The following is a 71841-nucleotide window of genomic DNA, read 5'->3' on the forward strand; positions in this document are numbered from 1 at the left end:
CCCACATTCACATGCAGTACTAGATACAGAATGAATCCCACATTCACACACAGTCCCACATACAGAATGAATCCCACATTCACATACAGTACCAGATACAGAATGAATCCCATATTAACACACAGTACCAGATACAGAAAGAATCCCACATTCACATACAGTACCACATACAGAATGAATCCCACATTCACATACAGTACTAGATACAGAATGAATCCCACATTCACATACAGTACTAGATACAGAATGAATCCCACATTCACACACAGTACCAGATACAGAATGAATCCCATATTAACACACAGTACCAGATACAGAATGAATCCCACATTCACATACAGTACCACATACAGAATGAATCCCACATTCACATACAGTACGAGATACAGAATGAATCCCATATTAACACACAGTACCAGATACAGAATGAATCCCACATTCACATACAGTACCAGATAAAGAATGAATCCCACATTCACATACAGTACCAGATACAGAATGAAACCCACATTCACATACAGTACCAGATACAGAATGAATCACACATTCACATACAGTACCAGATACAGAATGAAACCCACATTCACATACAGTACCAGATACAGAATGAATCCCACATTCACATACAGTACCAGATACAGAATGAAACCCACATTCACATACAGTAACAGATACAGAATGAATCCCACAATCACATACAGTACCACATACAGAATGAATCCCACATTCACATACAGTACCAGATACAGAATGAATCCCACATTCACATACAGTACCAGATACAGAATGAAACCCACATTCACATACAGTACCAGATACAGAATGAATCACACATTCACATACAGTACCAGATACAGAATGAAACCCACATTCACATACAGTACCAGATACAGAATGAATCCCACATTCACATACAGTACCAGATACAGAATGAAACCCACATTCACATACAGTAACAGATACAGAATGAATCCCACAATCACACACAGCACCAGATACAGAATGAATCCCACATTCACATACAGTACCAGATACAGAATGAATCCCACATTCACATACAGTACCAGATACAGAATGAAACCCACATTCACATACAGTAACAGATACAGAATGAATCCCACAATCACATACAGTACCAGAAACAGAATGAATCCCACATTCACATACAGTACCAGATACAGAATTAATCCCACATTCACACACAGTACCAAATACAGAATGAATCCAACATTCACACACAGTACCAGATCCAGAATGAATCCCACATGAACACACAGTCCCAGATACAGAATGAATCACACATTCACATACAGTACCAGATACAGAATGAAACCCACATTCACATACAGTAAAAGATCCAGAATGAAACCCACATTAACACACAGTACCAGATCCAGAATGAATCCCACATTCACATACAGTACCAGATACAGAATGAATCACACATTCACACACAGTACCAGATCCAGAATGAATCCCACATTCACATGCAGTACCAGATCCAGAATGAATTCCACATTAACGCACAGTCCCAGATACAGAATGAATCACACATTCACACACAGTCCCAGATACAGAATGAATCACACATTCACACACAGTACCAGATAAAGAATGAATCCCACACTCACACACAGTACCAGATACAGAATGAATCCCACATTCACACACAGTACCAGATAAAGAATGAATCCAACATTCACACACAGTCCCAGATACAGAATGAATCCCAAATTCACACACAGCACCAGATACAGAATGAATCCCACACTCACACACAGTACCAGATAAAGAATGAATCCAACATTCACACACAGTCCCAGATACAGAATGAATCCCAAATTCACACACAGCACCAGATACAGAATGAATCCCACATTCACATACAGCAGCAGATACAGAATGAATCCCACATTCACATACAGCAGCAGATACAGAATGAATCCCACATTCACACACAGTACCAGATACAGAATGAATCCCATATTCACATACAGTACCAGATACAGAATGAATCCCACATTCACATACAGTACCAGATACAGAATGAATCACACATTCACACACAGTACCAGATACAGAATGAATCCCACATTCACACACAGTACCAGATACAGAATGAATCCCACATTCACATGCTGTAATTGATACAGAATGACTCCACATTCACACACAGTACTAGATACAGAATGAATACCACACTCACACACAGTACCAGATACACAATGAATACCACACTCACACACAGTACCAGATACAGAATGAAACCCACATTCACATACAGTAACAGATACAGAATGAATCCCACAATCACATACAGTACCAGAAACAGAATGAATCCCACATTCACATACAGTACCAGATACAGAATTAATCCCACATTCACACACAGTATCAAATACAGAATGAATCCCACATTCACACACAGTACCAGATCCAGAATGAATCCCACATGAACACACAGTCCCAGATACAGAATGAATCACACATTCACATACAGTACCAGATACAGAATGAAACCCACATTCACATACAGTAAAAGATCCAGAATTAAACCCACATTAACACACAGTACCAGATCCAGAATGAATCCCACATTCACATACAGTACCAGATACAGAATGAATCACACATTCACACACAGTACCAGATCCAGAATGAATCTCACATTAACGCACAGTCCCAGATACAGAATGAATCACACATTCACACACAGTCCCAGATACAGAATGAATCACACAATCACATACAGTACCAGATACAGAATGAATCCCACATTCACATACAGTACCAGATACAGTATGAATCCCACACTCACACACAGTATCAGAGACTGACAGATACAGAATGAATCCCACACTCACACACAGTTTACACAGACTGAGAGATACAGAATGAATCCCACACACACAGAGAGTCCCAGAGACTGACAGATGCGGAATGAATTCTACACTCAAATGGAGTATCAGAGGCTGATAGATACAGAATGAATCTCACAATCACGCATAACAAGAGACTGAATATATAGAAAGAATCCCACACACACAAAGTGCACAAAAGACGACAGATAAATGATTAATCTCACTCACACACTGTGCCAGAGACTTATAGTTACAGATTCAATTCCGCAAACACTGACAGTACCAGAGACTGAGAAATACAGCATGTCTCCCACACTCACACACAGTACCAGATAAAGAATGAATCCCACACTCACACACAGTACCAGATACAGAATGAATCCCACATTCACACACAGTACCAGATAAAGAATGAATCCAACATTCACACACAGTCCCAGATACAGAATGAATCCCAAATTCACACACAGCACCAGATACAGAATGAATCCCACACTCACACACAGTACCAGATAAAGAATGAATCCAACATTCACACACAGTCCCAGATACAGAATGAATCCCAAATTCACACACAGCACCAGATACAGAATGAATCCCACATTCACATACAGCAGCAGATACAGAATGAATCCCGCATTCACATACAGCAGCAGATACAGAATGAATCCCACATTCACACACAGTACCAGATACAGAATGAATCCCACAGTCACACACAGTACCTGAAACAGAATGAATCCCACACTCACACACAGTACCAGATACAGAATGAATCCCACATTCACACACAGTACCAGATACAGAATGAATCCCACATTCACACACAGTACGAGATACAGAATGAATCCAACATTCGCATACAGTACTAGATACGGAATGACTCCCACATTCACATGCTGTAATTGATACAGAATGACTCCACATTCACACACAGTACTAGATACAGAATGAATACCACACTCACACACAGTACCAGATACACAATGAATACCACACTCACACACAGTACCAGATACAGAATGAATCCCACATTCACATACAGAACATGATACAGAATGAATCCCACTTTCACATACAGTACCAAATACAGAATGAATCCCACATTCACATACAGTACTAGATACAGAATTAATCCCACAAGCACATACAGTACTAGATACAGAATGAAACCCACATTCACATATAGTACCAGATACAGAATGAAACCCACACTCACACACAGTACAAGACACAGAATGAATCCCATACTCACACAAAGAATCAGATACAGAATGACTCCCACATTCACATACAGTAACAGATACAGAATGACACCCACAATCACATACAGTACCAGATATAGAATGAATCCAACATTCACACACATTACCAGATACAGAATGAATCCCACATTCACACAAAGTACCAGATACAGAATGAATCCCACATTCACACACAGTACCAGATACAGAATGAATCCCACATTCACACACGGTACTCGATACAGAATGAATCCCACACTCACATACAGTACCAGATACAGAAGGAATCCCTCACTCACACATAGTACCAGATACAGAATGAATCCCACACTCACACACAGTACCAGATACAGAATGATTCCCAATCACACTCAGTACCAGATACAGAATGAATCCCACATTCACATACAGTACCAGATACAGAATGAATCCCATGCTCACACACCGTACTTGATACAGAATGAATCCCACACTCACATACAGTACCAGATACAGAATGAATCACACACTCACACTCAGCACCAGATACAGAATGAATCCCACACTCACACTCAGTACCAGATACAGAATGAATCCCACATTCACACACAGTACCAGATACAGAATGAATCCCATATTCACATACAGTACCAGATACAGAATGAATCCCATATTCACATACAGTACCAGATACAGAATGAATCCCACATTCTCACACAGTACCAGATACAGAATGAATCCCACATTCACATACAGTACCAGGTACAGAATGAATCCCATATTCACATACAGTACCAGATACAGAATGAATCCCATATTCACATACAGTACCAGATACAGAACGAATCCCACATTCACATACAGTACCAGATACAGAATGAATCCCACATTCACACACAGTACTAGATACAGAATGAATCCCACATTCACATACAGTACCAGATACGGAATGAATCCCACATTCACATACAGTACCAGATACAGAATGAGTCCCATATTCACATACAGTACCAGATACAGAATGAATCCCATATTCACATACAGTACCAGATACAGAACGAATCCCACACTCACACACAGTACCAGATACAGAATGTCTCCCACATTCACATGCTGTAATTGATACAGAATGACTCCCACAGTCACACACAGTACGAGATACGGAATGAATCCCACATTCACATACAGTACTAGATACAGAATGAATCCCACACTCACACACAGTACCTGATACAGAATGAATCCCACAGTCACACACAGTACGAGATACAGAATGAATCCCACACTCACACAGTACCAGATACAGAATGACTCCCACAGACACACAGTACTAGATACAGAATGACTCCCACACTCACATACAATACCAGATACAGAATGAATCCCACAGTCACACACAGTACTCGATACAGAATGAATCTCACACTCACACACAGTACTAGATACAGAATGACTCCCACACTCACATACAGTAACAGATACAGAATTAATCCCACATTCACACACAGTACCAGATACAGAATGAATCCCTCACTCACACACATTACTAGATACAGAATTAATCCCACACTCACACACAGTACCAGATGCAGAATTAATCCCTCATTCATACACAGTTCCAGATACTGAATGAATCCCACACTCACACACAGTACCAAATACAGAATGAATCCCACACTCACATGCAGTACTAGATACAGAATGACTCGCACATTCACATACAGTACTAGATACGGAATGAATCCCACTCTCACATACAATACCAGATACAGAATGTCTCCCACACTCACACACAGTACCTGATACAGAATGAATCCCACACTCACACACAGTACTAGATACAGAATGACTCCCACACTCACATACAGTACCAGATACAGAATGAATCCCACACTCACACACAGTACTCGAAACGAACAGATGCAGAATGAATTGGCAGAATGAAAGGGCTGCCCGTATAATCTGAACTCGGAGCGGATTTTGGTTAATGCTGTGTCTGAAATTGAATTTGAAAATGTCGGTGGAGAAAACACTTCCTAAAAGGGCAACAAAAAACGGTGAATAAATCGCCATCAAAGGGCAGCAAGAAGCGAAGAATGTCCAGGAAGGAGAGTTACTCCATCTGCATCTACAAAGTGATGAAGCAGGTTCACCCCGACACCGGCATCTCCTCCAAGGCCATGAGCATCATGAACTCCTTTGTGAACGATATTTTCGAGCGCATCGCGGGTGAGGCTTCCCGCCTGGCCCATTACAACAAGCGGGCGACCATCAGCTCCCGGGAGATCCAGACCGCCGTGCGCCTGCTGCTGCCCGGGGAATTAGCCAAACACGCCGTGTCGGAAGGGACAAAGGCGGTGACCAAGTACACCAGCTCCAAGTAAAACTCCACAATGTACTGAAAAAAAACAACGGCTATTTTAAGAGCCGCCCACAGCACTTATGTCGTCAATTTATTCATTCCGACCATCATCCTTTGAATCTGGTGGGGAAATTGAAAGAAAGTCAGTGAAACTGCCCAATTTTAATGTTTGTCTCTGTAGAATTTACTGCCCAATAAAGTGAACACGGGTCCGGGATTCGTTCAATTCCCTTTTGCTTTGCTCTCGCTCTCATTCAGATTTACACCGCCCCCGGTTTTCCCGTTAACCACCACTTTCAGGGCTGAGAATCAGAATTTAGTTACTTCCTCTTTCTCACTGTGGAGCGAGTCTCTGAAATAATAAATTACTGATCTTAATATCCCGCATATAAGCAACACGTTCCCTGCAGTGTAACAATCCGGAATGAACGCCTTGGGGAAAAGAATCGGCTCATTTTAAGGCTTCGTCAATTATTCCGTTTTCAGGACACACGGTTCCTGTTCAGTCCCTGCAACGGAATCAATCGATAATCTGTGATTTGTTACTTTTACAGGTAGAAGTGACATTTGGGTTTTATTCCGCAAGTTAGAAGACAATATATTTTTGAAACAGGGCCAGGAATTTGGGACGTGTAATACGGAATAATATTATTTCAAAGAGATTTTAAGTCTTTGTGTAAAAACGACATGGCCGAGTAAATTCACTTCTTTCATACACTGAAATTGGCGGACTTTTTTCAAATTTTAAAAAATCGGTCAATTGTGGCCAATAATTTGCTCCGTTTTCTTATTGTCGTCTCTCCGATTGGTTAAGGAAATTAGTTTTCAAGCAAAGTAACCAATGAGAAGTAGCCTCTATTTACAGCGGGGTTTGCCAGTTGGGCCTGTGGTAATTCCAGGTCCCCAATGACTGAGCTCAAACGGTTCAATTTCACAAACCCTCTCAGTATCAGTGTCAGAAACAACCGTCAGAGGGAAAATCCATATCACAAGCTGGGCCCTTATCACAGCGGCTCAGCTTAACCTGTTCTCCCATGGAAACCCCCGGTCCCACATCACAACATCTGACTGATAAATAGAACCAAAACAGAGCGAATGGAGTGAAGGAACATTTTACTGAGTGGGGAATTCAGCTCCGGGTAAACTCACTTGTAACGTTCCCTGGACAATTCAGTGCACTCAATGAGGGAAATGTTCCTCTCAGTAACCGGTGCAGCACGCCACCGATCCCACGTTACGTTACTGTGTGTTCCAGAAAACTCCTCATAATAATAAAACTATTCCCAAGCCCCATATATCCCGCACCAGTTCCCAGGTCAGTGCTCTCTCTGTGAGGCGGTGGGTGGCTCTTAGAAGAGCCTTTGGTTTGTGTCCGGTTGGAAATGGTCGAGTCGTTCAGCCGCCGAATCCATAGAGAGTGCGGCCCTGCCGTTTCAGAGCGTACACCACATCCATGGCAGTGACCGTCTTGCGCTTGGCGTGTTCAGTGTAGGTGACCGCGTCCCTGATCACATTCTCCAGGAAAACCTTCAGCACCCCGCGGGTTTCCTCGTAGATCAGACCCGAGATCCGCTTGACACCGCCACGGCGAGCCAGGCGGCGGATGGCTGGTTTGGTGATCCCCTGGATGTTATCACGAAGCACTTTCCGGTGCCGCTTGGCTCCGCCTTTGCCCAGTCCTTTGCCTCCTTTACCTCTCCCAGACATGATGATTCTTCACTCAAACCGCCCCTGAATGAAAAACTCTCGCCTTTCTTCTCTATTTATGCAGCCCGCCCCGACCTGGTTGAGAAAGGCACATTATCGGAGAGGGCGGGGAGGAGTGTTTGAATGACAGACAGAGCATGAAGTGCGGGAGGGGAGGAGACTGGCTCAGAATGACGGACAAGCGGACGTGCAACTTCAAGCTCCGCCTCCAGGAATTAGTTACCGTTCTGTCTAAAATTTTCACCAGCAACAAATGCGGAACATAAATTCAGACACAATCCTTACAGACTCCGGCTTAATATTCAAGGATATCTCGGAAAAAAAGTCGGAAAGTAAAATTTAAATTCAATAAATGAGTCCCACTACAGATCCAATACAATCTCCATCGTAACAGAATCAATCAGTGCCGCGACGGAACCGTTGGAAGAGGGAGTTTTAGTTTTCAGATTTGTAGCTGACAGGAGGCGCCCAATAGTTCAATAAACATAAATCGGTGTGGAAGGCACTCTATACCTTTCCGTGCTTGGGTCAGTATGGGACTGGATAGAATCAGGCACTGGGATGAATGGAGAATGATCCTGTGTGGGGACTGGATAGATTCAGGTCCTGGGATGGATGGAGAATGATCCTGTGTGGGGACTGGATAGATTCAGGTCCTGGGATGGACAGAGACAGTTCCTGTGTGGGTACAATGTGTTTATTAGAGCTGAAAACATTGGGAACTGGACAGATTCAGGGAACCGAATGGACAGACCCAGGTCTTGTGTGGGGACTGGATAGATTCTGGTATTGGATGGACAGACCCAGGTCCTGTGTGGGGACTGGATAGATTCAGGGACCGGGATGGTGACAGATCTTCCGTGGGACTGGTTAGATTCATGCACATGGATGGATGGAGATTGGTCATGTGTGGCTATTATGAATTGAATTAGAGCTGGAGTCAGTGTGAAACTGGATAGATTCAGGGACCGGGATGGACAGACCCAGGTCCTGTCGAGGGATTGGATAGATTCAGGGAATGGGATAGACAGACCCAGATCCTGTATGGGGACTGGATAGATTCAGGGGCCTGGATGGACAGACCCAGGTCCTGTATCGAGACTGGATAGATTCAGGGACCGGGATGGACAGACCCAGGTCCTGTGTGAGGACTGGATAGATTCAGGGACCGGGATGGACAGACCCAGGTCCTGTGTGCGGACTGGATAGATTTCGGGACCGGGATGGACAGAGACTAGTCCCTGGTCACTGTGTGGTCCGAAATATGACCGTTCGTAACCTTTGTGTCCAATCTGACCCTGAGATGAGCGTCCGACCACATATCCGCTCCATCACCAAGACCTAATTCCACCTTTGAAACATCGCGCGTCTCCGCCCCTGCCTCAGCTCCTCTGGTGCTGAAACCCTCATCCATTCCCTTGATACCTCCAGACTTTGCTATTCCAATGCTCTCCTGGTCAGCCTCCGATCTTCCGCCCTCTGTGAACATGAATTTCTCCAAATCTCCGTTGCCCTATTCGAACTCCCACCAACTCCCGTTCACCTGTCACCCATGTGCTCGGTGACTTACATTGGCTCCCATTACTTTAACCGCTGTAGTAATGTAATATATTAACGTAGACCGGGGTCAACTGTGATCAATAGGTCAGTCTCTTCAGACAGTAACCAGCCCTTTCACAGATACAGTGGGTGGCTCTGAAAAGAGCCTTTGGTTTTATCAGATTAAATCTTGGCCGATTTACTTGCTCTTGGAGCTCACATTGCTGGTTTTCTTCGGCAGCAGCACGGCCTGGATATTCGGCAGCACCCCGCCCTGAGCGATGGTCACCCGTCCCAGCAGCTTGTTGAGCTCCTCGTCGTTGCGGATGGCCAGCTGCAGGTGTCTGGGGATGATACGGGTCTTCTTATTGTCGCGGGCGGCGTTGCCGGCCAACTCGAGGATTTCAGCCGTCAGATACTCGAGCACAGCAGCCAGATAGACCGGGGCTCCGGCACCCACACGTTCAGCGTAGTTCCCCTTTCGCAGGAGCCTGTGAACACGGCCCACAGGGAACTGCAGTCCGGCCCGGGATGAGCGAGACTTGGCCTTGGCCCGAGTTTTACCGCCGGTTTTTCCTCTTCCAGACATTTCCACAATCTCACAAACACTTTCGCAAAGAATAAAGAAATCCTCCCGCACTCGCCCTTCTTATACCTTCTGGAGGAGTACAGTGGGGACAATTGTGATTGGTCCATCTGTCCTCACTCTCATTGGTTCAACGAACAGTCCAATCAGAGAGACGTTTTATTCACCAATCAATAGCCGGCAATGCGAAAAAGGCGGAAAATACCGAACTGAACCGTTTTTTTGAAATTTGAAAAGCCCGCCAATATATTTGTAACACCAGAAGCGGATTTAGTAAATAATGTCGCGTAAAGACAAAGGTTTAAAAATCTCTCTCCTTTTACTCTGTTATTCCACATTTTCCGTCACAACTTCCAGAATCTTTTACATTCCAGTTAGAAGTCGCTTCATTCTCCGTTCGCTTTCAATCCGGCGGGAATAAAGCCCCATTTTGTAACGGGACAGATTCCAGCTCAATCTTTGTAATAGTAACAAACCACGGATTGTGGATTGATCCCTGTTCACAGGAGCTGCAGCGCGATCGAAACCGGAGCCGAGACTCCTGGTGTAAGAAGTCGAACAGTTACAGAGTCTTTAGACTATTCTGTACTCGGTGTGAAGTCCCTTTCAGCGTTGCTGCATTTCAAAGGATTGCGGTTCTGAAAGTGATATTCCGGAATAATGAACAAATAAACGTGAAAAGGAGAAAGAAATGACTGAACTCTAATCCACCGCCTTAAGACGGCTCTGAAGGGGCAGATGCGGAGGAAGGGGCGGAATATGAACGGGAATGAGAGGATCAGGGACACGATTTTTGTTCTTGGGAATAAATAAAAAGCGACGCACAGATTATACCTGGCAGTGATTATGAGAATCTTCCAGATTTCAAGAGAAATTACAAAAGCAGAAGTTATATAGAGACAGTTGGTATCAAACTATCGACAGTAAAATGAGTCCATGCAGAAGTGTCGGTACAGCGTCTTCAGAGAGACTGTGGGTGGCTCTTAAAAGAGCCTTTTTGTTTAAGTTTCTTTTTCAGTTGATTGTGGAGTTTTACTTGGAGCTGGTGTATTTGGTCACCGCCTTTGTCCCTTCCGACACGGCGTGTTTGGCCAGTTCCCCGGGCAGCAGCAGGCGCACGGCGGTCTGGATCTCCCGGGAGCTGATGGTGTGGCGTTTATTATAATGGGCCAGGCGGGAAGCCTCACTCGCGATGCGCTCGAAAATATCGTTCACAAAGGAGTTCATGATGCTCATGGCCTTGGAGGAGATGCCGGTGTCGGGGTGAACCTGCTTCATCACTTTGTAGATGTAGATGGAGTAACTCTCCTTCCTCGACTTTCTCCGCTTCTTGCCGCCCTTGGCTGGTGCTTTACTCAAGGTTTTCTTGGCGCCCTTCTTGGGAGCTGCTTTCTTGTCCTCAGGCATTTTCAAACTCAATTTCAGACCCAGAAATGATTCAAATCTGCTCCGAGCTCGGGTTCAATCGGCAGCCCCACAGCCCTATGGTAATGAGGGATGGGGGAAGGCATGTTGTGATTGGCTCATTGGGAGTGATGCTCTGTCACCGTTTCCTTTCACTCTCTGATAGGTTTCTTCAAATAACCAATCAGATTTAGAACCTGCCACCAACCACAAACACGCTCACACTGCACATTGTCCGGTTTCAGCAATTTGTTCCGAAGTGTTGCAGTTCTGCTTCCGGCCAGTAGATGTCCCCAAACCCCGGGTCATTGAAGTTTACAGATGAGAGAGGGACAGAATATAAACTCATTCTTCACATTATATTGCAAGAGTTGGATTTCGAAAAACTCCGAATGGAGAACATTTTGTTAGACCAAACATTCGTTGTAATGCTGTATTGAATGCTTGTAATTAATTTAGGGTGTAGAGCCTATAGTGAGGAAGAATCTAACAAAATTCAAGAAGACTTCAATAAGCTTGCTGAAAGGCGATGTAAATGGCCATTGAATTACCATAAAGAAAGTTGTGAGGTGGTGCATTTTACTAGGGGGATTAAGGAGGCCACGTACTGCTTGGAAAATAAGAGTCTAAATGGGGTAGAAGAGCAAAGGGGTTTAGGGTTACAGATTGACAAATCATTAAAAGTAGCAACACAGGTTGATAAGGCCACAGAAAGCAAACACAGAGGTTTATTTCTCGAGGAATAGAATTGAAAAGCAGATAAGTTATGTTGAACTGTAATTTAAACTTTCAAACCTTCTGTCAAACTGTTAAACCTTCCCTTTCTGAAATCCGTGCCATCTATTCTTTATTATATTTTCGGTTTCTAGATGTTTTTCTGTTGCTTCGTTGAGTAAAAGATTCCATGATTATTCCTACCACCGACCTTTAGTTAACTGGTCTATAGTTCCCTGGACTTGTTCTATCTCCTGTTTTAAATCATAAGAATGCTATTAACTTTCATCTAGTCGTCTGGTACTATTCCTTTTTGTGATTATTTTTTCCTATATATGTAACAGTGCCTCTGCTATCTCTTCCCTTGTTTCATTTAATATGTGCGGATGCAATCCATCTGGACCAGGAGTTCAACCACCATTTTCAACATAAATGTCTTGATATCTTTATTGACCTCTTCCTCTAATATGAAATTCACCCTGTTAATCTCCCGGGTAAATACTGAGCAAAGTAATAATTCAATATTTCTGCCATTTCGCTGACATTACCTGTGAGTTTATCTTATGAATCCCTGAGTGGCACTCAAGATATTCTGATATTCTTTCTGTTATTTTTGTGTCTGTAGAATAATTTACTATTTCTTTTTACATTCCTTGATAATTTGATTTCGTGGTTCCTGTTTGCTTCCCTAATTATTTTTGTGACTTCTTCCTAACCTCTTCCTAACGCTTTTGTCATCCTGTTTTTTAATATCTATGAATGAGAAATTCCACCAGCTTGTTGTGTCTTTTCAGGGGCTGATGTTTGGGAACTATTTATTGTCTGTGATTAAAATGCCAGAAACCCAAAGGGCGCAATTCAGTCCGAAATTCCACAGAAACACACTATATCCACCTCCGAGTGAAATAAGGCGCTATAATAGTGAGTATAGCTGCCTTCCAAACAGTTAATTCCAACAGGTTTGAATCCCAGCCCGCTCAATTCAGAATCACCAAGACTGGAACCGAATTTGATGATGTTCAGAGCGATAATTTTTCCAAACGGGTCTAATTTATATAAAAAATACTTTTAGAATTCATTTCTGCCCCCATAACGTTGAATTTAACTTTGTCCCTTGGTATTATTATTTGTCCTGACCTGTATCGTGGATACGAGATACAATTGCCCACATTCAGTGAAATTAATTGATTTTCTGAAGTTTTTCCCTCTGCTGATTCCCGTTCCTTATTTAAATTATATCGGATTAAACTTTCTGATCTATAGAAGGGTCATAGTCCTGAACCGTTAACCCGAGATTCAATTCTCCACAGATGCTGTCGGACCTGCTGAGTCTCTCCAGCAGTTTCATTTTTATTTTTTTCTATATTTTATCCCTTTCACTTTTGACGGTCGCAATTAAAACTTCCAGCTTTGTGCTCAGTTTTTATATGTGTTTTATTTCGATTGATTTGAATTAATCTAAATCGTGTCCTGAGAAATCAGAAAGAAATATTGCGCAATGTAGAGTGAAACATAATGTGGAAATTGATAACTTTTCAATGAGCGAAACAAAAACTTTATTATGAATCAATTGTCTTCATTTTTCAATGTCAAAATATGAAAAAATACGAGAGTAGAAGTTACAGAGAGAAACTATTTCCTCACATTGCACTTTGTCCTGTTTCTGTCACAACGATGTGAATTTGTTCCAATCTGTTACAGTTCTCCCTTACGGCCAGTAGATGTCAGACTCTATATTCATTCTGTATCTGTCAGTCTCCAGTACTGCATGTGAGTGTGAGATTAATTCTCTATCCGTCAGTGTCTGGTACTGTGTGTGAGTGTGGAATTCATTGTGAATCTCTCAGTCTCCAGTACAGTCTGTGAGTGTGGGATTCATTCTGTATCTGTCAGCCTCTGGTACTGTGTGTGAGTGTGGGATTCATTCTGTCTCTGGTACAGTGTGAGAGTATGACATTCATTTTGTATCTGTCAGTCTCTGGTAACTGCATGTGAGTGTGGGATTCATTCTGTATATATCAGTCTCTGGTACAGTGTGTGAGTGTGGGATTCATTCTCTATATGTGTGTCTCTGGTACTGTGTGTGAGTGTGGGATTCATTCTGTATCTGTCAGTCTCTGGTACTGTGTGTGTGAATGTGGGACTCATTCTGAATCTGTCAGTCTCTGGTACTGTGTGTGAGTGTGGGATTCATTCTTTGTCTGTCAGTCTCTGGTTCTATCTGTGAGTGTGGGATTCATTCTGTGACCGTCAGTCTCTGATATTTTAGCTCAGTGTGGGATTCATTCTGTTACTCAGTCTCTGGGACAAAATGCAAGTCTAGATTCTTTCTGTATTCTTATATCAGGTTAAAGTGTGTTGCTTGAAACTGTATCTTTAATACATTAATGTATGCACAGTCCTTTGTCTTGCGTTAATTTGTAAATATGGATACACTTATGGATTTTGTTTTAATCAAACAATGTGTGAGTTTTGGTGTGGGATTACATCTTAATCTCTGTGAAGACCATTGTAAATGATAATGTACATTTCAATCTATTACTATGAAATTATTGGACTGGTATTTATTAAGTAGCTCAGTCTGGGCTGGTGGAATTGATACTTTATCTTTCAAGCTGACACTGTGTGATTTTCGGATGTGTATGTAAGGTGTAGCTCAGTCTGCATTAATGGTATTGATAATGTATCTTTCAGGCTGACACTGTGTGCTATACTTGGACTGGTGTGTAAGGAATAAATCAGTCTGCACTCATGGAATTGATGCCGTACTTTCAGCATCAGCTTGAAGAGAATATTGGACTGGTATATAATGTGTTGCTTAGTCTACACTAATAGGATTCATACTGTATGTTTCAGAATGATAATAAATATACGAATTTTGGACTGTATACAATATGTAGCTCAGTCTGCACTAATGGAAGTGAAACTATGCCTTTCAGTTTGATACTGAATGTGATTTTTGGACTGTATATAATGTGTAGCTCAGTCTGCACTACTGGGATTCATATTGTATCTTTCAGCATGACCCTGAATGTTTTTTTTGGACTGTATAAAATGTGTAGCTCAGCCTGCACAAATGAAATTGAGTCTGTATCTTTCAAGCTGACACTGATTTTTTTTTTGAACTGGTATGCAATGTGTAGCTCAGTCTGCACTAATAGAATTGATTCTATCTCATTCATTCTGATACTGTATGAGATTTTTGGACAGGTATCTAATGTGTACCTCTGTCTACAGTAAAGAAATTGAGATTGTATCTTCCAGTACGTTACTGTATTCAAATTTTGGAAGATATCTAATGTGTAGCTCAATCTGCACTAATGGAATTGATAGTGTATGTTTCAACCTGACACTGTATACCAGTCCTGAAATCATATTCAATGTGTAGCTCAGAATGCAGTAAAGATATTGATACTCTGCCTTTCAGTTTGACACTGAATGTGATTTTTGGACAGGTATTTAATGTGTCGCTCAGTCTACACTAATGAGATTGATACTGTATCTTTCAGTCTGCTACTGTGTGAGATTTGTATACTGGTATGTATCGTTTAGCTCAGCCAGTACCAATCAAATCGAAACTGTATCTTTCAGTTTGAAAGTGAATGTCAGTGACAGGTATCTAATGTGTATTTCACTCTGTCCTGATGGAATTGATACTGTATCTTTCAATCTGACACTGAGATTTTTGGACTGGCATGTGATGTGTAGCTCAGTCTGCATTAATGGAATGGATACTGTGTCTTTCATTCTGATACGCTATGAGAATTTTGGATTGGTATCTGATGTGTACCTCAGTCTGCAGTAAAGGAATTGAAACTGTACATTTCATTCTGATACTATGAGGTTTTTTGGACAAATATGTGAGTCAAACATGGGTAACATCTGAACTGCTATCTAATTTGTATCTCAGTGTACAATATTGGCATGAATACTGCATCTTTAAACTCATAATGTGTGTGAGTTGTGGGCTGATATTTAATTTGAATCTTGGGGTACACTATTGGGATTCATTCTGTACATAACAATCGGTACCATGTGTCAGTTCTATCGGGTATTTAATTTGTAGCTAAGGCTGAACTAATGTGAGATTGACACAGTGCCTTTCAATCTGATACTGGGTGTGATTTTGGACTGGGAATTAATTAACTGCGGTCAGCGTTACTGAGTTGTTGTGAAATGGAAATTCCGTCAGTCTCTCCTGCTCTGTTTGACTGTTGGATTGGGATCAGTGTAGGACTGACTATTTCTGCTGTCTGAGACTGTGGGTCTCATGACTTGTCTGTGTCTCTGTGCTTTGTTTTTGATAATGTACATACTGTGTGTGAGGAGGAGCTGGCTGCACTGTTCCTTGTGCCTCGGGTGGAGGTAACATCACACTGATTCTGGGTCTTTCAAGGATTTGACTGTAGAAAGAGAAAGTATCTCTTGTAACTCAAGAACAGGTGAGGTAGAAAATACAAAAGTGATCAATTGAATCTCTGTTAGTAATCATTGTAATATCCACAAATGAAAACCAGCGATACAAACAGTGTCAGTGTCTGACTGCACTGCAGCACTCAGCTTCTGCACACCAGGGGTATTGGGTTATTTTACAACAATTTATTGAAATCTAGACACAACCCAACCCCTGCACTGATCCATGAATGGGACTACCCGATGGGGCAGGGACCTTTGTACAGGTCAGCTTTCTAATCCCCTCTCCCATGGGACTATCCGTTCAACCGAAACATAACAGCCGCTGTTTAAAATGTGTCCGTCACACTTTTCACCTGATGCCTCCAATGGATGCTCTCTGTCTAATTCCCCATATCCTTACTTTCCGGCACTATTTGCTTTTCAATAACAAACAATAAAGGTTAATGGGCAGGTTAAAAAAAATCAGATTTGAATCCTGCCACCAATCAAAAACACGCTCACACTGCACATTGTCCGGTTTCAGCAATTTGTTCCGAACTGTTGCAGTTCTGCATCCGGCCAGTAGATGTCCCCAAACCCCGGGTCATTGAAGTTTACAGATGAGAGAGGGACAGAAGATAAACTCATTCTTCACATTATATTGCACGGGTGGCATTTAGAAAAACTGGGAATGGAGACGAGCTACAAGTACATTTTGTTGGATCAAACACTACTTGTAATGCTGTGTTAAATTTCGGGAGTATTGTCTATACTGAGGATGACTGTGACAAAATCAGCTTGCTGAACGGCCGTGTGAATGTCCATTCAATTTCAATATAGAAAAGTGTGAGGTGCTACATTTTGCCAGGGGGAATAAGGAGGCCACGTACTGCTTGGAAAATAAGAATCTAAATGGGGTAGAGGAGCAATGTGAATCGTGTCCTGAGAAATCAGAGAGAAATACTGCGCAATGTACAGTGAAATATAATGGGGCAAATTCACAACTATCGAATGAGTAAAACAAAAACTTTATTATGAATGAATTGTCTTCATTTTTCACTGTCAAAATGCGCAAAAATACGAGATAGAAGTTACAGACAGAAACTTTCCTCACATTGCAGATTGTCCTGTTTCTGTAACGACAGATCATGTGAATTTGTTCCTCTCTTTTACAGTTCTCGCTTACGTCCAGTAGAGGTCAGTCTCTGGCATTGTATATGAGAGTGGTGTTTATTCTGTATCTGTCTGTCTCTGGTACTGTGCGTGAGTTTGGGATTCATTTTGTATCTATCAGTCTCAAGTACTGAGTGTGAGCATGGGGTATATTCTGCATCTGTCAGTCTCAGGTACTGTATATAAGTGATGGATTCATTCTCTATCTGTCAGTCTCTGGTGCTGTATGTGAGTGTGGGATACATTCTGTACCTGTCAGTCTCTGGTGCTTTCTGTGAGTGTGGGATACATTCTGTATCTGCCATTCTCTGCAACTTTATCTCAGTGTGGGATTCATTCTGTAATTCAGTCTCTGAAACAATGTACAAGTCTGGATTCATTCTGTATTCTTATTTCAGTTTACAGTATCGTATTTGAAACTGTAACTTTAATACTTTAAATCATATACAGTTCTTTGTCGAGTATTTAATTTGTAAATATGGATACACTTTTCGATTTTCTTTAATCAAACAACGTTTATGAGTTTTGGAGTGGGATTACATCTTAATCTCTGAACTCTATTGTGAATGATAATGTACCTTTCATTCTGTTCATGGTGAAATTACTGGACTTGTATGTAATGTGTAGCTCATTCTGCAATACTGGGATTAAGCCTGTATTTGAGTCTAACACTGTATGATATATTTGGACTGGTGAGTAATATGTAGCTCATCCTGCAATAAAGGAATTGATACTGTATCCATCAGTCTGATATTGTATGAGATTTTTGGACTGGAATGTGAGGTGTAGCTCAGTCTGCACTAATGGAAGTGATACTGAATCTTTCAATGTGATACTGCATCAGATTTTTGGACTCGTATGTAACATGTAGCTCAGTCTGTGCTAATGGAATTGATATTATATCTTTGAGTCTGACATGGTAAGAGATTCTTGGACTGCTCTATATTGTGTGGCTCAGTCTGCACTAATGAAATTGCTACTGTATCTTTCAGTCTAACATTGTATGAGATTTTTGAACTGGTATGTAATGTGTAGCTCAGTCTGTACCAATGGTATTGATACTGTATTTTTCATTATAATACTGTATGAATATTTAGCAATGTATATAATACGTAACTCAGTCTGCACCAGATCTTTCAATCTGACACTGAGATTTTTGGATTGGTATGTGATGTGCAACTCAGTCTGCAGTAACATGACTGTGAGATTCATTCTGTGTCTGTCAATCGGTGGTACTGTGTGTGTGTGTGTGTGTGTGTGTGTGTGTGTATGTGATTCATTCTGTATCTGTCATTCCCTGGTACTGTGTGTGAATGTAGAATTCATTCTGTACCTTGGGTCACTCTCTGGTACTGTGTGTGTGTGTGTGTGTGTGTGTGTGTGTGATTCATTCTGTATCTGTCAGTCTCTGGCACTGTGTGATTGTGGGATTCCTTCCGTATTTCTCAAATCCTGGTAATGTGTGTGAGTGTGGGATACATTCTGTATATGTATGTCCAAGGTACTGTGTGTGAGTGTGGAATTCATTATGTTCCTGCCAGTCTCTGGTACTGTCTGTGAGTGTATGTTTCATTCTGTATCTGTTAGTCTCTGGTTTGTATGTGAGTGTGGGATTCATTCTGTATATGTCAGTCTCTGTTACTGTGTGTGAGTGAGATTCAGTCTGTTCCTGCCAGTCTCTGGTACTGTGTGTGAGTGTGGGATTCATTCTGTATATGTCAGTCTCTGTTACTGTGTGTGAGTGAGATTCAGTCTGTTCTTGTTAGTTCCTGGTACTGTCTGCGAGTGTGGGTTTCATTCGATATACACCTTCGCTGGTACTGTGCGTGTGTGTTAATTTATTTCCATATATGCAGTTTCTCATACTGTATGTTAGTTTGGGATTCATTCTGAATCTCAGTATCAGGTAGCTTGTATGAGTGTGGGATTCATTCTTTACCTGTAAGTCTCTTGCGCTTTATGAGTGTGTGGGATGTACTCGTTATCTGTCAGTCCTTGTCACTGTATGTCAGTGTGGGATTCATTCTGTATCTGTCAGTCTTTGGTACTGTGTGAGAGATTGGGATTCCTTCTGCATCTGTCAGTCTCTGGTACGTTATGTGAGTGTGAGATTCATTCTGTATCTGCCGATAATTTTCTCTCAGATTATATTATTGCATTCAATGCTGTAGCTTTAATATCTTAATGTTTAAATAGTTTTTCTCATTATTTAAATGGTAAATATGGATACACTTTAGGATTTGATGCTGGAAGATTTCAATCAGATAATTTGTGCGCTTTTTGGACTATGATTAAATCGGTATCTCTGTGAACACAAATTTGAATGATAATATATCTTTCAAACTGATGTGGTGATATGTTTGGACTGGTATGTAATGTGTAATTCAGTCGGTGCTAATAGAATTGAAACGGTATCATTAAATCTCAAAATGAGTGTATTATAAACTGGTATCTAATTTGTTTCTCATGTTATGCTGTCACAGCATTTCTCAATCCAATTGTTTGTATGAGAGTTTTGGACTGGTATGCAATTTATATCTCATGATGCACTATTCGAATCGAAACTACATGTATTAAACTCATACGTGTGTGAGAATTCTGGGCCAGTATTCAATTTGAATCTCGGGGTACATTATTGGGATTCATTCTGTACCTTTCCATTGGATTTCATGTGTGATTTCTGTCTGATATTTAATTCGTAGCTAATGTTCCTCTACTGTGAGATTGACAATCTGAAAGCGTGACTTTGGACTGGGTTTTTTGTATCTACCTTTTCGGGTAGATACTAGTAGATACTGAGTTAGGGCGAAATGGAAAAAGCGTCTGCCTCAACTGCTCTGTTTCCCTGTTGGATTGAAAATGTGTCTCCGAATCTTGGGATCAGTCTGAGACTGAATAATTGTGATGCCTGTGACTGTGGAACTGATGACCTGTCTGTGTCTCTGTGCTCTGTGAGTGATAATGTACCTACCGTGTGTGAGAAGGAGCTGGCTGCACTGTTCCTTGTGCCTCGGGTGGAGGAAACATCACATTTATTCTTGGCCCTTCAATTATTTGCCTGTTGGAAGAAAAAGTAACTGTTGTAACTCCAGAACCAGAGAGGAAGATAATACAAAGGTGATCAGTTTAATCTCTCTGTTAATGATCATTATGAAAACCAGCCATACAAACAGTGTCAGTGTCTGAATCCACTGCAGTAATGAAGCACTCAGCTTCTGCATATCAGGTGTGTTGGGCTGTTTTAGAACAATTTAGTGACATCCAGACACAACCCAACCCCTGCACTGATCCATGAATGGGACGACCCGATGGGGCGGGGACCTATGCACAGGTCAGGTTTCTAATGCTCTCTCCCAGAGGACTAAACATTCAACCGAAACCAAACAGCCGCTGTTTAAAATGTGTCCTTCACACTTCTCACCTGAGGCCTGCAATAGACGCTCTTTGTATAACTCCCCACATCCTTACTGTCCGGCTCTGGTTCCACTCTTCACTGTCCAATAACAATAAACAGGGTGAGACTGGAACTAAACCAGGACCATTCACGACTGGTTTGGGGAGAGAAAGCAGCAATGATTTTAAATAGCAGTTTCTTCCCATTCTGACTCACTTACCCTGGACACACCCTGTGCACACACAGCCCGAGAATGACCTCTCCCTTCCCCCGCTCACTCCATGTTCCGGGACAGGTTCCTGATCCACTCCGCCTCTTACAAACAGCCCCCGGACTCCCCCTGACCTTCCCCCGGACTCAATGCCGATCTCTGAGCCCATCTGCGGACACGGTCCCGAAGCGATGAGCTGCTGTAACGAGGCTGCTCTTTGCTCCCTTCCCCCGGGGGCCGTGATCTCTCCATTCCCGGCTGTTTCAAACCATCTTCTTCCGCTCACTGAGGGAATGGTGCCCACAGGCCGAGCTGGGGGAGGGGAGCGCGCATGCGCTCTTCTGCTCACCAATTATCAGCTATGGGGGCGGGGCTGAGTCACGCATGCGCAGATATCTGTTTTAATTCCCAATACAAAAATCGATGGAAACTTTCCCCAATTGGAATTTTTCAGAGTCTGAGCAAAGGAAGTGGGTCTGGGGGAAAGGTCAGAGGGAATGGGGTCCACAGGCAGTGCAGGAACAGGCACCAGAATGGGAAACAGATGGGATTCCACCAGTGCCTAACGCTGGAATCCAGACTGACTTTACAATCTCTGACTATTAAACTAGATGTTTCCATCCCTGCTGTTTTTCTCGGTATCTTTTGATGGTAAAGAGTCTTTCAGAGATAAAGTGGACGGCTGTGGAATGAGCCAATGGGTTCTGTTCATTCTTGGACTCTGCACTGATAATAGATCGTGTAACTCCGAAACAGGAGGGAGGATTCCTCAAACCATTCCTGGAAAAATATAATTGTAAACAATTTTACAACACCAAGTTATAGTCCAGCAATTTTATTTTAAATTCACAAGCTTTCGGAGATTTTCTCCTTCCTCAGGCAAATGTAACATATTTAAAATAAAATTGCTGGACTATAACTTGGTGTTGTAAAATTATTTACAATTGTCAACCCCAGTCCATCACCGGCATCTCCACATCATGGAAAAATATAGGAGGAAAGTGGGAGTCGGTGTATTTGCTGGGACCGTGTAGGAATAATATCTAACGGCAACAGTCCCAGTTTATTTTAATCGGAGTGAAACTCTCGGCTGCTGAGAGTAATACTGAGCTGCAAGATTGCTGAGGGTACAAAATGGAAGAGAGGGTTAAATGTGTGACTCTGTCCCCGAGAGAGGGATGAATAATGTGTCTGTCTCTGAAATAATATCAGTGAGAAATGAGACTGCAACTTCTGTCACTCCACTTTGGTTAGCAATTGGAATGGAATATCTCCTTATTTGTTATTGGATGAAAACAGGCAATTACAGGTCAGTTTCTCTTTCTCTCTTTTGTACTGTAAATGGAGGTGGGATACTGATCTTGAGCGTGGTACAGACACACTGAAAGGAACCGTAAGGCTGATACTGTGCCTGTCTGCATCTCTCTCTCTAGCGCTGTACGTGAAGGTGTGATGCTGTTTATTGTTTGTGAAACGGACACAATGATGGGAAGTGTGAGACTGATACTGTGTCTGTCTGTGTCTCTCTCTGTATCACTCTCTCTCGAGCGCTGTCCGTGAAGGTGGGATACTGTTTCTGATGTGTGAAACTGACACACCGATGAGAAGTTTGAGACGGATACTATGCCTGTCTGCCTGTGTGTCTCTGTCTGTCTTTCTCTCTCTCTAGTTCTGTACATGAAGGCGGGATACTGTTACTGAGCGTAATATGGACACACTGAAAAAAAATGAAAGACTGATTCTGTGTTTGTGTGGTGTTGTTCAAACCGTCTCTGTCCTTTATGAGCCGGTCTGACGGTGCACTTAACTGTCTCCAATCCTGTAAAGAAAGATGGAGAGAAACAGCCTGTAACTGGACTGCCTTTGAGTGTTGAATTTATTCTGTAACGAGCCGTCTCTGGGTGTTGAGAATGGGATGGATAGGACACCAGTTACTATTGTCTGTCAGTCAGTTTAGGAGGAGAGAGAAACACAGAGAGACTGGAGGAGCCAAGAGCGGAAAATTATTATTATCGTCAAAACCACACATATCCCTGTGTGCGAACAATCTAATAATGTAAAACCAGATGTGAATTATCACATCCACAGCTGTGATTGGCTCCTGCCCCTGAATCTGGGGACCAGACATTGTGAGGAGCGCCGGCCACAGAGTGTTTAACAGATACTGAGCTGGGAAACTGCAACTAACCCCCGAGAATCGGCAGCACAGGCCGAGCGGGGAGGAAAGCCTGTCTCGGGAATTGTCAATCTGGCGACCAGTTTGTCCTGTGAATGTGAAGATGTGAACGTTGTGTCAGAGAGAGTGTGTTCAAGGGGCGGACGGGTTAGATGAATGTCACTGTGTTTGTGTGGCCGGTCTCATCGCCGGATTTCCGAGACCCTTTTGAGTTAACTTCAAAAAAAATCATCGTTAAGCGATCGCCCTCCTCGCCTGCCGAGTTCCGAAGTGGAAATTTAAGGATAAGTTTTAGTTCAATTCAAGATTTAGCCGAAAAACCGAGATCATGTCAGCGATCGGGTGAGAGAGCGCGATCAGTGCATCAATGAAACGGGTTTATATCGAAATTGGTGCTTTTAATTCGGGTGAAAGTTTTACGACAGCAAACATTCCGGTGTTCGAGATAGGAAGGGGCTAGTCTGGGACTCTGGAATGCCTGATTTTAATTGGAATCGGGAAGTTTAAGAGGGGAGAGAAACACAGAGAGGCTGGAGGGGCCTGGAGCTGACAGCAGGATGTCTCCGCCCCGTCCGCTCTGTGCCTTTAAGTTGCTCTGTGCCGCCGCCTCACGTTTCATTTCTGACCCAGCTCAGACTGTCAGAGAGATTTTCTACTGAGTCCCGGACATGACAGACACTGCAGCCGCCGAAAAGGCACCTTCTGCCGCCGCCGCCGCTCAAACCAATGCTCCGAATAAGAAGGCGATTCCCCGACACAAGACAGCCGGTCCCCCGTTGGGCGAACAGATCCTCAAGATTGCGGCGGATTGCAAGGATCGCAAGGGGATATCCCTGGCCGCGATAAAGAAGGTTCTGGCTACCAAAGGCCTGGATGTGGAGAAGCACCGGTCCCAGATCAAATTAAGTATCAGGAGAAATGTGGAAAAGGGCTCCCTGGTGCAGATCAAGGGCACGGGCGCCTCGGGCTCCTTCAGAGTCGCTAAGAAGGAAACTCAGGCAAAAGTGGTAAAGAAGGTGAAGAAACAAGTAACCAAGAAATCTCCCGGAAAGAAACCAGCGGCCAAAAAAACAGCCGTCAAGAAATTAACGGCCAAGAAATTAACGGCCAAGAAAACAGCCGCCAAGAAATCGACCACGAAAAAGGCGGCGAAATCACCAATTAAGAAAAAAGCGGCGGCGAAGAAGCCCAAGACCCCCAAACCATTGAAGGCGAAGGCGAAGAAGGTGGAAAAACCGAGGGCCAAGCCCAAACCGAAGTCAGCAATGCCGAAGAAAACAGCGGGCAAAAAGAAGTAAAAAAAAAAGTGCAACTTTTGACCATCTGAACCCAACGGCTCTTCTCAGAGCCACCCACGTCTCTCAGAAAAGAGCTGATCCCGGAATCAGATGATTCCTGTCCCGCGGCCGGGCTCAGATTTCAGATAGAAATCATTCCAAATGGACCCAGGGTCCTGGTGACTCGCTTATATTCGCTCCCCCCGCCCCTCCCCCACTGTCTAAAATAAAATAGAGAGAATGGGATGTCCGGGCCGGTCCTCACTGTAACCGGCGTGTGTTCGGTTCCAGTCTCAGTTCATTTTTTCTCACAGATTCAGGGCGAGAGTCCGTGACAGGGTAAAACTGGCGGAGATCCGCCGCTATCACAATTCAAACCTGAACACATGAGATTCTTCAAATCAGCTGGAATAAAGTGTTTGTAAACTGCTGAACCCGTCTGGGAGGGGATGTGTAGGGAGATAGAATCGGGTCTGGGACTGAAATGGGAGGAGGCGGGTTGACTTGTAAGAGAAGGGACTGTATTTAGGCAGGAATATTACTGACTGTTAATTGTAACGTGGCTTATTTAAAAGCTCCGGGTTTCTGGGAATCCTTGAATATGAAGCCGGAGTCTGTAAGGGTTTGTGCGGAGCGTTGTGTTTCGGTTCTATTATCGAGAAACTGTTTGAAATTGGCGGTTGGAGAAAGCTGGAGGTGGAGCTGGAAGATCAGAGGCCGCTCTCCGCTCTGTCCATCATTCTGAATCTCTCCTCCCCTCTCTGTTTAATATCTCACTCTGTCTCCTCCCCTCTCTGTTTAATATTTCACTCTGTCTCCTCCCCTCCCTCTCTCACCCTGTGCATGTTTCAGTCAGGTCGGGGCAGGATGCATAAAAATAGAAGCATTATAAGTTAGCTGTTCATTCAGCAGCGATCTGAGTGAAGAATCATCATGTCTGGCAGAGGTAAAGGAGGCAAAGGACTGGGGAAAGGCGGAGCCAAGCGGCACCGGAAAGTGCTTCGTGATAACATCCAGGGGATCACCAAACCAGCCATCCGCCGCCTGGCTCGCCGTGGCGGCGTCAAGCGGATCTCGGGTCTGATTTACGAGGAAACCCGCGGGGTGCTGAAGGTTTTCCTGGAGAATGTGATCAGGGACGCGGTCACCTACACTGAACACGCCAAGCGCAAGACGGTCACTGCCATGGATGTGGTGTACGCTCTGAAACGGCAGGGCCGCACTCTCTATGGATTCGGCGGCTGAACAACTCGACCCTTTCTAACCGGACACAAAACAAAGGCTCTTCTAAGAGCCACCCACCGCCTCACAGAGAGAGCACTGACCTGGGAACGGGGAGAGGAAAGATCTCGGGGTGGGGAATCAGTTTCCGATATTTAATTAGTATGGGGAGATTCCCCAACACTCGGTACAGGGAGGTCAGAAACAACGGCCCGGGTTCTCCGCCATCCCGAGAGAAGGAGCGGAATTCCCGATTTCACGGTATAAATGTACAGGCGGTGATAGAGTCTTTCCCCAGATATGACATTCTCCGCTCAGAGTAAAATCCCTCCTCACTCCCTCTCCCGCTGTGTCCTCTCTGCTCGGTGTTTATTTCCTGCCCTCATTCAATTATCAGTTCGATGCGAAGTTTGTATGTGAGGACCGGTTCACCGGGCCGGAACTGGCGGGATTTTTGAAATTGAAGCTGACTTTGTCCCGAATGTGAAACAGCCTGAGATTTGAGCTGAGGAGTGGGAAATAATGGAGATTATAAACAGTGGGATTTTTAAATTGCTGGAGGGAAATTAGATTTTCTTGAAACTGTTATTTGATGCTCTGAAATTGGCGGGCTTTTTGAAATTTATGATTGATTTCAGCTCAGCCAATTGGGGCCCAATACCTCCCACCGTTTCGGTCTGATTGTGAAAGCTCGGTTCAAACCAGCCAATCACAGGCCCGGGGCTGTCCATCCCTGACAGGGTGTGGGACTTCAGCCAATCGCAGGCCAGGGGCGGATTCCCTTAGACCATTTAAAAGGCGGCCCCAGAGAGCACTCCGTATTAACAGTCTGTGTGTCTCGGGTTGTGTTGTGATCTGTTCAGAAAATGGCCAGGACCAAGCAGACAGCGCGCAAATCGACCGGCGGGAAAGCTCCTCGCAAACAGTTGGCTACCAAAGCGGCCAGGAAGAGCGCTCCAGCCACGGGCGGAGTGAAGAAGCCTCATCGTTACAGACCCGGCACTGTGGCTCTGAGGGAGATCCGCCGCTACCAGAAATCCACCGAGTTGCTCATCCGCAAACTGCCCTTCCAGCGCCTGGTGCGAGAGATCGCTCAGGATTTCAAGACAGACCTGCGCTTCCAGAGCTCGGCCGTCATGGCCCTGCAGGAGGCCAGCGAGGCTTACCTGGTGGGGCTGTTTGAGGACACCAACCTGTGCGCCATCCACGCCAAGCGAGTCACCATCATGCCCAAAGACATCCAGCTGGCCCGCCGCATCCGCGGGGAGCGCGCCTAAACCCGACCCGGCTTCAGCACCAAGTGCAACAAAGGCTCTTTTCAGAGCCACCAAATCGGCGATGGAAAGAGCTGTGATCTCCTGGGTTGAAATGGTGGTACAGTGCAGATTAAAAAAATAATTACACGGGAAATTCATGAAGGGAAGTAGCGGATGTCAAGCGGGGCACGACTAGCATTTATAAACTGTCCATATCATAGCCCGTTATAACATGGGAGATAGTTCGGAGCAGAGCTGATCTGTGAAGTTCTGGGCAGGTACAGTAGCAGTGTTGAACATACACAACACAAACAGACAAGGGTGACAATTCCAGACTAACCAACAGCAGGTATTTGAAAACGACACAGTTTAATTTCCACACATCACACCCAGGATTGGAGGGAGGTGAATTCCACTCACTGCGCAGACTGAGTCCCATCATCACATCCAGTGCCACATTTGGACAGTGAAATTACTGGTAAACAGGTACAGAAACGGCTGAATTCGATCCTACTCTTTCACATCAGGTATCTGCACCCCCAGTGTCAATCTAACTCGGACATATATACAGGGAGAGGATCGTGCAGCGTCCAAAGTACAAGAGATGCAAGTTCTCATTTCCGATATAGTGTCAGCTTGGCTCTGTTGGAAATACTTTAATCTCAAAAGAACCAGTCTCGGATCAAATGGAGTTTGACTATTGTCCCTCTCCAGCTGTAGTGACAGAGGCTGTTTCACTGCAACTCGCAATAATAGAACCAAAGTGTTTTCTTTCAGCGCTAGAATCAGAAGCAGTGTGAAACTTAGTGTCACATTCACTGCGGTACTCGTCAGACTGACAGGGACAGAATAAATCTCTCACTCTCATCTAGTAACAGACAGATTTCAATCACTGATTCAGCAATCGCTGACACAATAATCAACACATCCGTCACCTTCTGGGTAATGGAAGTCAGACCGAGTAAGTGTTGTGGGAGAATGAGACTGCAAATAACACTTAAAATAATTGCTCGAACACAATAGAGTGCGTCTTGTTGCCGATGATCAAACTCACCAGTTATTTCTGTATCCCACCCGCCCAGTTTAATGAACTGATTATTTGTCTCATTTTCCATACAATCTGTAAATTTCAACCTATTGGAGGTTGGCGAGTACTGAAACAGATCATTTGTATTTAACAAGCGATCGTTAGTTTGGAACTAACGGGAGGCAGTTAGATCCAGAATCGGAATCAAGGAACGTGAAATCACCAGATCTGAAACAGATTGTTTATTATTAAATTAATTTCTGACTCCGTTCAAACAGTATCCAGCCCTTTCATAGATACAGTGGGTGGCTCTGAAAAGAGCCTTTGTGTTATCAGATTAATTCTTGGCCGCTTTACTTGCTCTTGGAGCTCACAGTGCTGGTTTTCTTCGGCAGCAGCACGGCCTGGATATTAGGCAGCACCCCGCCCTGGGCGATGGTCACCCGCCCCAGCAGCTTGTTGAGCTCCTCGTCGTTGCGGATGGCCAGCTGCAGGTGTCTGGGGATGATGCGGGTCTTCTTGTTGTCGCGGGCCGCGTTGCCGGCCAGCTCGAGGATTTCAGCCGTCAGATACTCGAGCACAGCAGCCAGATAGACCGGGGCTCCGGCACCCACACGTTCAGCATAGTTCCCCTTTCGCAGGAGCCTGTGAACACGGCCCACAGGGAACTGCAGTCCGGCCCGGGATGAGCGAGACTTGGCCTTGGCCCGAGCTTTCCCGCCGGTTTTTCCTCTTCCAGACAATTACAAAATCTCACAAACACTTTCACAAAGAAGGAAGAATGACTGCTGTATTTGCCCTTCTTATGGACTGAAAGATCATCTGATTTGTTGTTCTCTAATACACCTCATTTGCATATTTCATTAACCAATCAGATAGCTGAGAAACAGAAGAGGGCGAGATTTATCGGCCTCAACGGTCAGACCAGGAATTTTATGAATTTCAAGAAGCCCGCCAATTTCAGTCCAGTAAACCACCGGATTTAGATCAATGTCGCCCTGAGCATAAGATTTTAAACCCGTTCTTTTTACCTTGTCTTATTCAGCGCTACACGTCACCAATCGCTGGCGCTATTTTAAAACCTGCTTTAAATTATAGCTCATTCTGTCATCGCTTTCAAACAGTATCGGACTGGACTAAATCCCCATTCACAGCATTCCGTGAAGGGACACATTTCAATTTAATCTTTATAAAAGTGACACGTTATAGATTGGTCCCTTCTCACAGAGCCGGGTGTGCTTCTGTGAAAAGAGGGACCCGGACGGAGTTCTCATTCTGCCCCTATTCCGCTGTGTTACTGCAAGGGGTGTGGTTGCTGTTAATATGGGGATTTTCACATCAGTTGGTAAACATTTCGGAGACTGAATTCAAAGAGATAATAGCACTGCTAAGGTGGTCATTCAGGGTGTGTTCGTGGCCGGAATAGTAACGCTTTTAGAACAAAGCGAATGGGAAGGAGCGGATCATAAACTCGCGTTCAGTTCATGTGTCAGAAATTTCAACGGCGTAGTTACAGTATCAGTATTGGATTGGAACAATATCGCGGTATTAAAAAGATACTAAGAAAATATATAAGAAATGCAGCACTTTCAGAGAGGTTGTGGGTGGCTCTTAAAAGAGCCGTTGTTTTTTTTTTCAGTACATTGTGGAGTTTTACTTGGAGCTGGTGTACTTGGTCACCGCCTTTGTCCCTTCCGACACAGCGTGCTTGGCCAGTTCCCCGGGCAGCAGCAGGCGCACGGCGGTCTGGATCTCCCGGGAGCTGATGGTCGCCCGCTTGTTGTAATGGGCCAGGCGGGAAGCCTCACCCGCGATGCGCTCGAAAATATCGTTCACAAAGGAGTTCATGATGCTCATGGCCTTGGAGGAGATGCCGGTGTCGGGGTGAACCTGCTTCATCACTTTGTAGACGTAGATGGAGTAACTCTCCTTCCTCGACTTTCTCCGCTTCTTGCCGCCCTTGGCTGGTGCTTTACTCAAGGTTTTCTTGGCGCCCTTCTTGGGAGCTGCTTTCTTGTCCTCAGGCATTTTCAAACTCAATTTCAGAAACAGAAATGACCCAAATCCGCTCCAAGTTCGGCTTAAATAGGCAGCCCCACAGCCCTATGCTAATGAGGGATGGGGAAGGCAATGATCATGATTGGGTCACTGGGAATGATGTAACAATAATTATTCACTGTAACTCTCTGATTGGATACCTGAAGAAACCAATCGGATTTCATACCTGCCACCAATCACACTGCACATTGTCCGGTTTCAGCAATTTGTTCCGAACTGTTGCAATTCTGCTTTCGGCCAGTAGATGTCCCCAAACCCCGGGACATTGAAGTTTGCAGATGAGAGAGGGACAGAATATGAACTCATTCTTCACATTATATTGCACGAGTGAGATTTGGAAAAACTTGGAATGGAGATGAGATGCAAGCACATTTTTTTTAGACCATACGTTAGTTGTAATGCTGTGTTAAATTATTGTAATTGATTTCGGGACTATAGTCAATACTGAGGAAGACTGCGACAAAATCAGCTTGCAGAACGGTCGTGTCAATGTGCATTGAATTTAAATATAGAAAGTTGTGATCTGATTAATTTTGTTAGGGGGAATAAGGAGGCCACATACTGCTTGGGAAATACGAGTCTAAATGGGGTAGAGGAGCAATGTAAATCGTGTCCTGAGAAATCAGAGAGAAATACTGTGCAACGTAAGTGCAAAAATAAGGGGGTAAATTCACAACTATCGAATGAGTAAAACAAAAACTTTATTATGAATTAATTGTCTTCATTTTCCAATAAGAAAACGTGCAAAAATATGAGAGTAGAAATTGCAGACTGAAACTTTTTTTCATCTTGCACATTGTCCTGTCACTGTCACCACGACAGATAATGTGAATTTGTTCCGCTCTTTTACAGTTCTCGCCTACGTCCAGTAGAGGCCAGTCTCTAGTACTCTGTATGAGAGCGGGATTTAATCTGTATCTGTCAATCTCTGATACTCTGTGAGTGTGGGATTCATTCTGCATCTGTCATTCTCTGGTACTGTGTGTGAGTGTGAGATTCATTTTGTATCTGTCAGTCTCTGTTTGTGAGTGTGAGATTCTTTCTGTATCTGTCAGTCTCTGGTCCTGAGTGTGGGTGTGGGATTCATTCTGTATCTCTCAGTCTCTGTCACTACATATGAGCTTGGGATCATTCTGTATCTGCCAGTCTCTGGCACTGTATTTGAGAGTGGGATTAATTCTGTATCTGCCAGTCTCAGGTACTGTGTGTAAGTGTGGAATTAACTCTGTAACTGTCAGTCTCTGGTCCTGTCTGTGAGTGTGGGATTCATTCTGTATCTGCCATTATATGCTAATTTATCTCAGTGTGGCATTCATTCTGTAATTCAATCCCTGAGACAAAGTGCAAATCTGGATTCATTCTGTATTCTTATTTCAGTTCCCACTATTTTACTTCAAACTGCAGCCTTAATACTTTAAAGTATAAGCAGTTTTTCGTCAAGTATTTAATTTGTAACCATGGATATATTTTTCGATTTTCTTCAATCAAACAACGTGTGTGAGTTTTGGACTTTTGTTACATCTTAATCTCTGAACGATATTGTGAATGATAATGTACCTTTTAATATGTTCATTGTGAAATTATTGGACTGGTGTGTAATATGTAGCTCAGATCTGCAATAATGTCTGTGTGTGAGTGTGGGATTCATTGTGTTCCTGTCAGTTTCTGGTTCTGTGTATGAGTGTGGGATTTATTCTGTATCTCTCAGTTTCTGGTACTGTGTGTGAGTGTTGGATTCATTCTGCATCTGTCAGTCTCTGGTACTGTGTATGAGTGTGGAATTCATTCTGCATCTGTCAGTCTCTGGTACTGTGTGTGAGTGTGGGATTAATTCTGTATCTGTCAGTCTCTGTTACTGTACGTGGGTGTGGGATTCATTCTGTATCTGTATGTGGGTGTGGGATTCATTCTGTATCTATCAGTCTCTGGTACTGTGTGTGAGTGTGGGAATCACCCTGTATCTGTCAGTCTCTGGTACTGTGTGTGAGTGTGGGAATCACCCTGTATCTGTCAGTCTCTGGTACTGTGTGTGAGTGTGGGAATCATCCTGTATCTGTCAGTCTCTGGTACTGTGTATGAGTGTGGGAATCATCCTGTATCTGTCAGTCTCTGGTAATGTGTATGAGTGTGGGATTCATTCTGTATCTGTCAGTCTCTGGTAATGTACGTGGGATTGGGATTCATTCTGTATCTATCAGTCTCTGTTACTGTACGTGGGTGTGGGATTCATTCTGTATCTGTATGTGGGTGTGGGATTCATTCTGTATCTATCAGTCTCTGGTATTGTGTGCGAATGAGGGTTTCATTCTGTTCCCGTCAGTCTCAGCTGCTATATGTGAGGGAGTCATTCATTCTGCATCCATCAATTTCTGGTACTGTATGTGAGTGATATAAATTTTGTCTCTTTCAGTCTGTGCTACAGTGTGTGAGTGCAGGAATCATTCGGTATCTGTCATTCACTGTTAGGTTGTGTGAGTGCTGATTTCACTCTGTGTGTCAGTCTCTGGCCCTTCATCTGAGTGTGAGATTCATTCTTTATCTATATGTAATTTGTATCTTCGTTTACAGTATGTTGTTCAAAACTCTATTTGTAATACCTCAATGTATCAATATTTTTCCCAGTGTTTCAATGGTTGATAATGATACATTTTAAAATGTAATGTTGTTGGTTATAATCAGAGAATGTGGACCTTTTTGGACTTCTATTAAATCTGTATTGTGAATTAGTTTATCTTCCAAAATGATATGGTGACTTTTTTGACCTTGTATATAATGTGTAGGTCAGTCTGCATGAAAGGAATACTGTGTATTTCAGTCTGAATTGGTATCAGTTTTTTGTAGTGGTTTATAATGTGTAGATCAGTCTGCACTAATGGAATTGATACTGTATCTTTCAATCTGACACTATGAGATTTTTGGACTGATATGTAATGTGTAACTCAGACTGCATAAATGTGTGTGACTGTGAGATTCATTCCGTATCTGTCAGTCCCCAGTACTGTGTGTGAGTGTGGGATTCATTCTGTATCTGTCAGTCCCTAGTACTGTCTGTGAGTATGAGATTCATTCTGTATCTGTCAGGCTCTGGTATTGTGGGAGTGTGTGATTCATTCTATATTTGTTAGTCCCTTGTACTGTGTGTGAATGTAGGATTCATTCGGTATTTGTCAGTCACTGTTATATTGTGTGAGTGCTGGTTTCATTCTGTGTGTCAGTCTCTGGCCCTCTATCTGAATATGTGATTCATTCTTTATCTGTATGTAATTAGTCTCTCCGTTTTCAGTATGGTGTTCAAAACTGTATCTTTAATACCTCAATTTGTGCATATTTTCCCCAGTGTTTAATTGGTTGATAATGAAATGCTGTAGAATATAATCAGAGAATGTGGGCACTTTTCGGACTACTATTAAATCTGTATCGATGTGAACACAATTGTGCATTAGTTTATCTTCCAAACTGATATGTTGACATTTTTGAACTTATATATGACGTGCAGCTCAGTCTGCATCAATGGAATACTGTATATTTCAGAGTGAATTTGCATCAGTTTTTTGTAGTGGTTTATAACGTGCAGATCAGTCTGCAATAATGTAATTGATACTGTATCTTTCAATCTGATACTTCTTTAACTGGTAAGTAATGTTACTCAGCCTGCACTAATGTGTGATTCATTTTGTATCTCTCAGTCTCTGGAACAGTGTGTCAGTGTGGGATTCATTCTGTATCTGTCATCTCTGGTACCATATGTGAGTGTAGGATTCACTCTGTGTCTGTCAGTCTCTAGTATTGTATGTGAGTTTGGGATTCCTTCTGCATCTGTCAGTCTCTGGTACTGTACCTGAGTGTGAGATTCATTCTGTATCTGTATGTAATTATTCTCTAAGATTGCATTATGGCGTTCAAAATTGTACCTTTAATATCTTCATGTTTAGATCTTATTTCTCATTAACTGGTATATATGGGTCCTCTGTAGGATTTGACGCTGTAGCTTTTAATCACATAATTTGTCTGCTTTTTGAGCTACTATTAAATCTGTATCTCTGTGAGTACTGTTGTGAATGATAATGTATCTTTCAAATTGATTTCGTGACACTTTTCAAATGGTGTATAATGTGTAGCTCAGTCTGTACTAATAGAATTGATACTGTATCTATAAATCTCAAACTATGAGTGTATTATAAACTGATATCTAATTTGTTTCTCAGGTTACACTCTCACAGCATTTCTCAATCTGATACTGTACATGAGTTTTGGACACGTATGCAATTTGTATCACATGATACATGCAATATCCATTCGAACAGTGTATTAAACTCACGTGAGTGTGTGAATTCTGGGCAATTATTCAATTGGAATCTCAGGGTAAATTATTGGGTTTCATTCTGTCCCTTTCAATCGAGTACCATGTGTGATTTCGATCTGGTATTTAATTCGTAGCTTATGTTGCCCTATTGTGAGATTGACACAGTGCCTTTCAATCTGATAGTGTGATATTGGACTGGGATTTCTGTATCTACCTGTCAGCGGGACTCAGCTCGGGGGAAATGGAACAGTGTCTGCCTCACCTGCTTTGTTTGAATGTTGGATTGAAAATGTGTCTGTGGAACTTGGGTCAGTGCTTCTACTGTCTGAGACTGTGGAACTGATGACCTGTCTGTGTCTCTGTGCGCTGTGTGTGATAATGTACTTACTGTGTGGGAGAAGGAGTTGGCTGCACTGTTCCTTGTGCCTCGAGTGGAGGAAACATAACACTGATTCTGGGTCCTTCAAGGATTTGCCTGTAGGAAGAAATTTTTCTCTTGTAACTCAAGAACCAGTGAGGTAGGAAATACAAAAGTGTTCGAATTAATATCTTTGTTAATGATTATTTTGATTATCCACAAAACCAGCAACACAAACAGTGTCAGTATCTGACTCCACTGCAGTACTGCAGCATTCAGCTTCTGCACACCACGAGTGGTGGGCTGTTTTACAACAATTTAGTGACATCCAGACACAACACAACCATAAATGGCACTACCCGATGTGGCACGGTCCTTTGTGCAGGTCAGGTTTCCACTCCCCTCTCACATGGGACTAACCGTTCAACCGAAACAAAACAGCCGCTGCTTAAAATGTGACCTTCACACTTCTCACCTAGTGCCTGCAATAGATGCTCTTTGGATAACTCCCCACATCCTTACTGTCCGGCTCCGTTCCACTCTTCACTGTCGAATCACAATAAACAGGGTGAGACTGGACCTAAACCAGGAACATTCCCTACTGGTCTGGCGAGAGCAAGCAGCAATGATTTTAAATAGCAGGTTCTTCTCATTCTGACTCCCTGACCCTGGACACACGCTGTGCACACACAGCCCGAGAATGACCTCTCCCTTCCCCCGCTCACTCCATGTTCCGGGACCAGTTCCTGATCCACTCCGCCTCTTACAAACAGCCCCCGGACCTTCCCCCGGACTCAATGCCGATCTCTGAGCCCATCTGCGGACACGGTCCCGAAGCGATGAGCTGCTGTAACGAGGCTGCTCTTTGCTCCCTTCCCCCGGGGGCCGTGATCTCTCCATTCCCGGCTGTTTTAAACCATCTTCTTCCGCTCACTGAGGGAATGGCGCCCACAGGCCGAGCTGGGGGAGGGGAGCGCGCATGCGCTCTTCTACTCACCAACAATCAGCGCTGGGGGCGGGGCTGAGTCACGCATGCGCAGAGATCTGGTTTAATTCCCAATGCACAAATCGATGGAAACTTTCCCCAATTGGAATTTTTCAGAGTCTGAGAAAAGCAAGTGGGGCTGAGGGAAAGGTCAGAGGGAATGGGGTCCACAGGCGGTGCAGTAACAGGCACCAGAATGGGAAACAGATGGGATTCCACCAGTGACTAACGCTGGAATCCAGACTGACTTTACAATCTCTAACTATTAAACTAGATGTTTTCATCCCTGCTGTTTCTCTCGGTATCTTTTGATGGTAAATAGTCTTTCATAGATAAAGTGGGACATTTTGAAATGAACCAATGGATTCTGTTCATACTTGGCCCCTTTACCCATTAAGTAACGTGTGACTCCGAAACTGGATGCAGGAATTCTCAAACCAATCCTGGAGAAAAATGGGAGGAAAGTCGGAGTCCGTGTATTTGCTGGGAGCGTGTAGGATTAATATCTGACAGCAACAGTCCATTATTAATATATGATGTATTAATATAATCAGAGTGAAACTCTCGGTCACTGAGAGTAATAGCGAACGGCCCTGATCTGCAAAACCGAATGTAGTACAACAGGCAAGAGAGGGTTAAATTCGGCCCACATTGTTTTTGTCACTCTCTGCACTGTCCCTGAGTGTGGGATTAATGGTGTGTCCGTCTCTGGTATATCAGTGAGAGACAAGACTGCATCTTCTGTCTCTACAACGGGAATTTCTGGATAAAACGCAACTTTACAAGTCAGTCTGGAACTGATACTGTTGCACTGTGCCTCTCCGCTCGCTCTGTCACAGTATCTGTCTCCCTTTCTCTCTCACTCTCTGGTGCTGTATATGAAGGTTGGATACTGCTATTGAGCGTGATATGAACATACTGATAGGAAGTGTAAGACTGACAGTGTGTGTCTTGCTTTCTCTCTCGAGTGCTGTTTTTGAAGGTGGAATACTGTCTGATATAAAACAGAGAGAATGGGGTGTCCAGGCCACACCGTAACTGGGGGTGTGTTCGGCTCCAGTCCCAGTTCATGGTCATAACCTTTTCACAGATTCAGGGTGAGAGTCTCTGTGAGACGGTAAAACTGGCGGAGAAAATCCGCTTCACAATTCAAACCCCAACACATGCGATTCTACAAATCAGCTGGAATAAGAATTTTGTAAACTGCTAATTAAGAGAGTGGATTTTCCGCTTTGGCGGTGGAGTAAGTCGGCGATAGCGGATCGGGCCCCCATTGTTCACTACGCCTGATTTTACTATCCATTGACACCAATGAGTTCACTGAAGTAACTGATATCAATCCAATACTTCAAATAAATTTGGAAATATATTTTATCCAACAAATGCTTTTTGAGAAATAATACAAGATTTGATTCTAACATGAAAAGGTTTGCTGTTATTAGTCGGGAAATAATATGATTTCAATATTAAATGTTTAATCCTGTAATGAATAAAATCAAATGCTCCATTTCGGTTGATGATTATTCCCCATCACACACACTGCCCGCTGGGATGGACTGAGGGTGAGCTGTCAGGGACAGACAGCGTCCTGTTCATTGGGACATTTGTTTTGACCAGAACAGAATAACTCATAAAATATTCTTGTAATTTCTAACTCCAGTGGGGAGTTCCGGAGATCGTTTCCTCTCTGAGCTGCTGTGCAGCAATGTTTACTCACTGCAGGGAGTTTAATGAGACATGAGGCTGGGCCTCGTTGCACAGATCGAGAAGGAAACCTCCTGATACATTTCTGAGACGATCAGAGGGCGGGAGATTTCACACGGCCGCAGCAGGCCAAGGGAAAGCTCTCCTGCTGCTCCTTGCCTCACAAAATATGAGTTAAAAAGAAACTTCTCAGTTTTCTCGACCACTCAATGCCCATCTAAAGGGCGGCTCCTCCACCGATTTTTCACCAACATTAAATGGTTTCCCCTGTACGTCATAATAATCTGATTTACGTATTACAAGTGGCCTGACCGGAAACAGGTGGGTGTTGCTCGGGCCGCTCTTCTCAGGACACGACCCACGATGGTGGAGGCAGGAACGCCACCGTTAAAGGGGCGGTAAGTGACCTGACACCATTTACTCGCCTCGACCACCCCATTTCTGCCAGGCGAGTATACTTAAAATCGGCCACACCATTCCTGACCTCCGCGCTAGAATCAATCTTCGAAGCCCACAAGCTGGTCCATTTTCTCAAATTGCATCGGTTCATAACACGTGGAGGGAAATTTTCACCATCGCTGGGAACTGAACTGGTAGAGCCGATCACCCGCCCCTTACAGAACCGACCCGATTTTAATTTTTGCTCAGTCAGTTTACCGCCCAAGATGTGAAGGTGAAAATACCCCCTACGTCTCTGACCCCAAGGTTCGAAAGGTGTGTGAAAGACATCAGACAGTGTTTGCCGAACACTAACATGAATGTGTGCGAATGGATCCGCGTATTCAGGTAAAAGGTGATAACCTCATCCACGGAGAATGAACCCCTACACCGTGGTGTCGAAGAGGAGTTCATCCCAACAGCTCGGTAACACAGGTCGCTGTCCTCTATGGGCAGTTGTCCAAGATGCACAACGAGACAGATATCAACAGCTGCTGGAAGACCATCAATTCGGTCAGGGAGGCCCTTTGTTCCCCCGAAACCAGCAGGTCTTCCAGCCGAGGGAACTGTCCGCGGCCAAGTGTTGGCCACTAGCAGAATCCAAGGTCCAGTATTTCATGCTGAGGTGCACACTGAAGCGAGGTGCGGCCTACACAAAGGCTTTATGGGGAAAGGCAACCGTGTAACGCTATCCCACCTTGTAATGTACAGCATGTGTTAGAAGATATTTACTGTGTTTTGACTTGTAATAATGGAATCGTATGATGTGTATTGTATTTGTTTTGAATTGTAATTGTAATATTTACATTGAGCTGTGTCTATTCATGAATTTTATGAAATAAAGTATATTTTGAAATATTAAATAAAGTTCCAGTCTCACTATGTCTCTTCTTATTGGACACTGAAGAGTGGAAACAGACCCGAATCGTAAAGATGTTTGTAAACAATTTTACAACACCAAGTTATAGTCCAGCAATTTTATTTTAAATTCACAAGCTTTCGGAGGCTTCCTCCTTCCTCAGGTAAATGTTCAGGAGCTCCTCGAAGCCTACGCATTTATACATATAGAACAATACAAGGTGTTTACAGAATGCCCCTGGAACTGCCCGTTGCCAAGGCAATCACCGTGTTCAGACAGAGAGGTGTCACCTGCAGAACCCCCGAATACACATTCAACCGTGTATTCAACCGTGCATTCAACTGTGTATTCGGGGGTTCTGCAGGTGACACCTCTCTGTCTGAACACGGTGATTGCCTTGGCAACGGGCAGTTCCAGGGGCATTCTGTAAACACCATGTATTGTTCTATATGTATAAATGCGTAGGCTTCGAGGAGCTCCTGAACATTTACCTGAGGAAGGAGGAAGCCTCCGAAAGCTTGTGAATTTAAAATAAAATTGCTGGACTATAACTTGGTGTTGTAAAATTGTTTACAATTGTCAACCCCAGTCCATCACCGGCATCTCCACGTAAAGATGTTGGAAGTTATACAAATATCATTTATTGCAGGCATCAGGTGAGAAATAGGGAGTATTTTCTTAAGGGTGAGAAACTAGGGACTGTGGAGGAGCAGAGGGGTTTGGGTGTCCAGGTACACCAATCAATAAAAATAAGTGCACAAGTGTAAAAAATGAATGAAAGATCCCAATTTCTAGGCTGTCATATCCCAAGGTAGCGCTATCAGGTACTTTCCCAACTCTGTGGAATTTGCTGATACAATCAGGCCCCACTGCCTCCCTTGCTGGTCCATTCCATACATCCAGCGCACTCTGCATTAAAAAATATAGATTCAAGCATTCTGCTCATAATGTGCCCCAGGTAGAGAAGACTGAGAGTGGCAGGAGAACCCAAACCATCAGCCTTATGTGAGTTTGGACATTTCTGTTTTTAATTCAGATTGTTGAATTTGCAATTTATCCACTTTTTTTGTACATTTCTATTTTTATTTTTTAATCAAATTCTCCAAACCCTGTGCGCAGTGAGTGCTGACTCCGGGCCCTTTGATTGACAGCCCTCACCTCCGCCCGCCTTCGTCCTGGGCTGACTCCTCCTATCACGTGACACGCGGCACCGTCTCTCACCTTTGCGCGCTGACATCGCGATGCGTGCATGCATCTCCGGCCCGAGGGACGCCGCGCGGTCCCTTTGCCGCTTTCCCTTAGCAACAGGCGCCTGCCAGGAGGATGATGATGGCAGCCTCCGGTCGGAGTGCGGGCGGCCGCTGCTGTGGGCGGGGTCGAGACCGACAGAGGGAGGGTCCGCACCTGGAAATGGTCTGGGCCCCGGGGACTTGGAATGGCGCAGTGAGGGCGGTCCGAGCAACAGCTCCTCCGACTTCAGGCCCGAGCGGCGTTAATGGGGTTGCAAAGCCCGGGACGGAGGGACCGACAGCCCGGGACGGTGGGACCGAGACCATGGGATGCAGGGACCGAGACCCTGGAACGGTGGGACTGAGACCCCGGGACGGAGGGAACGCGACCCCGGGATGGTCGGACCGCGATCCTGGGACAGCGGGGCGTCGACCCCGGGATGGAGGGATGCGACCCCAGGGACGGAGGGACTGCGACCCCGGGACGGTGGGACCGCGACCCAGGGAAGGTGGGGACCGCGATCCTGGTACAGTGGGATACTGACCCCGGGACGGAGGTGCTGCGACCCCGGGAGGGAGGTACCGCGATCCCGGGAGGGAGGGGCCGTGAACCTGGGATGGAGGGACCGCGACCCCTGAGACGGAGGGACCGCGACCCCGGGATGGTGTGACCACGAACCCGGGATGGAGGTACCGTGACCCCGGGAGGGAGGTGGTCTTTCAGACCGTCCATGCTCTGTTGTGAGACCTCCGTGTGTGTCTTGTTCTGTTCGTGTTCCATTACATTGGCTCCCGGTGTGGCAATGCCTCGATTTTAAAATTCTCATCCTCGTGTTCAAATCCCTCCATGACAATCTCCCTCTCCCTATCGAGAGTCAGTGCTGAGGCACTCAGTGCTGTTATCGACACAGTCAGTGCTGGGACACTCAGTCCTGTTATACACACACTCAGAGCTGGGACACTCAGTCCTGTTATACATAGTCAGATAAATAAATAACTGCAAACTAAGAATGAAATCTCCAGGACCTGACGGTTTCCACCCCAGAGTTTTAAAGGAAACAGGTGGGGAAATTGCAGATGCATTCATCATAATTTCCCAAAGCTCTCCAGACTCAGAAATTGTGCCTTTGGATATGAATGTTGAACATGTCACTCCGTTTAGTTAAGAAAGGAGGGAGGGAGAAACCAGCACAATACAGACTTGTCATTTTAACATCGGTTGTGGGGAACTTACTTAAACCTATCATGAGAGAAAAAAGGAGCTGGTCAAAGAGAGTCAACTTGGATTCGTGAAGAGCAGGTCATGTCTGACTAATTTAGTTGGATTTGTTGAGGAATCTAACAAGGTGGACAGGGGAGTATCTATGAAGGTTTTCTATATGGACTTACAGAATGCATTTGCAAAGGTTCAGCACAAGAGATTAATAGAATAAATAAAAGGTACAAAATTGAAAGTGACCTTGTGACTTGGGTTGGAATTGGTTGGGAGGTCGGAGAAAAGAGTAAGGAGAAAGGGAACGTTCTTTCATTGGCGGGATATGACTAGTGGTGTCCCCAGGGATCTGTACTGGGGCCTCAGCTTTTCATCATATTTATCAATAACTTGGATGAAGCAATAGAGAGTAATAGGTCCAAGTTTCCAGATGACATTTAGTTATGAAGTTCAGTAAGTTGTGTAGATGGAAGCAGGAAGTTACAAAGGGAAAGTTTAAGCGAATGGACAAACTGTGACAGATGGAGTTCAAATTGGGGAAGTGTGAGATCATTCAATATGGATGCAAAAAGGAAACATTGGAGTATTTTCTGAAAGTGAGAGACTGGGAATGGTGAAGGAGCAAAAGGATTTGGGTGTCCATGGACACAAATCACTAAAGGCTAGTGCACAGATGCAAAAAGCAACCACAGACAAATGGCATTTATCTCCAGTGTTGGAATACAAAGGGAAGGAAGTGATGCTTCAGTTCTACAGAGCCTTGGTCAGAGCCCATCTGGTGCACTGATCCTCACCAAGGATATATTGGCCTTGGAGGGGGGACAGTGCAGATTCACCAGAATGATACTGGGACTTGAAGTGTTCAATTATGAGGACCGGTTGCATAAACTTGGTTTTGCATTCCCTTGAGTTTGGAAGTATGAGGAGTGATCTGAACCAGGGATTTAAAATAATAAAGGGATTCGATAAGGTAGAAATAGAAACTATTTTCTCTGGTGGGGGAATCCAGAACAAGAGGACATAACCTTAAATTTAGAGCTAGGGCGTCTAGGATTGAAATCAGGAAGCTCTTTTTCACACAAGGAGAGTGGAAACCTGCTCAGGCTGATTGAAGTGGACCCTGTGATATAATAGAATTTTATGTCCTGTCAGACGTGGATGTCTTGAAGATCCATATTTTAAAAAGGTGGAGGAGCTCAGTTCTAAGACGTATTCCACTCACGTCGTCATAAGTCCTCTAACTGTTTCTTTTATCATCGAGATATGAAGGTCAAAAACACTGTGTTTAAAAGAAAGCTGATTTATTTGACATTTGTACAGAATACTAAACTCCAGCCCAGTTAAAGGGAGTCATTAACATCAGAAACAAACTTACAACTGTCAGAATGAACGTGGTTTAGTCCTGGATACAGCAATAACAGAAGAATCCAACTCCTGCAGTCACATGTGAACTCGCTGGTGACTCAGCAGGTGGGATGACTGAGTGAATCCCATCCCACACACGGAACAGGTGATCGGAATCTCCTCAATGTGAATACGTTCATGTCTCATCAGATCCCATGTTCTTTTAAAGCTCTTCTCACAGTTTGGACATTTAAAGGGTCTCTTATCAGTGTGAACAAGTTGGTGTTCAATGAGGCCGGATGAACAAGTGAATTCCTTCCCACACACAGAGCAGGTGAATGGCCTCTCCCCAGTGTGAACTCGTTGGTGTGTCAGCAGGGTGGATGACTGAGTAAAGCTCTTCCCACACACGGAGCAGGTGAACGGCATCTCCCCAGTGTGAACTCGCTGGTGTGTCAGCAGGGTGGATGACTGAGCGAATCCCTTCCCGCACAGGGAGCAGATGAATGGCCTCTCCCCGAAGTGAACTTGCTGATGTCTCAGGAGGTGGGATGATCGAGTGAATCGCTTCCCACACACGGAGCAGGTGAACGGCATCTCCCCAGTGTGGACTCGCTGGTGTGTCATTAGGCTGGATGACCGAGTAAATCACTTCCCACACACGGAGCAGATGAACGGCCTCTCCCCAGTGTGAGTACGTTGGTGTGTCAGCAGATCACTTTTTCTTTTGAAGCTCTTCTCACAGTCAGAACATTTAAAAAGACTCTTATCAGTGTGAACAAGTTGATGTTCAATGAGGTGGGAAGATTGAGTGAATCCGCTCCCACACACGGAGCAGGTGAACGGCCTCTCCCCAGTGTGAATTCGCTGGTGTGTCAGCAGGTTGGATGACTGAATGAATCCCTTCCCACACACGGAGCAGGTGAACGGCCTCTCCCCACTGTGAATCATTTGGTGTGTCAGCAGATCACTTTTTCTTTTAAAGCTCTTCTCACAGACAGAACATTTAAAAAGTCTCTTATCAGTGTGAACAAGTTGATGTTCAATGAGGTGGAATGACTGAGTGAATCCCTTCCCACACACGGAGCAGGTGAACGGCCTCTCCCCAGTGTGTCTGTGTCGATGAGTTTCCAGCCAGGACGAGAAATTGAATCCCCTCCCACAGTCCCCACATTTCCACCGTTTCTCCATGGTGCGGGCGTCCTCGTGTCTCTCCAGGTTGGACGATCAGTACAAGTCTTGTCTGCACAGAGAACATTTGTCTGGTTTCTCCCCACTGTGAATGGTACGATGTTTTTTCAGGCTGTGTAACTGGTTAAAATTCTTTCCACAGTCAGTGCACTGGAACACTCTCACTCGGGTGTGTGTGTCTCGCTGCTATTCCAGTCACAGTGATGTTTGAAATCTTTTCCCACAGATGGAACAGATCAACATTTCTCCTATATTTTAAGGCCAATAATCTTCAGGTGCTGGTGAATAGAGTGACTGTCAGATCTTGACGTGATGTTTGGTTTGAGTTTCTCGTCTGCAAATCCTCCCCTTCTAATACCCTGTGAAAGGAGATAACAAAAGTCCTCACTGTGAATACGGGATAGAAATTCAGAACAGGCAATTCCAGTTTCTATGGAACATTCTACCCGCTCATTCCTCCAGACTGTAAATCCCCGTCCCACACACTCACCCTCCTCCCTCTGCTGAAACCCAAACCCATCGCACCACTTCCAACAATTTTCCTTCTATTTAATTTTTCTGTCTTGAAGATCCCGACTAGGACTGGTTTCAGTTCGACATTCACTGGTTCCATTCCCTCTCCACCCCTGAAGGTGCTAGTTCTGGCTAGGTTCAGTTCTACACTCACTGCTCCAAACCATCTCCTCCCCTGAAGGTGCTGACTCTGGTTGGATTCTGTTCTACACTCACTGGTTCCCCTCTCCTCTCCTGAAGATGCTCACTCTTGCTGTGTGTATATGGTCTGCCCCTCATTTCGACATTATGTCCCTCCCTATAGCTGCCTGTAAGCAGTCCATATGTAATAGCTCCCAAATTTGGCGACGGAATCTTTCTGACCAGTCACCATTTCTCCTTCATTTAAAAACTATCCCTGACCTATCACAATTTCTCCTTTATTTGCAGACAGTCCCTGACCAGTCAGCATTTCACCTTCATTGACAGACACTCCCTGAGCAAACACCATTTCTCCTTCATTAAAAAACACTCTCTGACCAGTCAGCATTTTCCTTCATTAATAGACGCTCCCTGGCCCATCACTATTTCTTCTTCATTTATAGACATTACCTGACCTGTCAACATTTCTCCTGTATTCACAGACACTCCCGGACCAATCACCATTCCTCCTTCATTCACAGACACTCCTTGACCAGTTACTATTTCTCCTTCATTAACAAACGCTGCCTGACAAGTCACCATTTCTCCATCATTTACAGACTCTGCTTGAACTGTCACCATTTCTCCGTCATTTATAGATACTCCCTGTCCCGTCACCGTTTCTCCTTCATTTATAGACACTCCCTGACCTGTCACCATGTCCTCCCCCATTCATAGATACTCCCATACCAGACGCCATTTCACCTGCATTTATAAACACTCCCTGACCCGTCACCATTCCTCCTTCATTTCTAGCCGCGCCCTGACCCGTCACCATTTCGATTTCATTGATAGACACTCCCTAACCAGACACTATGTTTCCTTCATTTACAGACACTCCCTAATCAGACAAATTTTCCTTCATTTACAGACAATCCCTGACCGATCACCATTTCATCTTCATTCACAAACATTCACTGTCCCGTCCCCATTTCTCTTTCATTTATAGACATTCCCTGACCCTTCACCGCTTCTCCTTCATATATCGACACTCCCTCACCCGGCACCATTTATCCTTCATTTGGAGACAATCCCTGTCCACTCACCATTTATCCTTTATTTACAGACACTCCCGAACTAGTCAGCATTTCTCCTTCATTTACAGACACCCCCTGACCTGTCACCAGTTCTCCTTCATTTGCAGACACTCCATGACCAGTCACCATTTATCCTTCATTTACGGACACTCCATGACCAGTCACAATTTCTCCTTCATTTCGAGACACTTCCTGATCAATCACTGTTTCTCCTTTATTGACAGACGCTCCCTGAACGTCCCCATTTCTCCTTCATTCAGACACACTTCCTAACCAATCACCATTTCTCCTTCATTGACAGACGCTCCCTGACTGTCCCCATTTCTACTTAATTGACAGACACTCCCTGACTAATCACATTTCTCCATCATTTGCAGACACTCCCTGACCGGTTATCATTTCTGCATTCTTTTACAGACACTCCCTGACCAGTCACCTCCTCTCACCGCATCTCCCTCCAGATGTCCGTTCACTTGTGAGCAAGGCTCTTGCCATCCACAAACTTATTACGGATGGCTGCATTTAGGAACATAGGAACAGGAGTTGGCCATTCAGCCCCACGAGCCGGTTCCGCCATTCAATTAGATCATGGCTGATTTATATCTTAACTCTATCTACCCTACTTCGTATCATAGCCCTTAATACTTTGGCCAGCACAAATCTATCAATCTCAATTTTCAAATTTACAATTGACCCCCAGCCTCAACAGCTTTTTGGAGTGAAGAGAGTTCCAGATTTCCACTCCCCTTTGTTTGAAGAATTACTTCCTGACGTCACCCCTCAATGGCCGAGCTCTCATTTTAAGATGATTCCCGCTTTTTCTGGACTCTCCCACCCGAGGAAATAGTTTATCTCCATCTACTCTATCAAAACCTCTAATCATCTTAAACACCTCAATTAGATCAATCCTAAATATTGTTTATTCAAGAGAATACAAGCCTAGTCTACGCATCTGTGCTCATCATTTACATAATTCATCACCATAAGTACAGGATAGAAATTCAGAACACACAGTTCTAGTTTCTCTGGAACAGTCTTTTCTCCCTTGCCCCTCCTAAGCTGTGAATCCGTCTAACACACTCACCCTCCTTGCCCCTATTGAGCTGTAAATCCCCATCCCACACAATCTCCCTCCCTGCCCCTATCAAGCTGTAAATCACCCGTCCCACACTCTCCCTCCTTGCCCCTATTAAGCTGTAAATTCCCATCCCACACAATCTCCCTCCCTGCCCCTATCAAGCTGTAAATCCCCCGTCCCACACACTCTCCCTCCTTGCTCTCATTAAGCTGTAAATCCCCCGTCCCACACTATCCCTCCTTGCCCCAATTAAACTCTGAATTCCCCCATCCCACACACTATCCCTCCGTGACACTTCCTCGCTGTTTGAAATCCAGATTCATCGCAGGATCTATTTTTCCTCCCTTTCTCTCCTGAAGGTTCTGCGTGATGTTGGGTTTCGAGCCCAGTCACAGTTTACCCTCCAGTACCCGGCCAAGTGGTAATTCTGCACCTGTGAGCCTGTGCAGCGAGCTGCGGGCGTTTCAACTGTGGGGAGAAGCACAGTCACCGTCCCTGGCTGATTCCGTCCGGCAAAGCTGAGGCCAACGGGAGCAGATCAACAACAACCTGCATTTGCACTGAGCGGAGTCTCAGCAACACCGAGTGCGGCTCAGGCCCCGAATCAGAGCCGGGGGGCCCGGGGGATCGGGCGGGCGGGAGTCCCGGGACTCCATTACACCCATCACCCAGCGCCTCCCCCTTCCTACCCGCCGCTTCCCGTTTTTTTCTCCCGTTTCCACCGAGTCGGACTCGCGAACAAAGGAAAGGAACGATGCCTTCCCAGAATGCACGGCGGGCCTGGGGAGCATGCGCAGTCTGAGCGGGAAGTCAGCGCGTTCGAGAGATAGAGGGGTTTCTGGGGCAATGCGGATTGTGGGGCCTCCGGCAGCCATTAGTCTCCATGCGTCGGTTAGTGTTTATTGCCCGCGTCGCGCACAGAACCGTTTCTCGAAATACAGACTGAGGAATTCAGAGCCGGTTTGCTAAACAGACACTGACCGTACAATGTAGAACATTTATTTTCAATTTTTTTTCTCGTGACTCAGTGGAAGAAAAACACTTCCCCCAGGCACCCAAAAAATAATATCTTCTGACTGGAGTTTTCATCAAATCCCAATAAAGGTCAATGCATGCTCGCTCTTCACTTCACTTCAAGTAATAAATAAAATTAGACATCGACGTTACTTGAAAAACATTTTAATTACAGTATAAATACAGTAAATAAAAGATCAGGTTGAGTTTCACTTAAATAATGTGACGGATGGGTCTGCCTGTTGTTCATGACCTCATTCCAATCTGGATCACAAGATGAAAGCTCGACATTCATATCAGGTGCGCTGTTGACTCGGTTTCTTTCTCTTGTTTTTAACATTCTTAAAGTCGAAAATCCCAGTTCGCACATGTCGGCTGTTGCGAATGGCAGCAAAACAGAACACTAATCTTAGTCAACAGAGGATATTCTTTGAAAGCACTGAGCCAAAAAGAAGACACACTGAATGACTTGTGGCGTGTTTTCAGTGTGCTCACAGGTGAGTGGCACCAGCTCGTTTTCTTGCTCAGGCATCAAGTTTAGTTTAATTTTCTATTCAGGATTTTCCTTCAAATTTTCAAATCCCTCTGCAGAGAAGTCGCGACAAAAATTGTCAGACAGAGCAGCGAGATGTAACTGTATGACACATTTCATTTCATTTCATTTCATTCACTTTACCTTCATTGGTGCTGTTCTCCTCAATGTGTTGTAACAGTGTTTGGAACATGGAATATCTCGGGTGATTACTTTTCAGTCGGGCTTGCCACAGTTCTAATGACTTCTGGAATGTTTTTTTATCTGTTCACAATGTCGAAACAAATCATTGCCTCTTCCTTGTAACTTCATATTCAGTTCCTTTAAAATTGAGAACATGTCAGCCAGGTAAGACAACTTCATTAACCAACTGTCATCATAAAATACATTTGCAAAATTAAATGTTTCTCTACCAGAAAAATGTGAATCTCTTTCCTGAGGTCGTAAACCCTTGTAAGCACCCTGCCCCGTGACAGCCATCGTACTTCAGTGTGAAACATTAAATGAGTAAGCTCAGCTCCGATTTCTGAGCATAATGCTTCAAAAAGCCTGCAGTACAGTGAGCTTCCTTTAATGAAATTAACAATTTTCACTACTTCCTACAGTACTGCCATAAGATCAGGGGGAACAGCCTTGTGCTCCAAAGCCTCGTGGTGAATGAAACAGTGATTCCAACCATCATTACCAGCTGCCTCAGATATTCATCTCACAACTCCGCTATTTCTACCTGTCATATTTGCTGCACAATCACTTGGAATTTCTTTGCAATTAGCCCAGTCCAATTTGTATTTTCCATCTACACAGTCATGCAGTGCTTCGAATATCTCTGCTCCTGTTTTATTTGTTGGTAAAGTTAGACAACACAACAAAACTTCCATTAAGTCATCTTGCCCGACATATCTCACAGAAACTAACAGTGTTGCACAATTTGAAATATCAGTACTTTCGACAAGTTGGATAGCAAAATCCCCGGCTGACTGTAACCTAGCAATAAGCTTGGCTTCTAAATGGTCAGCAATAGAACATATTCGCCGAGACATTGTGTTATCACTGAGAGGAATGGTTCTCAATTTTTCAGCAGGCTTCTCGACAACGATTGTCCGCACCATATCCAGAGATGCTGGAAGAATAAGTTTTTCGCCAACTGTATGGGCCATTTTCTCTTTTTCCACACGATATGCGACTAAATATGACACCAGTTGTGCCTTATCATTCAGAGCAGTTGACAGACTAAGAACTTGTGCTGATAACTTTAATCCCTGTTTCTTCCTTTAAAAATATTCAAGCGTGTGATCAACGAGTTCCCCATGTTTTGTCAATAAATGACTTTTTAATTTTGACGAGTTTTAAACTCTTGTTTCCAAGCACCTGGCTAAAATTAACACACTGGGGCTTTCGATCTTGGTTTGCGTTTGCACAATTGATGAAACCACATTTCAAAAAAGCCTCACGATACTGATTCATCCTCGATGTGGTCGGTGATTCAGAGGTGGTTCAGACCCGGTCGATATGGCAGAAGAGCGTCCATCATTAATTGAACTTTCTGTTGCAGAAGAACTTCTTTCTCTTCTTACAAAACGATTAATTTTGGGGAAATAAAGTTTGATGATTAAGACGCCCCCGACTCCTTTCCCCTTGATACTGGACTTACACCAGCACCACACACCGTGGCTTGGAGGCGAGGAAGAGCGTGTCCTTGCAGTTGCTCGGAAAAAGTAAACATAACTGAAAGTGTATTCCACCAGAAAAAGGCCATCGCTCCACAGAATGAAATGACTGCCTGCCATCTTCCTAACGGAAATTACCTGTGAAATGATTGCCTGCCATCTGCCCAACGAAAATTACCTGTGAAATGACTGCCAGCCATCTGCCTAACCGGATATTACCTGTGAAATGATTGCCTGCTATTTGCCCAACGGAAACTACCGAATACAGAGGTGAAAGTAAATTTCAGTCCAACATTCAACCAATCAATTTCACGCAATCACAAGTTTTGACGACAAGACTGCATGTGACATATCATCTACTTATGAAATAAATGTTTGCCCTTTTCTTATTTGATGTCCAGTTTTGATTGATTTTATTTTCCTGGGTTTGTATTGTGACCGTACCCATTTAATGGCAGTGAGCTGATATTGTCAATCGGGCTCAGCATTCTCTGGCGAGCAGCTACCGGCCTTATAAGCTCCGCTGATAACCTGATATCTGAAGAATTTCCTTTCCATATTTCATTATATTTATACTTTTCTATTTAGGTTAAAACGAGGGGGCACAATGTTAAAAACAAAGCAATTTGGCAACATACAGGTCTCCCCAGTAAGCGCAAGAGCACGCAGAATGAATCTCAATGGAACAAACCTCTTCTCTTTCACTCCCACTGGAAAAAATCCGAAAAGACCAAACCCTTTCCTATTCCCTCCCATTGCATAGAATCCCAAAGAGAAAAAACTCCTTCTCATTCCAAACCATTATAGAGAGTGCGGTGCCCAGAACTGAACACAATACTCTAAATGAGGACTAAACAGAGCTCTGTATAACTGTGATATAACTTCCACTCATTTTTATTTCCGTTCCCTTGAGATAAAGATCAAAATTTAATCTCCATTTTAAGTTCTTTTTAGTGATTTAGTAATCACTGTTGGTGATTTCTGTACTTGGATCCCCATATGCCTCGATTCCCCTAGAGTGCAAAAATCTATCGATCTCAGCTTTTAATATATTCAACGACTGAGCATCCACAGCCCTCTTGGGTTGAGAATTCCAAAGATTCACAACACTTTCAGTGAAGAAATTCTCCCTAATTTCGATCCTAAATGGCCGGCCCCTTATCTTGAGACTATGACCTCTAGTTTTAATTCTCCAGCAGGGTAATCAGCCTCTCCTCACCTACACTGTGAAACCGCCTAAGAATTTTATACGTTTCAATGCGATCACCTACCATTCTTCTAAACTCCAGCGAATATAAGCCAATATTACACAATATTTCAACATAGTACAATTGCAGCAAGACCTCCTTACTCTTATATTCCAACACCCTTGCAATAAAGGCTGACATATCATTTGCCTTCCTCACTCTCATTCGACCCTTGGTAACTCACCATTCCCAGTATGTTTTTCCTCTGTTCCTTCTATAGGGAAAAGAAATGAACATTGAAAACATTTTAATATAATTACAGCGGTTTATATTTTGGAAACAATATCCAGCTGAACTGCATCAAATTCGATGACAAACTTCTAGTTTCAAAAGGAAGTGAATTAATTGCGATGGCCGGGAATCGAACCCGGGTCAACTGCTTGGAAGGCAGCTATGCTCACCACTATACCACCATCGCTGACAATCTGCCGCCATAAAATAGTTCCTAAACATTAGACCCTAAACAGACACTGCAGGCTTTTGGCTTTTGTCCTTCATTTGAACTGGTTTCTGACGGATCCTTTCTCGCTCTGTTGCAGTTCCCGTTTCCGCCCAGTAGATGCCGCCAACCCCCAATCAATGGAAATTACAGAACAGCCAGTAATTATTCACCTTTTCTCGGACTGAAGAGACAGTCGATACCTGCAATACTTGACCAGTTGGAAATACATTTTGCCGCAGCTCACATCAGCCATTGAGTAAAGTTAAATAGTTACATTAAATCATGACAGAGACCGGACGACCAGCTGGGCACGAGTGGCAGCTTAATATTCAAGCCTTTCAGAAAGGACAGGGAAATAGGGAATGAAGGCAGAGTAGCAATATTACTAAAGGACAATATTACAGCAGTTGAAAGATACAATATCAGTGAGGGTGAGCGGGCAGTGTAAACACTCTGAGAGAGAGCCATCACAAGTGGCCCCACTGTACTCCTCCAGAAGGTATAAGAAGGGCGAGTGGGGGAGGATTTCTTAAATCTTTGTGAAAGTATTGTCGAAATGTCTGGAAGAGGAAAAACCGGCGGTAAAGCTCGGTCCAAGGCCAAGTCTCGCTCATCCCGGTCCGGACTGCGGTTCCCAGTGGGCCGTGTTCACAGGCTCCTGCGAAAGGGGAACGACGCTGAACGTGTGGGTGCCGGAGCTCCGGTCTATCTGGCTGCTTTGTTCGAGCATCTGACGGCTGAAATCCTCGAGCTGGCCGGCAACGAGGCCCCGGACAACAAAAAGACCCGCATCATCCCCAGACAGCTGCAGATGGCCATCCGCAACGACGAGGAGCTCAACAAGCTGATGGGACTGGTGACCATCGCTCAGGGCGGGGTGCTGCCTAATATCCAGGCCGTGCTGTTGCCGAAGAAAAGCGCTGTGAGCATCAAAAAGAAGTGAAGCGTCCAAAATTTAATCTAATAACAGGACAAGATCAGGACCAATCTTATTAAATTCTTTGACTATGATGGAGCTGTATAAAACACTGGTTCGGCCACAGCTGGAGTACTGTGTGCAGTTCTGGTCGCAACACTGCAGGAAGGATGTGATCGCTTTGGAGAGGGTGCAGAGGAGATTCACCAGGATGTTACCAGGGCTGGAGCGCTTCAGCTATGAAGAGAGACTGGGAAGATTGGGTTTGTTTTCCTTGGAGCAGAGGAGGCTGAGGGGGGACATGATTGAGGTGTACAAAATTATGAGGGGCACAGATAGGATGGATACTAAGGAGCTTTTTCCCTTCGTTGAGGGTTCTATAACAAGGGGACATCGATCCAAGGTAAAAGGCGGGAGGTTTGGAGGGGATTTGAGAAAGAACTTTTTCACCGAGAGGGTGGTTGGAGTCTGGAACTCACTGCCTGAAAGGGTTGTGGAGGCAGGAACCCTCACAACATTCAAGAAGCATTTGGATGAGCACTTGAAATGCCATAGCATACAAGGCTACGGACCAAATGCTGGAATATGGGATTAGAGTAGACAGGGCTGATGGCCGGCGCGGAAACGATGGGCCGAAAGGCCTCTATCCGTGCTGTATAACTCTATAACTCTATAACTCTATAACTAATTAACAGTAAGAGTAAATAAGGGTAACCTGGTAGATGTAATACATTTGGATTTTCAGATAGCCTTATATAAGGTACCGCATTGTAGAATCATGGCAAAGTTCAGTGTACGTGGAGTCAGGGGACAGGTAGCGGAATGGATAGCAAGCTGGCGACAAAACAGAAAACAGAGAATAGGGGTTACGGTTAGCTGCTTGGAGTGGCAAAAAGTGGGAAGTGGTTTAACACAGGGATCAGTGCTGGGACCACTGCTGTTCACAATTAACATTAACGATTTGGATTCGGGAATCAGAAGTACAATTTCAAAATTTGACGATGATACCAAATTGGGGGTACAGTTAATACAAGGGAAGAATGTGTCAAATTGCAAGAGGACATTAATAAACTTGCAGAATGAAGAATAAGGAGCTCACATATTGTTTGGATGATAAGTCTAAACAGGATAGAGGAGCAATGGGATCGAGAGCTACAGATACACAAATTACTAAAAGTGGCAACTAAAAGTAGCTTCGCCAGCGTTACCGTCTGACAACGACACTCGCTCTCAATCTGTGAAAAGATAATGACCATGAACTGGGACTGAAGCCGAACACATCCCCGGCCCGGACATCTCCTTCTCCCTGTTTTATATCAGATAGTATCCCACCTTCATGTCCAGCACTGGAGAGAGAGAAACAGTATCAGTCTTAGACTCCTATCAGTGTCCAAATCACGCACAATAGCAATAACCACCTTCATATTCAGCACCAGCGAGAGAGAGGGAGGTAGACACGGTGAGAGAGACAGAGAGCGGTGAGACACAGTGACAGACAGACGGAAACAGTATTAGTTCCAGACTGACCGTTTTATGCAGAAAGATCGCGTTGGAGAGACAGAAGATGCAATCTAATCTCTCACTGATATTATACAAGGGACAGACACACTATTAATCCCACACTCAGGGACAGTGCAGAGTGACAAAAACAATGGGCCACATTGAACCCTCTTTTGCCTGTTGTACCATCTGAAGTTTTGCAGCTCAAGGCTGTTCGATATTACTCTCAGTGACCGAGAATTTCACTCCGGTTAAATTAATCTGGGATTGTTGCTGTCAGATATTAATCCAACACGGTCCCAGCAAATACACCAACTCCCACTTTCCTCCCATGTTTCTCCAGGATTGGTTTGAGAAATCCTCCCTCCAGTTTCGGAGTCACACGTTTATTTATCAGTGGAGGGGCCAAAATTGAACTGGATCCTTTGGCTCATTCCACAGCCGCCCACTTTATCTATGAAAGGCTCTTTACCATCAAAATATATTGACAGGAACAGCAGGGATGGAAACATCTCGTTTAATAGTTAGAGATTGTAAAGTCAGTCTGGATTCCAGCGTTATGCACTGGTGGAATCCCATCTGTTTCCCATTCTGGTGCCTGTTCCTGCACTGCCTGTGGACCCCATTCCCTCTGACCTTTCCCCCAGCCCCACTTCCTTTGCTCAGACTCTGAAAAATTCCAATTGGGGAAAGTTTCCATCGATTTTTGTATTGGGAATTATACCAGATATCTGCGCATGCGTGATTCAGCCCAGCCCCCAGCGCTGGTTGTTGGTGAGCAGAAGAGCGCATGCGCGATCCCCTCCCCCTGCTCGGCCGATTGGGGCCATTCCCTCAGTGAGCGGAAGAAGATGGTTTAAAACAGCGGGAATGGAGAGATCACGGCCCCCGGAGGAAGGGAGCAAAGAGCAGCCTCGTTACAGCAGCTCATCGCATCGGGACCGTGTCCGCAGATGGGCTCAGAGATCGGCATTGAGTCCGGAGGAAAGTCAGGGGGAGTCCGGGGGCTGTTTTGTAAGAGGCGGAGTGGATCAGGAACTGGTCCCGGAACATGGAGTGAGCGGTGGAAGGGAGAGGTCATTCTCGGGCTGTGTGTGTACAGCGTGTGTCCAGGGGAAGGTAGACAGAATGGTACGAACCTACTATTTAAAATCATTGATGCTTTCTCTCCCCAAACCAGCAGTGAATGTTCCTGGTTAAGTTCCAGCCTCACGCTGTTTGTTGTTATTGGACAGTGAAGAGTGGAAACAGAGCCGGACAGTAAGGATGTGGGGAGTTATACAAAGAGCATATTATTGCAGGCCTCAGTTGAGAAGTGTGAAGGACACATTTTAAACAACGGCTGTTTGGTTTCAGTTGAAAGGTTAGTCCCCTGGGTGAGGAGATTGGTAACCTGACCCGCACATCACGTAGTCCCATTCATGGATCAGTGCAGGGGTTGGGTTGTGTCTGGATTTCTCTAAATTGTTATAAAGCAGCCCAACACACCTGGTGCGCAGAAGCTGAGTGCTGCAGTACTGCAGTGGAGTCAGATACTGATACTGTTTGTATCGCTGGTTTTCATTTTTGGATATTCAAAATAATTATTAACAGATATTAAACTGATCAGTTTTGTATTTTCCACCTCACCTGTTCTTGAGTTACAACAGATACGTTTCTTTTTACAGGCAAACCCTTGAAGGAGCCAGAACAAATGTGAAATTTCGTCCACCCGAGGCAAAGGAACAGTGCTGCCAACTCCTTATCACACACAGTATGTATATTATCACTCACAGAGAACGGAGACACAGACAGCTCATCAGTTCCACAGTCTCAGACAGCAGAAGTAGTCAGTCCCACACTGATCCCAAAGTTCCAGAGACACATTTTCAATCCAACAGTCAAACAGAGGAGGTGAGGCAGACACTGTTCCATTTCTCCCGAACTCAGTCCCGCTAACAGGTAGATACAAAAATCCCAGTCCAAAGTCTCGCTTTCAGATTGTCAATTTCACAAAAGGGCAACATTAGCCATGAATTAAATACCAGATACCCCGAGATTCCAATTGAATACTGGTTCAGAACTCTCACACACACGTGAGTTTAATGCATGCAGCATCCATTCGAATAGTGTACCATTCGAATACAAATTGCCAGTCCAAAACTCATGTACAGTATCAGATTGAGAAATGCGGTGACAGTGTAACCTGAGAAACAAATTAGATACCAGTTTATAATATACTCATAGTATGAGATTTAAAGATACAGTATCAATTCTATTAGCACAGACTGAGATACACATTACATACCGGTCCAAAAATGTTATAAAATAAAATTTAATAATGCAGTATCAATTCCTTTAGTGCAGACTGATCTACACATTATATAGCAATTCAAAAATGTCACCATGTCAGTTTGAAAGATATATTATCATTCACAATATTACTCACAGAGATACAGATTTAATAGTAGTCCAAAAGCACACAAATTATCTGATTAAAACCTCCAGCATCAAATCCTGAAGTTTATCCAAATTTACCAATTAAATAATGAGAAAAAATATTTAAACATTATGATATTAAAGTACAGAATTGAATACCATAATGTAATCGGAGAAAATAATTAGATACAGATACAGAATGAATCTCACACTCAGATACAGTACAGAGACGCACAGATACAGAATGAATCCCACATTCACACACAGTACCAGAGATGACAGATACAGAATGAATCTCACTCACACACAGTACCACAAACTGACAGATACAGAATGAATGTCACAGTCACATTACTGCAGACTGAGTTACACATTGCATACCAGTCCAAAGATCTCAAAGTGTCAGATTGAAAGATACTGTATTAATTCCATTAGTGCAGACTGAGCTACATATTAGATATATTGGTAAATACTCATAGAGTATTATACTGAAATAAACATTATCAAAACCTTTGGTACAGACTGAGCTACACAATACATACTAGTCCAAAAACCTCATAAATGATCAGACTGGAAGATACAGCTTCAATATTATTAGCACTGCCTGACCTGTAGATTACATCCCAGACTGAAAATCCCATAAAATATTAGACTGAAAGAGAGATTATCGATTCCGTGAGTGCAGACTGAGCCACACATTATATAGCAGTCCAAGAATCTCATAATGTATCAGACTCAAAGATACAACATCAAATTCATTAGCACAGACTGAACTATATGTTACTCACCAGTCCAAAAATCTCATAGAGTATCAGATTGAATGATTCAATATCACTTCCATTATTGAAGACTGAGCTGCACATCAAATTCCAGTCCAAAAATCTCATACAATATCAGACTGATAGATACAGTATCAATTCCTTTAGTGCAGGATGAGCAACATATTACATACCAGTCCAAAAATCTCATACAGTGTTAGACTCAGATACAGACTTAATCCCATTATTGCAGACTGATCTACACATTACATACCAGTCCATTAATTTCAACATAAACAGACTGAAAAGTACATTATCATTCACAATAAAGTTCAGAGATTAAGATGTAACACAACTCCAAAACTCACACCCGTTGTTTGATTAAAGAAAATCGAAAAGTGTATCCATATTAACAAATTAAATACTCGAAGAACTGTATATACTTTAAAGTATTAAAAATACATTTTCAAATTCCGATACTGTAATCTGAAATAAGAATAAAGAATGAATACAGACTTGCACATTTTCTCAGAGACCGAATTACAGAATGAATCCCACACTGAGATAAAATAGCAGAAAATGGCAGATACATAATGTATCCAACACTCACAGATAGTACCAGAGACTGACAGGTGCTCGAGAAAGACAGACACAGAATTAATCCATCACTTATATACAGTACCTTCGACTGACAGATGCAGAATATACCCTACGCTCACACTTAGTAGTGGAGACTGATAGATACAGAATGAATCCCAAACTCACGCACAGTACCAGAGTCAGACATGTAGAGAATAAACCCCACTCTCATGCACAGTCCCAGAGACAGGCAGATAGAGAATAAACCCCACTCCCGTACACAGTACCTGAGACTGACCTCTACTGGACGTAAGCGAGAACTGTAAAAGAGGGGGACAAATTCACATCATTTGTCATGGTTACAGAAACAGGACAAAGCAATGTGAGGAAAGTCTCCGTCTGCAACTATTACTCTCGTATTTTTGCATATTATGACAGTGAAAAATGAAGACAATTGATTCATAATAAGGTATTGTTTTACTCATTCGATAGTTGTGAATTTGCCCCATTATATTTCAATGTACATTGCACAGTATTTCTCTCTGATTTCTCAGGACACGATTTACATTGCTCCTCCACCCCGTTTAGACTCTTCTTTTCCAAGCAGTATATGGCGTCCTTATTCCCCCAAGTGAAACGCACCACCTCACAACTTTCTATATTGAAATTCAATGGCCATTTACACGGCCGTTCTGTAAGTTTATTTTGTCACAGTCTTCCTCAGTATCGACAATAACCCCTAAATTAATGAGAAGAATTTAACACAGCATTACAAATAGTGTTTGGTCTAACAAAATGTACTTGCAGCACGTCTCAATTACTAGTCTTTCTAAATCTCACTCGTGCAATACAATGTGAAGAATGAGTTTATCTTCTGTCCCTCTCTCATCTGCAAACTTCAATGTCGCGGGGCTTGGGGACATCTACTGGAAAGAAGCAGAACCGCAACATTTCGGTCCAAATTGTTGAAACCGGATAATGTGCAGTGTGAGCGTGTTTGCAATTGGTGGCAGCAATAAAATCTGATTTTTCATACCTGCCCATTAAATTTTAGTGTTTGTTATTGAACAGTGAACAGAACCAGACAGTAAGGATATGGGGAGTTATAAAAAGAGCATCTATTGCAGGCATCAGGTGAGAAGTTTGAAGGATACATTTTAAATAGTGGCTGTGTTGTTTCGGTTTAATGGTTAGTCCCATGGGAGAGGGGATTAGAAACATGACCTGTACAAAGGTCCCCGCCCCATCGGGTAGTCCCATTCATGGATCAGTGCAGGGGTTGGGTTGTGTCTGGATGTCATTAAATTGTTGTAAAACAGCCCAACACACCTGGTGTGCAGAAGCTGAGTGATGCAGTACTGTCGTGGCGTCAGACACTGACACTGTTTGTATCGCTGGTTTCCATTTGTGGATGTTACCGTGATTATTAACAGAGAGATTCAATTGATCACTTTTGTATTTTCTACTTCACCTGTTGTTAATTTACAAGCGATATTTTTCTTCCTACAGGCAAATCCCTGAAGGACCCAGAATCAGGATGATGTTTACTCCACCCGAGGCACAAGGAGCAGTGAAGCCAGCTCCTTCTCACACACAGTAGGTACATTATCACTCACAAAGCACAGAGACACAGACAGGTCACCAGTCCCACAGTCTCAGACAGCAGAAATAGTCAGTCCCACACTGATCCCAATCCAACAGTCAAACAGAGCAGGAGAGACAGACGGAATTTCCATTTCACAACAACTCAGAACCGCTGACCGGCAGATAAATAATTCCCAGTCCAAAATCACACCCACTATCAGATTGAAAGGCACTGTGTCAATCTCACATTAGTTCAGCCTTAGCTACAAATTAAATCCCAGATGGACCTGACACATGGGACCGATTGATAGGTACAGAATGAATCACAATAGTGTACCCCGAGATTCAAATTAAATACCAGCCCACAACTCACACACATTATGAGTTTAAAGATGCAGTATTCATGACCACATTGTACACTGAGATACACATTAGCTACCAGTTCAGATGTTACCCAAATTTGACTCACATATTTGTCCAAAAACCTCATAGTGTCAGAATGAAATGTCAATTTCAATTCCTTTACTGCAGACTGAGGTGCACATTAGATACCAGTCCAAAATTCTCATACAGTATGAGACTGAAAGATACAGTATCAATCCCATTAGTGCAGACTGAGCTACACGTCACATACCAGTCCAAAAATCTCAGTGTCAGGTTGAAAAATACAGAATCAATTCCATCAGTGCAGATTGAGCTATACATTATATACCAGTCCAAAATTCACATAGAGTCTCGTACTCGAAGATACAGTATCAATCCCATTAGTGCAGGCTGAGGTACACATTAGTTACCTGTCCAAAAATCTCATTGTGTCAAACTGAAAGGCACAGTATCAATTCCTTTACTGCAGACAGAGGTTTACATTAGATACTTGTCTAAAAATCACGTACAGTATCATACTGAGGTATAAACTATCGATTTGATTAGTACAGACTGATCTACAAGCAATATACCAGTACAAAAATCTCACACGGTATCAGACTGCAAGATACAGTATCAATCCCATTAGTGCAGACTGAGGTTCACATTAGATACCAGTCCAAAAGTCACATTCAGTGTCAAACTGAAAGATACAGTAACAATTCCATTATTGAAGAGTGAACGACACCTTACAAACCAGCCTAAATATATTACACAGTATCAGCCTGGAAGGTACAGTATGAATTCCATTAGTGCAGACTGAACTACACATTATATACCGTCCAAAAATCTCATACATTATCATACTAAAACATACAGTATGAATCCTATTAGTGTAGACAAAGCTACACATTACAAACCAGTCCAAAAATCTCTTGAAGTGTCTGACTGAAAGTTAGAGAGTCAATTCCATCAGTACAGACAGAACCACAGATTACATACCAGTCTAAAAATCTCATACAGTGTCAGACTGAAAGATACAATATCAATTCCATTCGCCCAGACTGAGCTACACAATAAATGGCAGTCCAATAATTTCACAGTATAAGATTGAAATGTACATTATCTTCAGAGATGAAGATGTAATCCTACAACAAAACTCAAACACGTTGTTAGATTGAAACAAAATCCAAAAGTGTATCCATATTTACAAATTAATGCCACACAAAAGATTTGTTTACGTTAATGAATTAAAGAAACAGTTTCAAGCACCATACTGTAACATGAAATAAGACTACAGAACGAATCCAGACTTGCAATTTGCCCAGAGACTGAGTTACAGAATGAATCCCCAACTGAGATAAAATACCAGAGACTGACAGTCACAGATTGAATCCCACACTCACAGATAGAACCAGAGATTGACAGATACAGAATGAATCTCACACTCACATACAGTACCAGAGTCTAACAGATACAGATTGAATCCCACACTCACACACAGTACCAGAGACTGACAGATACAGAATGTATCTCAAATTCACAGACAGTATCAGAGACTGACAGATACAGAATGAATCCCACACTCACACACAGTACCAGAGAGTGACAGATACAGAATGAATCTCACACTCACATACAGTACCAGAGAATGACAGATACAGAATGATTCTCACACTCACATACAGTACCAGAGTCTGACAGATACAGAATTAATCCCACACTCACAGATAGCACCAGAGACTGACAGATACAGAATGAATCCCGCACTCACAGACTGTACTGGAGACTGACCGATAAAGAATGAATATCACACTCAAATGCTGACTGACAGACAGAATTAATCCCACACTCTCATACAGTCTGACATCTACTGGCCATAAGTGAGAACTGTAACAGAGTGGAACAAATTCACATTATCTTCGTTGTTACAGATTCAGGACAATGCGCAATGTGAGGAAATAGTTTCTCTCTGTAACTTCTACTCTCGTATTTTTTCATATTTTGTCAGTGAAAAATTAGACAATTGATTCATAATAAAGTTTTTGTTTTGATCGTTTGAAAGTTGCCCCAGTATATTTCAGTATACATTGCTCAATATTTCTGTCTGATTTCTCAGGACACGATTTATATTAATTCAAATAAACCGAACTGAAACACAAATAAAAACCGAGCGCAAATCTGGAAGTTTCAATGGCGACCGTCAAAAGTGAAAGGGATAAAATATAGAAAAAAATGAAAACCGAAAATGCTGGAAAGACTCAGCAGGTCCGGCAGCATCTGTGGAGAAGGGAAGCTCGGGTTAACGGTTCAGGTCAATGACCCTTCTATAGATCAGAAAGGTTAATCCGACATAATTTAAATAAGGAACGGGAATCGGCAGAGGGAAAAACTTCAGAAAATCAATTAATTTCACTAATCCTGGCAATTGTGTCCTGTGTCCACCGTACAGATCAGGGCAAATAACAATACAAAGGAACAGAGTTAAATTCATCGTTATGAGGGAAGAAATACATTTTAGAAGTATTTTTTAATATAAATTAGACCCGTTTGGAAACATTATCGCTCTGAACATCATCAAATTCGGTTCCAGTCTTGGTGTTTCTGAATTCAGCGTGCTGGGATTCAAACCTGTTGGAATTAACTGTTTGGAAGGCAGCTATACTCACCATTATAGCCCCTTATTTCACGAGGAGAGAGAAGTCGAGTGTTTCTGTGGAGTTTCACACTGAATTGCGCCCTTTGGGTTTCTGGCACTTTAATCACAGACAATAAATCGTTCCCAAACATCAGCCCCTGATCAGACACAACAAGCTGGTGGAATTTCTCATTTATAGATATTAAATAAGAGGACGACAAAAGCGAATAGGAAGAGGTTAGGAAGAAGTCACAAAAACAATTACGGAAGAAAACAGGAACCACGAAATCAAATTATCAAGGAATGTAAAAAGTAAAAGTAAATTATTCCACAGACACAAAAATAACAAAAGGAAAATCAGAATATCTTGAGAGCCACTAAGGGATTCACAAGATAAACTCACAGGTAACGTCAGCGAAATGCCACAAATATTGAATTATTACTTTACCTTAGTATTTACCCGGGAGATTAACAGGGTGAACATGATATTAAAGGAAGAGGTCAATAAGGATATCAAGGCATTTAAGTTAGAAAGGGTGGTAGAACTCCCGGTCCAGATGGATTGCATCCGCACATATTAAATGAAACAAGGGAAGAACAGCAGAGGCACTGTTACATATATAGGAAAAATCATTACCGAAAGGAATAGTGCCAGAGGACTGGATGACAGTTAATGTGATTCTTATATTTTGAAACAGGAGATAGAACAAATCCAGGGAACTAAAGACCAGTTAACTAAAGGTCGGTGGTAGGAATGATCATGGAATCTTTTACTCCATGATGCAATAGAAAAACATTTAGAAACCAAAAATATAATAAAGAATAGTCAGCACGGATTTCAGAAAGGGAAGGTTTAATAGTTTGGCAGAAGGTTTGACAGTTTAAATTTCAGTTCAACATAACTTATCTGCTTTTCAATTCTATTCCTCTAGAATGTTCTGTGTTTGCTTTTTATGGTCTTATCAACCTGTGTTGCTACTTTTAATGATTTGTCAATCTGTACTCCAAAATCCCTTTGCTCTTCCACCCCATTTAGACTTTTATTTTCCAAGCAGGATGTGGCCTCCTTATTCCCCCGAGCGAAATGCACCACCTCACACCTTTCAATATGGAAATTCAATGCCCATTTACAAGCCTTTCAGCAAGCTTATTAAACTCTTTTTTTATGTTGTTGTATTTTTCCTCAGTATAAGCTATACCCACTAAATTAATTACAAACATTGAATACAGCATTTCAACTAATGCTTTGTCCAATAAAATGTTCACCATTCACAGTTTTTCCGAATCCCACCCGTGCAATATAATGTGAAGAATGAGTTTATCTTCTGTCCCTCTCTCATCTGCAAACTTCAATGACCCGGGGTTTGTGGACATCTACTGGCCGGAAGCAGAATTGCAACAGTTCGGAACAAATTTCTGAAACCGGACAATGTGCAGTCTGAGCGTGTTTGTGATAGGTGGCACGTATTAAATCTGATTGGTTTCTTCAGATGTCCAATCAAATTGATAAAGGAAAAATATTGTGACATTAGTCCCAATCACAATCATTGCCTTCCCTCATCCCTCATTAGAATAGGGCGGTGGGGCTGCCTATTTAATCCGAGCTCGGAGCGGATTTGGGTCATTTCTGAGTCGGAAATTGATTTTGAAAATGCCTGAAGACAAGAAAGCAGCTCCCAAGAAGGGCGCCAAGAAAACCTTGAGTAAAGCACCAGCCAAGGGCGGCAAGAAGCGGAGAAAGTCGAGGAAGGAGAGTTACTCCATCTACGTCTACAAAGTGATGAAGCAGGTTCACCCCGACACCGGCATCTCCTCCAAGGCCATGAGCATCATGAACTCCTTTGTGAACGATATTTTCGAGCGCATCGCGGGTGAGGCTTCCCGCCTGGCCCATTATAATAAACGCCGCACCATCAGCTCTCGGGAGATCCAGACCGCCGTCCGCCTGCTGCTGCCCGGGGAACTGGCCAAGCACGCCGTGTCGGAAGGGACAAAGGCGGTGACCAAATACACCAGCTCCAAGTAAAACTCCACAATGTACTGAAAAAAAAAACACAAAGGCTCTTTTAAGAGCCACCCACAGTCTCTCTGAAGACGCTGTACCGATACCTCTGGATGGAATCATTTTACGGTAGATAAGATAGTTTGACACTAACTGTCTCTCTATAACTTGTCCTTTTGTGATTTCTCTTGATATCGGGAAGATTCTCACAATAACTGCTGGGTATAATCTGTGTGTCGATGTTCAATTTACAGCCAATAAACAAAAACGTGTCCCTGAACCTCTCATTTCAGTTCTTTTTCCGCCCCTTCCCCCGCGTCTGACCCTTCAGAGCCGTTTTAAGGCGGTGGATTCGAGTTCGGTCATTTCTTTCTCCTTCTCACGTTTGTTTGTTAATTATTCGGGACAAAATGAGGCTTTATTCCCGCCCGATTGAAAGCGAACGGAGAATGAAGCGGGTTGAAACAGATTCTGGAAGTTGTGACGAGAAATGTGGAATAACAGAGTAAAAGATGAGATGTTTAAATATTTGTTTTTACGCGACATTATTTACTAAATCCGCTTCTTGTGTTACAAATATATTGGCGGGCTTTTCACATTTCAAAAAAACGGTTCTGGTCTGTATTTTCCGCCCTTTTCTCATTGACGGCTATTGATTGGTGAATAAAACAGCCCTCTGATTGGTTTAAGGAACAGCTCAATGAGGTTGAGAACACATGGACCAATCACTGCAGTCCTCCAGAAAGTATAAGAAGGGCGAGTGCGGGAGGATTTCTTTATTCTTTGTGAAAGTGTTTGTGAGATTGTGGAAATATCTGGAAGAGGAAAAACCGGATGGAAAGCTCGGGCCAAGGCCAAGTCTCGCTCATCCCGGGCCGGACTGCAGTTCCCTGTGGGCCGTGTTCACAGGCACCTGCGGAAAGGGAACTATGCTGAACGTGTGGGTGCCGGAGCCCCGGTCTATCTGGCTGCTGTGCTCGAGTATCTGACGGCTGAAATCCTCTAGCTGGCCGGCAACGCCGCCCGCGACAACACGAAGACCCGCATCATCCCCAGACACCTGCAGCTGGCCATCCGCAACGACGAGGAACTCAACAAGCTGCTGGGAGGGGTGACCATCGCCCAGCTGGGGTGCTGCCTAATATCCAGGCCGTGCTGCTGGCGAAGAAAACCAGCAATGTGAGCGCCAAGAGCAAGTGAAGCGGACACGATTTGATCTGATAAACCCAAAGCTCTTTTCAGAGCCACCCACTGTATCTGTGAAAGGGCTGGTTACTGTCGAAGCGAGTCATGAATCAATTTAATAGGGACTTGATTCCGATCCGAGAAACTAACAATAATTTGTTCAATCCAGATGATCCAGATCGGTCTGTTGCAGTACTCGCTTCCGGACAGCAGATGTCGCCAATCTCCCATAGATTGATCATTGCAGATTGTATGGTGAATGAGACAAAAAATAACAAAATCGTCAGAATTGTCAATTGGGCGGGTGGGATACAGAAATACCAGGGACGCACATGATTATTTTCTGTCTCATTCTCGGACAACACTGGCTCAGTCTGAGTTATTTTGCCCAGATTTGAACAGATGCTGACTGATATGCTGATTATTGTGTCAGCGATTGCTGAATTGAGAATGTGAGTGAAATTTCTTTTTGGATGTGAGTGAGGGAATTATTCTGTACCTGTCCGTCCCACATCTGCTCCCTCCCTTTTATGCATTTCCCATTCAAACAAGTTTCTCACGGCCATGCGATTTCAACCCAGGCGATCACAGCTCTTTCCATCGCCGATTTGGTGGCTCTGAAAAGAGCCTTTGTTGCACTTGGTGCTGAAGCCGGGTCGGGTTTAGGCGCGCTCCCCGCGGATGCGGCGGGCCAGCTGGATGTCTTTGGGCATGATGGTGACTCGCTTGGCGTGGATGGCGCACAGGTTGGTGTCCTCAAACAGCCCCACCAGGTAAGCCTCGCTGGCCTCCTGCAGGGCCATGACGGCCGAGCTCTGGAAGCGCAGGTCTGTCTTGAAATCCTGAGCGATCTCTCGCACCAGGCGCTGGAAGGGCAGTTTGCGGATGAGCAGCTCGGTGGATTTCTGGTAGCGGCGGATCTCCCTCAGAGCCACAGTGCCGGGTCTGTAGCGATGAGGCTTCTTCACTCCGCCCGTGGCTGGAGCGCTCTTCCTGGCCGCTTTGGTAGCCAACTGTTTGCGAGGAGCTTTCCCGCCAGTCGATTTGCGCGCTGTCTGCTTGGTCCTGGCCATTTTCTGAACAGATGTCAAGACAACCTGAGACCCAGAGAGTGTTAATACGGAGAAGCTCTGGGGCCGCCTTTTAATGGGTCTAATTAATGGGTCTAATTTGATCCGCCCCTGGCATGTGATTGGCTGAAGTCCCACACCCTGTCAGGGATGGACCGCCCCGGGACTGTGATTGGCAGATTTGAACCAATTGGCTGAGCTGAAATTAAACATGAATTTCAAAAAGCCCGCCAATTTCAGGTCATCAAATAACAGTTTCAAGAAAATCTCATTTCCCTCAAGCAATTTCAGAATCCCTCTCTTTATAATCTCCTCAGCTCAAATCTCAAGCTGTTTCACATTCCGGTTCATTCTCTGATCTGCCTGTAAACAAGCGGGAATTAAGCCCCGGTCGTTGTTTTCCTGAACCGGACAAAGTCCAGCTTCAATTTCAAAAATCCCGCTAGTTCCAGCCCGGTGAACCGCTCCCCAAACAGAAACTTCACATCGACCTGATAATTGAATGAAACACCGAGCAGAGAGGACACAGCGGGAGAGGTTGTGAGGCGGGATTTTACTCTGAACGGAGAATGTAATGTCTGCGGAAAGACTCTGTATCACCACCTGTTCATTTATACCGTGAAACCGGGAATTCCGCTTTCTCTCAGGATGGCTGATCTCCCTTTACTGAATGTTGGGGAATCTCCCCATCGTAATTAAATATCGGAAACTGCTTCCCCACTCCTAAATCTTTCCTCTCCCCGTTCCTAGGTCAGTGCTCTCTCTGTGAGGCGGTGGGTGGCTCTTAGAAGAGCCTTTGTTTTGTGTCCGGTTAGAAAGGGTCGACTCGTTCAGCCGCCGAATCCATAGAGAGTGCGGCCCTGCCGTTTCAGAGCGTACACCACATCCATGGCAGTGACCGTCTTGCGCTTGGCGTGTTCAGTGTAGGTGACCGCGTCCCTGATCACATTCTCCAGGAAAACCTTCAGCACCCCGCGGGTTTCCTCGTAGATCAGACCCGAGATCCGCTTGACACCGCCACGGCGAGCCAGGCGGCGGATGGCTGGTTTGGTGATCCCCTGGATGTTATCACGAAGCACTTTCCGGTGCCGCTTGGCTCCGCCTTTGCCCAGTCCTTTGCCTCCTTTACCTCTGCCAGACATGATGATTCTTCACTCAGATCGCTGCTGACTGAACAGCGAACTTATGCTGGTTCCCTTTTTATGCAGCCTGTCCCGACCTGACTGAAACATTCACAGGATGATAGAGGGAGGGGAGAAGACAAAGTGAGACATTAAACAGAGAGGGGAGGAGACAGAGTGAGATATTAAACAGAGAGGGGAGGAGAGAGTCAGAGTAACGGAGAGAGCAGAGAGCGGCCGCTGATCTTCCAGCTCCACCTCCAGCTTTCTCCACCCGCCAATTTCAAACCGTTTATCGATAACTGAACCGAAACACAGCGCTCCGCACAAACCCTTATCGACTCGGGCTTCATATTCAGACTAGCCCCTTCCTATATCGAACACCGGAATGTTTGCTGTCGAAAAACTTTCACCGGAATTGAAAGCACCAGTTTCGATTTAAACCCGTTTCATTGCTGCACTGATCGCGCTCTCTCACCCGATCATAGAAGAATCATAGAATCATAGAAGTTACAACATGGAAACAGGCCCTTCGGCCCAACATGTCCATGTCGCCCAGTTTATACCACTAAGCTAGTCCCAATTGCCTGCAATAGAATCATAGAAGTGCAATAGAATCATAGAAGAATAGCAAGCACTTTACACGCTGGCAGCGGTGGGATCGCTGACACGATCTCCGTTTTTCGTCTGAAATCTTGAATTGAACTCAAACCTTACCTTAATTTTTCACTTCGGAGCTCGGCAGGGGAGGAGGGCGATCCTTTGAAAGGGATTTTTTTAAATTTTACTGAAAAGCGACCCGGAAATCCGGCGATGTGACCGGCCACACAAACACAGTGACATTAATCTAACCCGCCCGCCTCTTTAACACACTCTTTCTGACACAATGTTCACATCTTCACATTCACAGGACAAACTGGTCGCCAGATTGACAATTCCCGGGACAGGCTTTCCTCCCCGCTCGGCCTGTGCAGCAGATTCTCGGGGGTTAGTTGTCGTTTCCCAGCTCAGTCACTGTTAAACACTCTGAGGCCGGCGCTCCTCACAGTGTCTGGTCCCCAGATTCAGGGGCAGGAGCCAATCACAGCTGTTGTTGTGATAATTCACATCTGGTTTTAAAATATTATACTGTTCGTACACAGAAATATGTTTGGTTAAGACGATAATACAAATTATCCGCTCTGGGCTCTTCCAGTCTCTCTGTGTTTCTCTCTCCTCCTAAACTGACTGACAGACAACAGTAACTGGTGTCCTATCCGTCCCATTCTCAACACCCAGAGACGGCTAGTTACAGAATAAATTCAACACTAACAGGCAGTCCAGTGTCAGGCCGTTACAGGCTGTTTCTCCCCACCTTTCCTTATTGGACTGGAGACTGATAAATGCACAGTCAATCCGGCTCATACATAATAGAAGGGACAGTGACCGTCTCACCAACAGCACCGGAGGTCTGTTCACAAACACTGAATCAGTCTTTACCTTCCATCAGGGTGTCGATATTAAGCTCAGTAACAGTATTTCGCTTTCATTTACAGCGCTGGAGAGAGAGAAAGACAGACCGACAGATAAACAGACAGACAGAGACACACACACAGACAATGTATCAGTCTCACACTTCCTATCAGTATGTCCGTTTCACACTCAATAACAGTATCCCACATTCATATGCTGTGCAAAAGAGAGAGAGAGAAACTGACCTGTAATGTCCAGCATTCACCCAGTAACAAATTGGAAAAATTCTCCATTCCAATTGCTATTCCAAGGTGGAGTGACAGAAGATGCAGTCTCATCTCTCACTAAAATTATTTCAGAGACAGACACATTATTAATCCCATTCTCAGGGACAGTGTCACACATTTAACCCTCTCTTGCATGTTTCACCCTTTGTAATCTTGCAGCTCAGGCCCATTCAGTATTTCTCTCAGTGACCGAGAGTTTCATTCCGATTGAAATAATCTGGGACTGTTGCTGTCAGATGTTAATCCCACACGGTCGCAGCAAATATACGGACTCCCACTTTGCTCCGCTGTTTCTCCAGGATTGGTTTGAGAAATCCTCCCTCCAGTTTCGGAGTCACGCGTTGCTTTATCAGTCAGGGAGCCAAGAATGAACAGAACCCATTGGCTCATTTCACAGCCGCCCATTTTATCCATGAAAGGCCTTTTACCATCAAAAGATACCGAGAGAAACAGCAGGGATGGAAACATCGAGTTTAATAGTGAGAGATTGTAAAGTCAGTCTGGATTCCAGCGTTAGGCACTGGTGGAATCCCATCTGTTTCCCATTCTGGTGCGTGTTCCTGCACTGCCTGTGGACCCCATTCCCTCTGACCTTTCTGAGAGTGATAATATACATACTGTGTGTGAGAAGGAGTTGGCTGCACTGTTCCTTTGTCTCGGGGGGAGGAAACTTCACATTCATTCTGGATCCTTCTCGGATTTGCTCAGACTCTGAAAAATTCCAATTGGGGAAAGTTTCCATCGATTTTTGTATTGCGAATTAAACCAGATATCTGCGCATGCGTGACCCAGCCCCGCCCCCAGCGCTGATTGTTGGTGAGCAGAAGAGCGCATGCGCGCTCCCCTCCCCCAGCTCGGCCTGTGGCCGCCATTCCCTCAGTGAGCGGAAGAAGATGGTTTAAAACAGCCGGGAATGGAGAGATCACGGCCCCCGGGGGAAGGGAGCAAAGAGCAGCCTCGTTACAGCAGCTCATCGCTTCGGGACCGTGTCCGCAGATGGGCTCAGAGATCGGCATTGAGTCCAGGGTCAGGGCAGGGGAGTCCGGGGTCTGTTTGTAAGAGGCGGAGTGGATCAGGATCTGGTCCCGGAACATGGAGTGAGCGGGGGAAGGGAGAGTTCATTCTCGGGCTGTGTGTGTACAGGGTGTGTCCAGGGGAAGGGAGAGAGAATGGGAAGAACGTGCTATTTAAAATCATTGCTGTTTTCTCTCCCCAAACCAGTAGTGAATGGTCCTGGTTTAGTTCCTATCTCACCCTGTTTATTGTTATTGGACAGTGAAGAGTGGAAACAGAGCCGGACGGTAAGGATGTGGGGAGTTATGCACCAGGTGAGAAGTGTGAAGGGCACATTTCAAACAGCGGCTCTTTGCTTTCTGTTGAACGTTTAGTCCCATGGGAGAGGGGATTAGAAACCCGACCTGTACAAAGGGCCCTGCCCCATAGGGTAGTCCCATTCATGGATCAGTGCAGGGGTTGCATTTTGTCTGTATGTCACTAAATTGTTCAAAAACAGCCTAACACACCTGGTATGCTGAAGCTGAGTGCTGCAGTGCTGCAGTCGAGTCAGACGCTGACACTGTATCACTGGTTTTCATTTGTCGAAGCACAAAATAATTATTAACAGAGCTATTAAACTGATCACTTTTGTATTTTCTACCTCACCTGTTATTGAGTAACAAGAGATAATTTTCTTTCTACAGGCAAATCCGAGAATGATCCAGAATGAATGTGAAGTTTCCTCCCCCCGAGACAAAGGAACAGTGCAGCCAACTCCTTCTCACACACAGTATGTATATTATCACTCTCAGAGCACAGAGACACAGACAGGTCATCAGTTCCACAGTCTCAGACAGCAGAAGTAGTCAGTTCCACACTGATCCCAAGTTCCACAGACACATTTTCAATCCAACAGTCAAACAGAGCAGGTGAGGCAGACGCTGTTCCATTGCACCCGAACTCAGTCCCGCTGACAGGAAGATACAAAAATCCCAGTCCAAAGTCACACTATCAGATTGTCAATTTCCAAGAAGTGCAGAATTCGCCATGAATT

The 71841-nt window shown here is 44.0% G+C and overlaps 7 protein-coding genes, 2 long non-coding RNA genes, 1 other non-coding gene and 2 pseudogenes across 11 annotated transcripts; 5 read left to right on the forward strand and 7 right to left on the reverse strand.

The window, feature by feature from the left end:
- Positions 1-9891: 9891 nt before the first annotated feature.
- Positions 9892-10281, reverse strand: LOC137312630 (histone H2A.J-like). The gene has a single exon (XM_067979151.1). The coding sequence runs from the start codon at positions 10279-10281 to the stop codon at positions 9892-9894; it is 390 nt and encodes a 129-aa protein (XP_067835252.1).
- A 955-nt stretch (positions 10282-11236) lies between these two features.
- Positions 11237-11685, reverse strand: LOC137312547 (histone H2B 1/2-like). The gene has a single exon (XM_067979082.1). It carries the CDS (start codon positions 11683-11685, stop codon positions 11311-11313), a length of 375 nt encoding a protein of 124 aa, XP_067835183.1. The 3' UTR covers positions 11237-11310.
- Positions 11686-13928: 2243 nt separating this feature from the next.
- On the reverse strand, positions 13929-21867 carry LOC137312632 (uncharacterized). Of its 2 annotated transcripts, none has more exons than XR_010960762.1 (3): positions 21579-21867; positions 20936-21022; positions 13929-16799 (listed from the first exon to the last, which is right to left on the reverse strand). It is a non-coding gene; the product is annotated as an uncharacterized lncRNA (long non-coding RNA). The 2 variants fall into 2 exon arrangements; XR_010960763.1 differs by lacking the exon at positions 21579-21867 and adding an exon at positions 21386-21458.
- Positions 21868-24413: 2546 nt separating this feature from the next.
- On the forward strand, positions 24414-25043 carry LOC137312563 (histone H1.M6.2-like). The gene is made up of 2 exons (XM_067979094.1): positions 24414-24596; positions 24798-25043. The coding sequence occupies exons 1-2, from the start codon at positions 24414-24416 to the stop codon at positions 25041-25043; spliced, it is 429 nt and encodes a 142-aa protein (XP_067835195.1).
- A 3753-nt stretch (positions 25044-28796) lies between these two features.
- Positions 28797-29269, reverse strand: LOC137312564 (histone H2A-like; the record flags this gene model as incomplete). The annotated part of the gene is made up of 1 exon (XM_067979095.1): positions 28797-29269. A coding segment is annotated over one exon (390 nt), but the record flags the coding sequence as incomplete, so codon positions are not given.
- Positions 29212-30554, reverse strand: LOC137312439 (histone H2B 1/2-like). Its single transcript, XM_067978996.1, has one exon. The coding sequence runs from the start codon at positions 30552-30554 to the stop codon at positions 30180-30182; it is 375 nt and encodes a 124-aa protein (XP_067835097.1). The 3' UTR covers positions 29212-30179.
- A 12403-nt stretch (positions 30555-42957) lies between these two features.
- Positions 42958-47785, reverse strand: LOC137312661 (zinc finger protein 16-like; annotated as a pseudogene).
- A 4037-nt stretch (positions 47786-51822) lies between these two features.
- trnag-ucc (transfer RNA glycine (anticodon UCC)) lies at positions 51823-51894 on the reverse strand. The gene has a single exon. It is a non-coding gene; the product is annotated as a tRNA-Gly (tRNA).
- Positions 51895-52474: 580 nt separating this feature from the next.
- LOC137312565 (histone H2A-like) lies at positions 52475-52861 on the forward strand. Its single transcript, XM_067979096.1, has one exon. It carries the CDS (start codon positions 52475-52477, stop codon positions 52859-52861), a length of 387 nt encoding a protein of 128 aa, XP_067835197.1.
- Positions 52862-55154: 2293 nt separating this feature from the next.
- On the forward strand, positions 55155-62100 carry LOC137312651 (uncharacterized). The gene is made up of 3 exons (XR_010960771.1): positions 55155-55465; positions 56002-56087; positions 59599-62100. It is a non-coding gene; the product is annotated as an uncharacterized lncRNA (long non-coding RNA).
- Positions 62101-64315: 2215 nt separating this feature from the next.
- On the forward strand, positions 64316-65096 carry LOC137312649 (histone H2B 1/2-like). The gene has a single exon (XM_067979168.1). The coding sequence runs from the start codon at positions 64326-64328 to the stop codon at positions 64698-64700; it is 375 nt and encodes a 124-aa protein (XP_067835269.1). The 5' UTR covers positions 64316-64325; the 3' UTR covers positions 64701-65096.
- Positions 65087-66598, forward strand: LOC137312566 (histone H2A-like; annotated as a pseudogene).
- The last annotated feature ends 5243 nt before the right edge of the window (positions 66599-71841 follow it).

The sequence above is a fragment of the Heptranchias perlo genome, unplaced genomic scaffold (assembly GCF_035084215.1).
Source record: "Heptranchias perlo isolate sHepPer1 unplaced genomic scaffold, sHepPer1.hap1 HAP1_SCAFFOLD_43, whole genome shotgun sequence".
In the NCBI taxonomy this organism is placed as follows: domain Eukaryota; kingdom Metazoa; phylum Chordata; class Chondrichthyes; order Hexanchiformes; family Hexanchidae; genus Heptranchias; species Heptranchias perlo.

Excerpts from the sequence above, each read along its gene's own strand:
- LOC137312630 (XM_067979151.1), bottom strand. The coding sequence starts at position 10,281 with ATGTCTGGAAGAGGAAAAACCGGCGGTAAAACTCGGGCCAAGGCCAAG.
- LOC137312547 (XM_067979082.1), bottom strand. The coding sequence starts at position 11,685 with ATGCCTGAGGACAAGAAAGCAGCTCCCAAGAAGGGCGCCAAGAAAACC.
- LOC137312563 (XM_067979094.1), top strand. The coding sequence starts at position 24,414 with ATGACAGACACTGCAGCCGCCGAAAAGGCACCTTCTGCCGCCGCCGCC. Across the intron at positions 24,597-24,797 it reads CCCTGGCCGCGATAAAGAAG|AAACCAGCGGCCAAAAAAAC; the intron begins GTTCTGGCTACC and ends TCTCCCGGAAAG.
- LOC137312439 (XM_067978996.1), bottom strand. The coding sequence starts at position 30,554 with ATGCCTGAGGACAAGAAAGCAGCTCCCAAGAAGGGCGCCAAGAAAACC.
- LOC137312565 (XM_067979096.1), top strand. The coding sequence starts at position 52,475 with ATGTCTGGAAGAGGAAAAACCGGCGGTAAAGCTCGGTCCAAGGCCAAG.
- LOC137312649 (XM_067979168.1), top strand. The coding sequence starts at position 64,326 with ATGCCTGAAGACAAGAAAGCAGCTCCCAAGAAGGGCGCCAAGAAAACC.